Source organism: Peromyscus leucopus, chromosome 23, assembly GCF_004664715.2.
Source record: "Peromyscus leucopus breed LL Stock chromosome 23, UCI_PerLeu_2.1, whole genome shotgun sequence".
Classification (NCBI taxonomy): Eukaryota; Metazoa; Chordata; class Mammalia; order Rodentia; family Cricetidae; genus Peromyscus; species Peromyscus leucopus.
Window position 1 is genome coordinate 16773360 of NC_051082.1, and position 69651 is coordinate 16843010.

At 53.8% G+C, this 69651-nt stretch overlaps 2 protein-coding genes across 2 annotated transcripts in view; both read left to right on the top strand.

The window, feature by feature from the left end:
- The first annotated feature begins 1757 nt into the window (after positions 1–1757).
- On the top strand, positions 1758–43625 carry Aacs (acetoacetyl-CoA synthetase). The gene is made up of 18 exons (XM_028894306.2): positions 1758–2034; positions 7579–7682; positions 9058–9178; positions 13269–13382; positions 17365–17462; positions 26274–26388; positions 26468–26549; positions 29916–30063; positions 32069–32149; positions 33282–33406; positions 34223–34287; positions 34408–34530; positions 38377–38490; positions 38880–39005; positions 39740–39809; positions 39993–40051; positions 40711–40913; positions 42428–43625. Exons 1-18 carry the CDS (start codon positions 1902–1904, stop codon positions 42563–42565), a joined length of 2019 nt encoding a protein of 672 aa, XP_028750139.1. The 5' UTR covers positions 1758–1901; the 3' UTR covers positions 42566–43625.
- A 16931-nt stretch (positions 43626–60556) lies between these two features.
- The window catches only part of LOC114710196 (transmembrane protein 132B-like), a 188567-nt gene continuing 179472 nt past the window's right edge, over positions 60557–69651 (top strand). The window contains exon 1 of the mRNA XM_037198261.1: positions 60557–60631. The gene's annotated coding sequence lies outside the window, so the exon portion shown is untranslated. The remainder of the gene's footprint in view (positions 60632–69651) is intronic.

The window sequence follows — 69651 nt, forward strand, 5'->3', positions numbered from 1 at the left end:
CGGCGGTGGTGGCGGCGCACGCCTTTAATTCCAGCACTCAGGAGGCAGAGGCTGGTGGATCTCTGGGAGTTTGAGTCCAGCCTGGACTCCTGCAGACCAGGAGTTCCAGGACAGGTTCCAAAAGCTACACAGAGACCTTGTCTCGAAAAACCAAAAACCCAAATCAAAACAAACCAAAACAAAAAACAAAGTGAGCGGCTGGGGAGACGGCTCAGTGGGTAAAAGCCTGGCTGCTCTTCCAGAGGACCGGGGTTTGATTCCCAAGACCCTCATGGTGGCTCACAGCCAACTATAACTCCAATCTCAGGAAATCTGGCCTCCATGGGCACCAGGCACGCACAGGGTACACAGACATATATGCAGGCAAAGCACCCACACACATCAACAAACAAACACCCCTCCCCACAAACAAGGTGGGAGCCAGGCATAGTGGCACACATTTTAATCTCAGCACTTGGGAGGCAGAGGCATGCAGATCTCTGTGAGTTCAAGATCAGCCTGGTCTACAGAGGCCCTGTCTAAAAACAAAACAAAACAAAACAAAACAAAAACCAAAATGAGTGCCAACAGAGGAATGAAACTCATGGTCTCACACACACACACACACACACACACACACACACACACACACACACATTGTTTTCAGGTACTTTAGGTACCTGATAGGTAGCAAAACACACAACAGACTGGTAAGACTATTAGCATCCAGAAAGTTCCCACCACAGCAGGAATCCTCCAAGCACACCTTACCTCTGCTGGAAACTTCTGATGGCCTCATCCCACCCAGAGTCAAAGTCAACACCTCTGGTGCTCCCCGGGACCAACTTCATGCCCTTGTCTTCTACCCCAGGGCTATGGTACCAAAGACCCGGGCCTTTTTAGAACGTTGTCTGTGCACAGTGTTTCTGCCTGGGGGCCTGGACACCGGCTGTTCCCTCTGCTTGCAAACCTCTGTAAGGTTTCCCAAAGCTCCCTCCTCTCACTTTCAAGCCACTGGGAGAAGTCACACTGAGCCGCATAGCTAGCCCTCTTTTTTTTTTTTTTTTTTCTTTTTGTTTGGAGACAGGGCTTTATTTAAGGTTGCCCAGGCTGGTCTTGAACTCACTCAGTAGCAAGGATGACCTTGAAACCCAGACCCTCCTGCCTCTTCCTTCCAAGTGCTGGGATTACAGGGTCTTGCTTTGGGGTCCAGGCTGAAGTGAAACTTACCGTCATTCTCCTGCCTCAGTCTCCAGAGTGCTGGGTTTCAGGCTTGCCCCAGTATATGGCCTGTATTTACCGCTTTTATTTTCGGTCCTGAGGATGCACCTGGGGTCTCACTTACTCAATATCTTTTGTTACACTAATATACCCCACACATCCATTACAACATCCCTGTGGGTGCGTGCACACGACACGCGCCTTTTAGAGAGGTCTTCTCTCCCCCGCAGGCATCTGCCTGCATGCGTTTCCTGCTTGAGACGCCTCCGCAGCTAAGTGACTGCAGAAGGAGCAACTTAATCATGAATAAATGAATGAATGACTGAATGAATGAACGAACGACCGAACGCAAGGAGGGCAGCACCCAGCAGGTGGTTCTGCAACAGGTGAGGGCGTAGACCATGCTCACCGCGCCTGCGCAGGAGAGCACTCTTTTTGGCAGCGAGCGCTCCATGTGCAGGCGCGGCGGAGGGTTACAGCGAAGGGCGTGGTTTCAAGAGGCGTGGTTTTTTAATGGAGGCGTGGCGAAGCCTGCGCGGGGGCGTGGCCAGGCCGGGTTCTCCGGCAGGCCCGCGCCGGCGCTGGCTCAGTCTCGCGCTGTCGTTCGTCCACGTTGTGCCGAGCCGCTCGGCGCCTTGCGCTCTGCCGCCGGCCTCGGGAGTCCCAGCCCGGCAAGATCCCGGCCACGCAACTCCGCAACCATGTCCAAGCTGGCGCAGCTCGGGCGCGAGGAGATTATGGAGTGCCAGGTGATGTGGGAGCCTGACAGTAAGAAGGACACGCAGATGGACCGCTTCCGGGCGGCCGTGGGTGCCGCCTGCGGCCTGGCGCTGGGTGAGTGTGGGGCACGCGGCTAGTACACCCCCGTCCCGGGCCTTCCCGGAAGCGGTTCCCTCCAGAGAGGCCCGCTCTAGGAATTTCCAGCCTTAGCAGTTGGGATAAGCCTCGGATGGATGGATGGATGGATGGCCAGTGTCCCTGTCTTGGGCTTGGAGAAGCCCCCTGGCTTGGGGATAACCCCTCTAGGGGGATTCCTCTTTGGTCCCTTGATGAATGCCCAGTGTCCTTGTCCTGGAGTTGGAGGAGCCCCCCCATTGTCTTGGGGTCCCCCTCTAGGGAGGTCCTTCCCTGTTGCCATGGGCCTCTGGTGGTTGGATGGTCCTGGGGTTAGGAGAGCCCCCTGGCTCATGGTCCTCCTCTAGGAGGTGCTGATCTTTTGATGGTGTATCCTTCACTGTTTTGGGGAGCGTCACCTCATACAGAGGCCTCCCTCCTGGCGTCAGCACCTCCCTGCAGGTGAGGCTCGCCCTCTGGCAGTGGCAAACCCCGCTCTGGTTCCTCCGATCTTTTGCTAGGTTTGCCTGTTTGGGAAGTGGCTCCTGGGGTCCTGGACTTCCAGCCCGTGGGGGCTTCCTTCTGGTCTGATGTGCAGTTCTTTTTGAGTTCGTGGGATTCATGTGACAGGATCCCTCCATCGGCCTTTGCTAGGGACCACCTTGAAATCTCAGGTCCCTAAAAAGGTCGGAGTTCGTTTCTTCTCCCCCCTCCTTAAAGGTTATGGTAGAGTCTTTTCTTATGTTTAAACTCTCCCAGCCCCAGAGAGAGACCCTCCTTCCAGCCACCACCCTGCTCTGTCTAGTTGTGGGTGGGGCAGAGGCCAGTCTCTTGGGTGAGGCTCTTTCCATATTCCCTTCCCAGGGATCCATAGGGCTTGGCTAGTTCTGCCGCCTGCTTTCTCCAGGTGTCTGCAGAGAGTTTCCAGCTCAAGGTGGCTTTCTTCTTTATTTTTATCTTTTTTACCCCCCCCTGCCCTCCCCAACCATAGGGACCCCCTTGTTTCTATTGGTGTCAACGTCTGTCTTGTTCCTAGGATCTGTCTCGGGGTGCCTTCATGAATCCTTCCCACCCCCTCGGCTTTCCTGCTTCCTTCTGCATGGTTCACCCTGCTTGCTGGCTGGGGTCGTCTTGAAGTGCAGGGTCTTTTGTTGTTGCTGGGTTCGCAGGCCCTCTAGTCCCTTGTGGATCGGTGGCATTGCAGACTGGCGCTGGAGAGCCTGGAGATGGAAGTGGGGCCTCCACAGGGTCTCTTTCCTTCACTAATGCGGCTCCGCCCCTTCCCTCTGACCTGGAGACAGGTGTCGTCTGCCTGGTCACCTGCAGGGCTTGCAAGCTGTGCGTGTGATCAGTGTGGGTGTTGGATTGGAGAAGCACCTTAACCCAAGATCCGTGTCAGGATTGCATCCGTTTCCTGCCCTCCATTCCGAGCCTGGGTTTCATCTGCCAACTCTGCCAGCGCTGCTGAGGAAGTACTGGTGTGGTGCTCTGTATGGGTCTGACACTTCGGAACATCACTCCACTGAGGGCAGCCCTTTGAAGTGGGCCAAAACCTTTCTCCCCTAGCCAGAGAGCAGGAGGGAGCTGTAACCTGACACCCTGCAGGGACCTGGCTGCACCACTTCAGAGCTGTGTGACCAGGAACCAGCCATCCAGTTGCCCTAGGCCGCGGTTTCCTCATCTATAAAAGGAGCGTAGCCAGAGGACCAGTGTACCCTGGTGGAGAGATGGCAGCCCGTCCTGAGCGTGGACCACTGTGCACTGTCCCCTGCCTGGAGCTTTGCTGAGGGACCCCTTAGTGTTAATGTCTTCTCTCCTTCAAGTCTCAGGTGGCTGGGTGGGTCCAGGGTTGATCTTTAGAAGCTCTGTTGACTGTCTTGTGTTTAAAAGTTGGGGGGCTGACCAGCCAGGGTGGCTCACACTCAGGTGCGTAGGCAGGAGGATTGCTATGAGTTCAAGGAGCGCCTGGACTACAGAGTGAGAGACCCTGTTTCTGAAACTGTTAGGACGAAATAAAGCTGAGGGGCTGGATATGGAAACCTAGAGCCTTCGGTCTGTCCGTCTGTGCGGTGTCGTCGTCCCAGCGGGGGGGGGGGCCGCACCCCCCAACAGCTAGGGGAGGGGTGTGTGGCCCAGCTCCTCCCTTTACCCTTTCTCCTTCTTCCCTTTCACCTGCCTGGCCCCGACGTTTGGGGATCCTTCAGGTCTAACTCAAATGCTGTCTTCTGAACGTCGTGGCCTTTCTCCATGCGCTTTTTCATATTGTTTTGCTCCTGCCTTGCTGCTTCGTGTATGGTGAGCATTCTTGTGTAGAGCCAGAGCTCCCTAGCGCTCTCTCTCTCTCTCTCTCTCTCTCTTTTCTTTTGAGACAGGGTCTCACTGTGTAATCCTGTTAGCTTCGAACTCTATATAGATCAGGCTGGCCTGAAGCTCGCAGAGATCCACTTGCCTCTGCCTCTCAAGCGCTGGGATTAAAAGCAGGCGTGCCCCAGTACATTTGACTGACTTTGAACTCACGATCCTCCTGCCTCTACCGCTTGAGTCTTGAGAGTACAGCCACGCACCATCACACTCCAGGATTTCATTTAAAACTAAGATTTTTAAATGCTAGCACCTGTTTCAGAGTCTCGGGTGAGTGTTAAACACACTGAACCAAATGTGCCTGTGGTCGCCTGGGCCTCAGATTGCCCCCCCCTCCCCAGTGGGTTCCTGGCTCACCCCATGGTGTGGCTGAGGTAGGAGACAGCAGTGGAAAAGTTTCCACACAAGGTCCTCGAGGTGCCGAGTGCCCTTGTGACTACCAGTTCCTCAGGTTTGTGGTGCTGGCCACACCCCTCAATGATGCTGTTGCCGAGTGTACTTCTGTTCTCTCAAGGTCCTAGGGCTGGAACCCAGCATCTCCCACATGCTAGACAGGGTCCCCGAGTGAGCTGCACTCTAACTCTCTTATTTTTATTTTTATTGTTTTTTTTTTTTTTCTCGAGACAGGGTCTTTCTACCTAGCCCTGGCTGTCCTGGAACTCACTCTGTAGACCAGGCTGGCCTCGAACTCACGGAGATCCGTCTGCCTCTGCCTTCTGAGTGCTGGGATTAAAGACGTGCCTGGCTAGGGTCTTAAAAATTATTCAGGCTGGCTTGGAACTTGCTCTGTAGACCAGGCTTGGCTCTTTTGATCCTCCTGCCTCAGCATCCTGAGTAGCCCGAGCCACCAGGCCCAGCCTGAACCCATGTTTGTGTTTAGAGTAGACCTCTGGTGTCTAGCCGTTCTTAGCAACTTGGGGAGCATTTTTTTTTTTTTTTTTTTTTTTTTTTTTTGTGAGGACCCAGCTGACTAAGCCTGAGGGAGGGAGAGGAGCGGTGGGGCCTGTTTGGCTGGTGTTTCCCACAGCTGCCCCAGCCTGTGCTGCCCTCTGCCTGCCTGAGGTGCCCTACACTACTGCATATTAACTCTATGTATGGACTCAGTATACGCCACCGAGGTGCCACGTGAGCTCTTCATGCAAACGGAGGGGTGGCACCCATGGTGGGCGCCTTTGGGTGCCTTTACCCTGCGGGAGCTGTCCTGGGGCACTTCCTAGGTCCTTACAGTGCCCCAGGGGGAAACTGAGGCTCAGAGGAGGTCAGTAATGTCTGAGGTCACTCAGAGTGGCAGGGGTTGAATGCAGACAGTTGAATGTCGGTGTTGGTGCTCTTATGCGTCCTGTGGGTTTTCCCAACAGCCACGTCATTACCCCCGTTCATCAGACAAGAGCTCCGAGGTAGGGCAGCTCGTCCCAGGTCATTCGCTCAGAAGTGGCAGAGCGGGTGCTGATCGGAACCTGGAGCCAGAGTGAATTCTTCCACTGGTGTGGGAGAATCTGTAGCCGCTTGTCCACAGTTGGAAGTGACCCATGAGGGAAACTGTCCTCGAGAGGCAGAGTGGCCTGTCTGAGCCTGACCGGCAAAGTCACTAGGTCAACTCCGGCTTCACTGACCCTTCACAGTTTCCCGGCATGCTAGATCTACTTTGTATACATCCTGCCCGGGGCCAGGAGGAGATGAGATCTCCTTGCCGTGACCCAGGTCCCTTCTTGGAGTCTGGAGCTGCAAAGTCCCACATCTAGCTCTGCCGTGGCTTTCCCACCTGTGAGCTGGCTCTCTCTGCATCTCCAGCCACTCTGCTTCCCTTACCGCATGTGCCGCCCCTCCTCCTCCCCCTTCTTCCCCCCTCCCTGTTCTCAGCAGCTGTGAGCTCTTGTGCATTAAGCGCCTTAACCTCTGAGCTGGGGGGCAGCTGCCACACCCAGCTTTTAACTTAGCTGGGCAGGATCTGTAGAGGGGAGCTGCTTTGGATGGCTTTGGATATTTTGTAGCCCAGCAGTGCCGGCTGCATTCTCTCTCTCCGACCCCCAGATGTGTCTGCCTTGCAGAGGTTGACAGGGTCTCATAAGCGCTGAATTCACTTGCATGTGTTGATGAGTATTGTCTCAGGGAGTTTGGTTGGGTCTCTTCCAAATGCGTGTGTTACGCTTGTAACTCAGGTCCCCCTGCACCCCCCTGAGGCAGGAGTCTGAGGGAGTGAGTTCCAGGTTTCAGCAGTGCCCCACCTTTGTTGAGAGAGCATGTGGGTTCTCCTGAGCCTATGGTCTGCATGTAGGGTATCATCAGTGAAACTGGAAATTTCAGGAATGGCTAAACCAGGCTCCGTTTGTGTGGAGGTTCTCTCTAGCAGCACTCACCTCTCTCAGTGAGCCCTTTGACTCATGGGACTTTGCCTTTTTCCTACTCTGTGGTCATGAGGATCGAACCCAGGACCTTGTGAATACTAGGTGAGTCCTCTACCACTGAGCTACATCCCAAATCTTCTCTTTACTTTTTACTTTTGAGACAGGGTCTCAGTCAAGTTGCCCAGGCAGACCTTGATCTCACTCTGTAGCCCAGGTTGACCTTGAACTTATCTCCCGGGCTTAGCTTTCAGGGTAGCTGGAATTCTTGCCCCCAAGCCAGGCCCACATGTTAGTTTTGAGTGAACGTAATGTCCTGTTAAGAAAACCCGGAATGCTGGGCTGCTGTGGCGCATGCCTTTAATCTCAGCACTCGGGAAGCAAAGCCAGGCGGATCTCTGTGAGTTCAAGGCCAGCCTGGTCTACAGAGTGAGTTCCAGGACGGCTAGAGCTACTCGGAGAAATCCTGTCTTGAACAACCAGAAAAAAAAAAAATCTTTAAAAACCGAGACAAATAAATGGACGGTGACTGAGGGATGGCACCCGAGGTTGACCTGTGGCCTCCACATGTTCACACGTACACACAGACACCGAGCTGGGTGTGGTGCTGCCTTCCTATAGTCCCCAGAGGGCTGTGGCAGGTGGATCGAGAGTTTGAGGCCAGCCTGGGTCACCTTCGGGACTGGATGAAAGGTTTCATCCTGAGGTTTAGTTCTCCCAATCTTTCAGGGGCGCTGGAGTCACTGAGTCATTGGCATGTGGGGTTCTCAGGCACTGGGCTTTTTGATGAGGGGCCACCCTCTGAGGCTGGTCTGAAAAGGTGCTATTTTTTTTTTTTTAGGGAATTATGATGACTTGTACCACTGGTCTGTCCGGTCATATTCAGACTTCTGGGCTGAGTTCTGGAAGTTCAGTGGAATAGTCTACTCCCGAATGTATGACGAGGTAAGTGGGTCTGGCCACACTCTTGTCTCCTGATGTGTTGACCGGGGAATACTGAATCATGTCTGCTTTTAAAAATCTCATGTGTGGGCCAGCAACACAGCTCAGTGGGTAAAGGTGCTTGCTGCCAAGCCTGATGACCCGAGTTTGATTCCCTGGAACCCATATGGTGGAAAGAGAGAGAACTGACTCCTCCAAGTTGTCCTCAGACCTCATGTGTTCTGTGATACACACAACACCCCTTACACATGCATATGTTAAAAATGTAAGAGGTGGCACCGGGGTTCGGGGGTGTGATTGGAGAGGTGGCTCAGAGGTTAAAAGCATTTTGGCTGCTCTTCAGAGGATCTGGGTTCAATTCCCAGCATCCATACAACAGCTCACAACAGCCTGTAACAACAATTAAAGGGGACCCAATGTCCTCTTCTGGCTTCTGTGGTGCGCAGACATCCATGTAGGCAAAACACCCCTACATACTATAAAATTAAAAAAATTAAAAATAGCACACAGGAGGCTGAAACAGGATTGCAAGCTTGGAGCCAGCCTGGGCTACATAGGAAGACCCTCTCTCAAATAACCCTAAACAGCATAGCATGAGATGTAGTGTGAGTATGGCTTTGAAATGGGCAGTCTGAGGTATGAGCACATCCCCATTGTTACGGTAATCTAGATTTTGAGGAGGCCTTCCAGAGAACTTTCATCTCCTCCCGATGGTTAGTGAAATGATGCCCCGGGGAAGGAGTCTCGTATCTGAAGTGCATTTCACTGCCCATTTGTGGCAAAGCCTTCTGTAAGGCTGGTGTGTGGCGCTCAGAGAAGGAAGCCAAGGGGAAGACAGAGTCATTTTTCAGAGAATTATGGGGTGGCGCAGGGCCCCAGGCTTGACTCCTGTTTTTGGTGTGTCTGTGGGCCAGGGCTCTCTACTGATTTCCTTTTCTTCATTTTCTTTTGTGCTGGGGATGAACCTGGGACTACGTGATGCTGAGCAGGCACTCTGCTACTGAGTCACATCCCAGGTCCAGGCAGTGATGCCCCTTCCTTTTTTTTTTTTTGAGACAAGGTTTCTCTGTGTAGCCCTGGCCGCCTAGAACTTTCTCTGTAGACCAGGCTGGCCTCAAACTGCTAATCCCCTTGCCTCCACCCCCTGAGTGCTGGGATCACAGGCCTGAGCTCCCCACTTCCGGTCTGGGCATTTCCTTTATTTCCTCTTCAGCAACTGTCGTAAATAGGTGTTCAGTAAACTCTGTTGTAAGGATTTCCGGGGCTGGCTGCCCTGGGTGCAGGGCTGTGCTGTCTCCACAGGTCAGGGTTGGTGTATGGGTGATGTCATAAGGCTCTGGGCTGAGCCCCTGGCTCCCTTCTGATTGTCCCTCTGCAGGTCGTGGACACATCCAAAGGAATTGCAGATGTCCCCGAGTGGTTCAGGGGCAGCCGCCTCAACTATGCCGAGAACCTCCTACGGCACAAGGAGAATGACAAAGTCGCCCTTTACGTGGCCAGTGAGTCCCTTGGGTGACCTGGGTGGTGGTGGATGTGTGTGGCCCCGTGGGCGTGGAGGGGCGGCAGGGCGGGTTCCGGCTGGGTATTGCAATGCCCTCCTAGTGTAACAGACACCTCTGCAGGGAGATGGAGGGGGCTGGTCAGAGGTGGAGTCAACCGTCGCTTGTTTCTCGTTTTGTGTGTGTGTGTGTGTGTGTGTGTGTGTGTGTGTGTGTGTGTTGCATACTTTTGTGTGCACCTTCAGGAGTATGCAGGTGCACCTGTATGCATATTGTGTGTGCAGTGCATGTGTGTGTGTGTGTGTGTGTGTGTGTGTGTGTGTTTTGGGTGACTGCTCGCTTCCCTTTGAGTAATCACACACTCTCCTTTTCAGTCAGGCTGCTTGGTCACTGTAGGGAGCGGGCCTTAGTGGAATGGGTGGAGCTTCCTGGAGCCATTAGCTTTCTGTTCACTGGCGTTTGTCTTTCTGGACAGCGCCAATATCTACTACCAGTGAGAGCCCTTAGGGCACGTCAGGGCTCGGCTCTAATCCTTCTGAAAAAGACCCAGTGTTCTGTGCTCTTGACTGTCACGTGCCTACTGTCTGTCCCGCTCTGCCTGCTCAGTTTCCTGGTCTCTCTAGTTTCGAGGATAGGGGGAGGTGGGAGTGGGGCGGTGTCTGATCACTGGGCTTTGTGTAGGACTAAGTGAGCTTGAGTGAGGTTTTTTTTTTGTTGTTGTTGTTGTTGCTGTTTTGTTTTTCAAGACAGGGTTTCTCTGTGTAAGAGCCCTAGCTGTCCTGGATCTCGCTCTGTAGCCCACCCAGGCTGGCCTCGAACTCACAGAGATCCGCCTGCCTCTGCCTCCCGAGCACTGGGATTAGAGGCGTCCCTCCCAGGCCAGGCTGGCATTAGCTTTTTAAGGTCTGTCTTGTTGCAACACATCAGTGTTTCCTGAACACCTAGAAGGCCCCACCGCCTGGATGTCTATACGGCTGTGTGGGCATCAGCGGCTTGGGAAGGCCGCTCTGCTCCAGGGCCAGGTTCCTGGTTCGACACCACCTTACCGTCCTCTCCGGACCGTGTAAACACATGTGCTGTACTCGGTACTCGGATGCTTGCTTCATGAGCACTGGGTTTCTCCACTGCAAAATGGGAACGGACTTCAAGTCTCAAACCTGAAATCCAAATCTTAACAGATCTTAAGCCCTAAACCACAAAACTGGCGTACCTGACGGTTAGGGGAAACTGAACGGCTTCTCGGGGCTTGTGGTGCGGGCGTCCCGGTGGGTACTGAACCAAGGGTGATGCCCCATCCCTGTGCCCCTGTGCCCTCCCTCACGGAATACAGATCAGCTGGGCTAATCTATCTATCTCACTATCTATCTATCTCACTATCTCTCTCATCTCTCTCACTCTCCTCTGTCCCTTCCTTCGAAGGTGGAGCTTTGCTGAGGTGGGCTTTCCTTCCTCATGGTGTCAGAGTGGCAGGTGCCCCTGAGCCAGGGCTCTCTGTCAGCCTTCAAACCGGTGCTGAGAAGTAAATTCAGGATCTGACTGAGCTTGCCCTCTTCTCTGGCCTGGAGTTGGCCTTCCCAGGGCTGGCCTGTGAGCAGCATGGGGACTTGAAGATCCTAACGCATGTGTCCTCCTCCCTCCCTCCTCCCTCCCTCCCTCCCTCCTCCCTCCCTTCCATGTTCCCCTCCCCCTGGTGTCACTGGCTGCGCCCTGCTCACCAGGCATCACTGGGACACTCAGGCTTCCTTCTCTGAAGTCGCTGGCACTTTAGCCCTCGTGCCCCAGTGAGCACCGGGAGCCCCTCAGCCCCTCAGCCCCTCAGCCCCTCAGCCCCTCAGCCCAGCCGTCTGCACAGAGCATACTATCTCTGAGTATTGTCACTGGGGATAAAAATGGCCGGCATTGCAGACACCGCCCCCACCAGGACACCAGTTTGGTGCCTCAGGGTGAAGAAGCCCGCTCACTTGTAGAAAGTTGCTTCGGAATTCCAACCACAGAGCTCCCTGCCTCAAAGATGATGGTCGCGGGGCTAGCGTCTTCCCAAGGCCATTGCTTGTCCTTCAAGGAGGACCCCAGTTCCTCCACGGTGCAGTCCAGTGGCTGGGCAGGTGACAGATCACCTGACAGCCCATCTCAGACAGGTTTGCCCCTCAGGCCTTGTGGCTTTGGCTGGCTGGTCAGCCACTGCTGGTCAGGAGGCTGTGAGAGCCTCTCCAAGGTTGGCAGGAGTCCTCACAGCAGGGGGCTGGCTCCCCACAGTGGGCCCCTGGGGAGATGCTAGATCTTGTTTTTGTGCTGGGATAGGCATGTGTTTTCCTTCTGACTCAATTTTACTTCTACTTAGAGCAGCGGTTCTCATCCCTGGGGGTTGGGGGGGGGCGGGAGTCAAATGATCCTTTCACCGGGGTCACATATCAGATATTGACATTACGATTCATAAGAGTAGCAAAACTACAGTTATGAAGTAGCAATGAAATAACTTTATTTATTTTTTGGCTTTTCGAGACAGGGTTTCTCTGTGTAGCTTTGGGCCTTTCCTGGAACTTACTCTGTAGTCCAGGCTGGCCTCGAACTCACAGAGATCCGCCTGGCTCTGCCTCCCGAGTGCTGGGATTAAAGGCGAAATAACTTTATGGTTGGGGGTCACCACAACATGAGGAGCTGTATTAAAGGGTCACAGCGTTAGGAAGGTTGAGAACCACTGACTTAGAGACAGTGTCATCCGCTAAGTGGTCCTGGTTGACCTGGAGCCTGGGTTTGAGGTCCTGGCCCGGCTGCTGCAGTGTCTTTTATGACCAAGGCTCAGCGGTCACTCGTGGGTCCCACAGTGACCCACTGGTCACTTGGGCCGGGCCTGTGGAGCTGAGAGGGGCTGGGTGAGCCACCCGCTCCTCTGCCCTTTTTAGCTTCTCTCCTTTCCTTGATCCTCTTCCTCCTCTCTCCTTCCTGCCTTCTTTTCTTTTCTTTTTGTGATGCCGGGAATCAAACCCAGGACGGAACGGCTATTTCTCCTTAGTTTTTCTTTCAAGTGTTTTCCCGGATGTCCTTGCATTTTTCAAATATTAGTATTGTGTTGTTTTCCTCTGCAGAACAGCTTGTGTTGTTTACACTGGGGGTGCATTGAATTTGTAAATTAGAACCCACATCCTTACATGTTGAGTTACCCTAGCCAAGCAAAAAAATCATCTTCCAGCAGAAGTCAGCATGGATGTTTTGACATAATTTCTTTGGTGAAGAACCAAAAAAAAAAAGAAAAGAAAAGAAACTGGTAATCCCAAAGATGGGAGGAGAAAGGTCACCCACCCAAATCATCAGGCCAAATTAATTAAAGCAAGCTTTTTTATTCATGTACTTGGGCTGCCTTCTGCTAAGGCTGGGTTCAAGATGTCAGCAATGGATGTGAGGAAGACCAAGTCTTTATAGCTCAGGGGTCGGGGGTTTCCAAATGATTGATTTGGCCTGCAAAATGGGCGGGGTTCTAGGGCAGATCAGAAGCATAACAAGTTAGTCCCACCTTCTGAAACAAAGACACGAGGTGGTGTTAACAAGGTAGTCATAATAACAGGTAGTCATAACAACGCTTTGCCATGGTTGAACAGGCAGTACAGAACCATTTGTAGTTAAGCTTAAAGGTGGGGCATAGCCCAATCCTTTCATTGCTCAGACTGTCCAGATGGATAGCAGATCGGTAATGCCTGGGGGCAGAGGGGCAGAGGTGACCGTGAGGGATGTGTGATCACAGGATGGCTCTGTGGTGCTGGCCATTCCGTGAAGTGTCACAGGTGACGGCTGTGCACATGCTGTCTCCGTATTGGTTTCCCTGCCGGTCTCCATATCATACTCTCATTCTGTATATTGTAGAGACTGTGGGGTCCTCACCTTCTGCCAGTCTGGTTATTTTCATCAGCTTCTCCTCTTGGGGATCCCACCTTGTGGTCGGAGCCTGGCTTGCACCGGACTTGGCTTGCGTGTGGAGCGGCGCCACCCTGGGCCCGGTTCTGCATTTTCCCAGTCCAGGTCCTCTGCTCCTGTCCCGCTGACTTAGGTCCCTTCCCGCGTGGCCTGTGGTTGAGTGGTCCTGTTCTCTTCTCAGGGGAAGGCAGAGAGGAGATTGTGAAGGTGACCTTCGAAGAGCTGCGGCAGCAAGTGGCTCTGTTTGCAGCCGCCATGAGGAAGATGGGCGTGAAGAAAGGGGACCGTGTGGTCGGTAAGGGGCATCCTCTTTTCTCCTACTTCCCCCTCTTTCCTTCCCCTTCCTCCCCCCTTCCCTCCCTCCTTCCCTCCTTTTCTTCCTTCCTTTGGTAAACACCTTTTGGTGCTGTGGTGGTTCGATCCCTAGTACCCAAACTCAAGCCAAACCATCAACAGAATGGCCCAGAGGGTGGAGAGACTTGAAACCAATTTAGCCGTGTGTCGAACCAGGTGTAGAATCCACCCCTGTGTGACTCCAGCTGTATACACGGGTCAGAGTTGACCGAGAGTGAATTGCAGAATGTGGCCTGGGTGTCGTGGTGCACCCATCATTCCAGAATTTGGGAGGCTGAGGCAGGAGGATTGCACGTTCCAGACCAGCTCAGGTTACATGGGGAGATCATGTCTCAAAACAAAGCCCGTAAGACCATAAAACAAGACAAAGAAAGATCAAGCAAGAATCCCCTATCCTACTGTTCTGTGAGGACCAGGAATCCCCTTCATTGTGTTTCCAGAGCAGAAAGGGGCAAGGATGTCCAGGTGTGGTCTGTGCAGCTGTAGGAGTTAGCGCTGCCGTGGGGCGCTGTGGAGGAGGAAAGGGAGCCAGCCGGGCAGCAGACAGCCTGTGCAAAGGCCCTGTGGCTGCTGAGAGCAAGCAAGGGGTCTGTAGGAAGTGGGGTGCTGTGACAGATGCCCAGCACTTACCTGTCATGACTTTTCCACCTCTGCCCTCTCCCACCCCGAGTTGCTGACAACCTCATTCCTTCTCGTTTCCTCTCCTCCCCACTTTCGACCACAAGGCAGGAAAAAGATGTGCAGGACCCTAACGCAGTAGGAGCGGGCCGAGGGAGTCCCTGGCCTGGGGCCCAGGAGCTTGTTGGGGACTGTCGTTCAGGAGGCACACTGGCGTCTGCAGGCCTCCAGGCCTGCAAGTCCCTCCTGAGCCTTCCCTGCATCCCATCAGGTGGCATCACCCTTTCCGCTAAGAGCAGCTCAGCCCCTTTTCCAGTTCTCCTTCCATCCTGATTTCCCAGCAGCAGGAAGGCCGGTGGGGAGCTGTCCTTCACCCAACAACCTCAGTTCGTTAATTTCAGGAAGGGTGTGCCCGGGGAGAGCCTCTCCTCCAGGGCAGCTCGGGGCTCAGTCCCTAATCCACGGTTGGACAAGGCCACGGGCCAGGGCGATGGTCTGAGTGGTTACGTGCCGATTTTGGCAGGGTCCGCCTCTCCTGAGGGGACTGGCCGACAGCAGATGCCAGCTTGTGTTTGCAGAGGGCGGGTCCCCTGCTCCTCCTACGCAGCCACAGCGTAGGGACCAGATCCAGTGCTGGCCCCCCGGAGCCCTGCAGCTCCTTCTTAGACAGAGGGCAGGGCGTGGAGTGATCACAGCCTGTGCTGGTTGGCAGGAAAGCCGGTTGGCCGGCTCACCCCACTCTGTCACCTGTGCCCACGCACTGCTCACTAGGGGCCACCCTGGCAGCACTCTGGCAGATTCCTCACCGATCTCCAGTATCAGCTGGACTTTTCTTTGTGGGCTCCTGGCCTGTGATGTCACTTCGATGTTGTTTGTCTGCCCTGCGTTCTCCGGGGACGGGCTCTGTGTCTGTCCCTGAAGATAGGGCTGTTTCCGTTCTTGGCCCGACACATGCTCTGGAAGGCCAGGCACACAGCTGGCATCTAATAAATAGCTCTTAGGTGAATGCAAGTGCGGACCGGGCCAGCAGTCAGTCCAGGCTTTCACTTGTTTGTGTTTTGAGGCAGGCTCCTGTGATGTGGCCCAGGCTGGCCCGGAACTTTGGTCTTTGTGCATACATCCCTGCATGCAGCCAGGGCAGGCTTTGGAGCTTGAAACCTCACGTTTCTGTCTTCTTTTTGGCTCTGTTTCAGCTGTTGCTTTTTCAAGTCTAGCTAAGCAATGCTGAAACCTCTTCTCATTTTTTTTTTTGTTGTTGTTTGTTTGTTTTGGTTTTTGATTTTTGAGACAGAGTTTCTCTGTGTAGCTCTGGCTGTCCTGGAACTCGCTTTTTTGTAGACCAGGCTGGCCTCGAACTCAGAGATCTGCCTGCCTCTGCCTCCTGAGTGCTGGGATTAAAGGTGTGCACCACCACCACCTGGCTGCCTCTTCTTATTCTTGCTTTTCTTCCCACTAGTTTGTTTTGTGGAGCTGGATTCGAACTCTGAGCCAATGCTTGGCAAGGCTTCGCCACTGAGCCATGAGCCAGCCCATATTTGCATTTTTTTCAAATCCATCTGCAGCAGGTGTTTCTGAGAGAAGGCAACACCGTGCCAGGAGTGCCTGGGGGACATTTGAGAGCCATCCTGGGCCTTTGCTCTCCCCCGGGAGACTGGCTCAAGCAGCCGGGGCTCTTCAGGCGGGCTGACTCTTGGCCTGCCCTTCTGTGGCTGTCAGTCAGCTTCCCCCTGCCCTGACCATAGTTCACGGGAAGAGTGATTTAAATACCAAATGATATTTGATATCAAATATCAGGAGCCCGCAGAGCTGAGGAGGTGCGTTAGACTGTTCACAGCTCTTTTCTTTTGCTTGCGGTGTGGCCCCCAAGGTAGGCCTGATGGCTTAGGAAGAGGGCAGGCTGCTTGTCATGTGAACAGGGAGTTGGCCTGGATTGTGCACTCCCCTGGGCAGCGAGTCCAGCCTCCCTTGGGTAACAACAATGACGAGGCGAGGCGTTTCGGTTCTGCTTACACCAGGCACCAGGGGACTCGTGGGGTTGAGGGGACGATGCTTGAGCCCTGCCCTCCGAGTGCCTATGGACTAGCAGGGAACACATGAACTTCAAAAGGCAGAGTGCAAACTGGTGTGTCTCTCTGGAGAAGGTCGGGCCCCAGGTGGGTGCCTGGCCACGGCCCTTGTCCCAAGGCCAGTGTTGAAGTCCTTTCTCCCAGAATGCCGGCACTGTCTGTTTAGTTGATGGTGATTCCTCCACCTGAAGATGGTCTCTGCCTCCCTGGATGATGCCAACCTCCCTGGTGATGGGGCCTCCCTTGGGGGGTTATACATGACTCTCCCTGTGCCTGTCCTCACCTGTCCTCTCTATCCCACCCACCCATCTGCCAGACAGCACATTTCTTAGAGTATGCGGAGCATGCTGAAAGCATTTGGCAAAGCCAAGATGGAGACGGAGGAGGTTCTTGCCCTCACCTGAGACTGCATATTAAATAGGTGGTCCACACATGGTCAGGCTGGTACAGTTCTAGCTAGGGGAAGTACCATTGTGGGGTTCTTCCCCTCCCACCCCCCAACCCCCGAGATAGTAGTTTTGGTGGCTGTCCTGGATCCTGCTCTGTAGACCAGGCTGGCCTCGAACTCACAGAGATCCGCCTGCCTCTGCCTCCCGAGTGCTGGGATTAGAGGTGTGCGCCACCACCGTTGCGTTTCTTAAGTGTCCAGCTTCAGGAAGGCCCCCCTGAAGAAGGGCCAAGTGATGTGGGAGCGGAAGGACAGACGTGCACTGAGTGTGGAAGGCTGGTGCGTGTGTAGGTGTGCTCAAGTACAGCAGCTTGTGCAAAGGCCCCGGGGAGGGAGAATCTTAGGACACCCGAAGGACGGCATGAAGTGAGCAGAGTGAGGGAGAAGAGCCCAGAAGGGCAGAGTTGCTTGCGGAGGCCACAGGGGTCCTGTAGTGCTGTTCGCTCTGCTGTAGGGCCCGAAGGAGGCGGTGCTTCCTGCCATTGTACTTGACCTCTTAAAACGAAAGGGAGCGGGAAGAGAGATGGCTTTGTGGTTAAGGGCAATGACTGGCGTTCCAACGGCAAGGAGCACCGCCTCCTTCGGGCCCTATAGTCCAAGGTCATGGGCAGAGCAATACTGCTACAGGGCCCCTCCGGTTCAGGTGTGGAGAACGGGCCAGAGAGGCATGGTGAGTGGACTCGCTGGTATTTCTGCTTCTCAGATACTTCCGGCCTCTCAGGGAAACTTCTGGAAGACTCTTGCTTTGACCCCCCTCAACCCAAGGCGAATTTCTCCCCTCCCTCCCACAGGTTACCTACCCAACAGTGCGCATGCCGTGGAGGCCATGCTGGCCGCGGCCAGTATTGGAGCCATCTGGAGTTCCACCTCGCCGGACTTCGGTGTGAATGTGAGTTGGGGTCCTGTTGGAGGGTACCACTGGTGGCCTGGGACTCCCCACCCCCTTGGAGCTTGCGGCTGTCTGAGCGGAGCTCTGAGTGTCTCCCTGGGCTGCCGTGAGGGGGAGGGGGAAGGCTGCGGAGTCTGATCTTGGTGCTGGGGATTGGATGATTGAGTGTGCACAGCCTCACAAACACCCAGCATGAACAGGGATCTGGTTTTGACTCATTTAATTTTTTCTTTCTCTTTTTTTAAAAACAAAGTCATACTCTGTAGTTCAGACTGCCCTTGAACTTGGGGCAATCCTCCTGCCTTAGCCTTTTAAGTTCTAGGATTACAGGCATAAGCCACCTCACCTGACTTGGGCGTTGGTTTTAAGTTTACAAGCAGACTGGATCTTGTTTCCTGCCTGCCGATTCTGAGGTTTCCTGAATGCTGTCTGTACTGACTTTTAGGGGTTTCTTTTTTCTTTTTTTTTCCCGAGACAGGGTTTCTCTGTGTAGTTTTGGTGCCTGTCCTGGATCTCGCTCTGTAGCCCAGGCTGGCCTCAAATTCCTCTCAGAGATTCACCAGGCTCTGTCTCCCGGGTGCTGGGATTAAAGGTGTTCGCCACCACCTCCGGCTTCAAGGGGTTTCTAAGGGACCATGATGCTGAGGGGTGTGTCCAGAGTAGCTCAGGCTGCTGAAGTGTGCTGTAGCAACTGAGGAAAGCCTGCTTTGGTCATGATCATAGGGTCAGTAGGGCCCTGAACTCGTGGACTCACAAGTGCCCCAGGAGGAGGTGCATGTGGTGTCCATGCCACCAGCTCTCCTGATGCCAGCTGCTGGAGGACACGTGATATCCAAGCCACCAGCTCTGGTGCCAGCTGCTTCTGACCCAGACCGGGTCAGTTGGTGTGGCCAGCAGCTGGGTGCTGGACTGGTAGAGCATGAGCTGAGTTTGGGGTGTGCTCCGTGTCTTATTCTCCAGGGGTGAACGTGTAAACTCATGTCTGCTTTAAGGCATGTTCTCTTGGCAAAGGCTTTTGAGGAATCATTCCATCTTCTCATGGAGGAAGAGTGCAGATTTCTCAGGGCCCCTCACTTTGGTCCGTGGCCCCGTGGGCTGAAGTGATGCCCATGGGTCTTTTCCCACTTCCTGTGCCCTTTCCCATGTATAACCAACCCCAGGACTGTCTAGGATCAGCAAGGATTGGCCCAGATTGGAACTCCACAGGTGGCTACCAGCTCCAGGGTCTGCTGTGGGGTTGTATGAGCTAGTTGGGGCCCGGGACCATGGCGTCCTCATGGGAGGTTGTAACAAGGTGGCCCTGGGTGCTGTTCTGCTTAGGTCCCTCAGGAGGTGGCCAAGAGCAAGGAGGCAGAAAGGGCATTGGCTACGAGGCTGCCACCTGAGGTCTAGACCCTGGGATGCAGACCCCCAGTGCACTTGTGGGCACTGAGAGCACACAGGAGGCCTGTGTGACTGGGGCCCTCTTAACTGTGGGGTCGGTAAGTATTGGTTCTTGCTCACTAGGAGGGAGAGGGTACTTGGTCAACAGAACTGGGGTCACCTGTGTGGGCCTGAGGCAGAGCTCCAGAATTGGCCTTCTGATGGTGATGGTGGTGGTGATGCTCCCTTTAGTGGACTGGACTGCCCTCTTCTGGGCAGATGATACCATCAGAGGCCTGTGACTCCAAAGGACTGGTTTCAGTGAGTGGCATCCCTGGCTCATTGTCTTGCAGTATGGGGTCACAGCAGGAGGCTGCTGGCTGGTGTGTAATGCTTGTTTGCGTCGTGGACACTAGGGGGCAGCAGGGCTCCACCACCATCTCCATCCTTTCCGCTATGCTGTGTTAAGCCGCCCAGCTTCAGACTCTAGGAGAGTCACCCTTCTCCGTTCCTCTCCCGGGCCTTACACAGGAAGCCAGCTAGAGCTGCCTGCCTGGGGACATGGCGGCTATGGCCTGGGACAGATAAATGGCATCTCCATGGAAGGCTTCAGGGGCAACCCCGTGCCTGCTGGCCCCTGTGTCCCCTGGAGGCCCGCTGTGTGCTCATCTCCACACCTGTTCCCTGTGAACTGTGGCCTGGGACAGCTCCAGAGTCCTTGAAGCCGTAGCTTAGACTGTGCCTACCCGACGCGGACCACCCTTGTTCAGGGTGGAAACCAGCCGGGAGGGGTTTCTGGAGTGGGGAGCAGGTCCCCTTCTCACATGCACCGTGGAACCCCACTTCGGCTTGTCTTAGTCTCCTCACCACTGCTGCTCGGCCGTGCTCTGTGTGGCACACACGTGTGGGCTTGTGGGCCATTGCCCCACGGGAGGTGACCCACCCCGGGTCGTCCTTTGCCAGCCACTTTGGGTTTTTCTGTTTTCCTCTGAACTGGTGGTGATTTTAGAGACATCAGGGAGGCCACCCTCTAAGAGCCACCGTGCTTAGGGCTCAGCTCGCAGCCTGTTAACCCCAATCTCACTGTACACTTCAGCTGCTTGAGTGTTTTGTGTGTAAATAGGACAGCCACTGTCCTCACTCTGGGTGGCCATCTGTGTGACTCACCGTGGGCCCCTGGTTTCAACACCTCATTGGTTGCTAAGCACTGGCTCAGATCAGACCCACGATGGCGGGGGATATTCATTGTTGCACAAGGCAGTTCATACAGCTCTGGGGACCTCAACAGGCCGACTGCTCCTTCACATGCTCTGAGCTCTCTCCCTCACCTGCCCGGCCAGGGGAGCTTCAGCTGTGATCTGCAGACTCAGCTTGGAAATGCCTGTCGTCTTTGCTGAGGACTATCCCCGCGACTGGGGGTGTCTCTGCGATGTCTGAGCCTTAGGCCTCTGACTGCTGGGTCTTCCTTATGGCCAGCTATGAATGGAAGTGGTCCTCTGAGGTGAAGGCCCTGCTCCCTGCTAACACCCTCCCGGGCTAGCTCCTTCCCAACCTCTCTGGCCTTGGGCTTTCTTGGGGACTTGCCCTTCCTTCAGTCTGAACGCCGTCCCGGGCCCCCGCCTGGCTGTGGGGTTCCCTTCTAGGTGCTGGTGTGATCTGCCCAGGGGCCTCAGCACCCACTTCCGTCCCGCCATCTAGTCTGTGTGTTTCTTTTTTTTTTTTTTTTTTTTTTTTGGTTTTTTCGAGACAGGGTTTCCCTGTGTAACTTTGCGCCTTTCCTGGGACTCACTTGGTAGCCCAGGCTGGCCTCGAACTCACAAAGATCCACCTGGCTCTGCCTCCCGAGTGCTGGGATTAAAGGCGTGCGCCACCACGCCCGGCCTGTGTGTTTCTTCTTCTACAGAGCAGCCTGTCGGCTGGGAGCCCTGGTACCTGGGGGTCAGGCTGCAGCCCCAGCCATGCGGGCCCCAGCCATGCGGGCCCCAGACGCGCGGGCCCCTGGCTTCTTGGCATGCGTTGCTCGATCGAAGTTCTTAACCTGGTCCTTCTTCTCTGTAAGGTTCCCCAGTCCTGGTGCCACGAGTCAAAGGCAGGCACGACTTTGACAAAGTTAGAACATGCCTGCAGGTCGAGGGCGTTCAAACCCCGTTAGGTTTTTTTTACTGACAGCTGTTTTCTCTCACCACCCAACCAAGGCCTCTCCGCCCGTGTTCACGTCTCCGGCAGAGTTCATGTGCTTGTGTGGTTGAACACTTCCTGTAGCAAAGACCAGGCCCCCCCCCCCCCCCCCCCCCCCGTCAGTGCTGCAGGTGTTCAGGAGTCCTGGGGTGTTGGGGCACCCTTTGTGTGTGGGGTGAGTGAGGCTGGAGGGAGACAGGTGCAGGGTGCCCACCACTCAGAAGCCAGTGTCTGGGAGAAGAGTCAGGTTTATTCAGAGATGGAGGCTGGAGAGGGCTGTCCTCCCCGGCGCCCTGCCCCGGGAGAGCCTTGGGTGCGAAGGGGATTGTCACAGGGTGCAGGGAGAGCGGAGCAGGAAGGCTGGGTCTTGGTCACCCCAGGGGGGGCCTCTCTTCCCCTCTACTCTGACCAGAGCACCGCATTGGGGTTCAGTGAACTTCCAGGGCTGACAGCCCCTCCCGGAGACCTCACTTCTGAAGGTGAGCCTCACACCACTGCACACTCGTGGTCACTGGTGGGCAGGAGCTGACGGCCCCTCCGTCAGAGACGCTCTGAGGTGATAGCCACGCTTCGGACGTGGCCAGCTGCACTGTAAGGGGCTCTGTGTGAGTGACTTCCAGGGGAATGACTTCCTTCTCAATCAGATTTGGCAAGAATTTTATTTTATTGGGGAGAAAAGAGGTTTTTACTATTTTTGTCATATAGTACTTTCATAAAAGTTAACAATTTTTTGTATTATGCTATTCCACTAGTATAATTCTTTCCTTTTAATTTCATTTATTCATTTATTTTTGGTTTTTCAAGACAGGGTTTCTCTGTATAGCTTTGGAGCCTGTTCTGGGACTTGCTCTGTAGACCAGGCTGGCCTTGAACTCACAGAGATCCGCCTGGCTCTGCCTCCTGCGTGCTGGGATCAAAGGCGTGCGCCACCACCGCCCAGCTTCCTTTTAATTTTAAATTTCATTTTATTTTATTTTTTTCCTCTGAGACAGAGTTTCTGTGTGTAACAGCCCTGGCTGTCATGGAACTCACTTTGTAAACCAGGCTGCAGATCCATCTGCCTCTGTCTCCTGCGTGCTGAGATCAAAGGCGTGCGCCATTTTTTAAAAATAATCATGTGTGTGTATGTTGTGTCTGTGGGAATGCATGACACAAAACGCATGCAGAGGTCAGAGGTCAACTTTGTGGAGTCAGCTTTTACTTGGGTTCCAGGATTGAACTCCAGCTGTCAGGCTAGGACCGCCGGCACCTTCACCCTCTGGCTCGCTCAGCATCCAGTTTGTCTTTGAGACAGGGTCTTACTGTGAGCACAGCCTGAGTTTGAACTCATGAACTCATGATCCTCCGTCTCAGCATGAGCAGCGGTGCCCCGCACCTTTCTTCTTTGAGCATTATGAACTCACTTAGAAGTGGAACTGGAAGCAATGATACCAGCAGTTATTTCCCCATGGCTTTCTGCATTTGTCCCTGTTTTGGGAGAGCAGGGTGCCCAGCACCCGGGAGGTGGAGTGAACCCGCTGTGCGCTGCCCTCTCCACCAGTGTGGCGTTGGGAAAATGACAGCGTTGAAGTGAACTCAGATGTTAGGGTGCATCAGAACTCCAGGTGGGCTGCCAGGGACAGATTGCCAGGCTGCGGGGATGCTGCTGTAGCCGGAGGGGGGGGGCCCACCTTGAGCTGTCGCCCGCCTTTTAGATTCCTGCTGAGTCAGCACCTTTCCCCTGCTGAGAGTCACCCCGGGAGCTCTGGAAACATGGAGTGCTCGAGCAGCTAATTAGTCACACTTCGGGCCCTAATTAGCCTAATGGTCCCTCTGCAGGTGGCTGGGCCTACAGCCAGGTGGGGACTCTTGTCTGTGATGCGTGGTGTCACCGTAGATATCCTCTGAGCAGCTGCTGGTGGAGGCACAGGGGGCAGAGGGGTGGAGCCTCCCTGGGTTAAGACGCCTTCCCCTGCCTCACTGGCCTTGCTAGCAGGGATGATGGCCTCCTGGCCGTCCTGGATGGGGTAGGGGTTGACGAAGTTCACTTCCATGTTTTGATCTGTACCCGTTGGAGTCATACAGCAAAGGGGTCCCATGGCCGAGCCTGTCTACATTCATTTGTATGGGAGGTAGGAAAGGGCTACCCTTGGTTGGCTGTGGATTCCCGGTGTGCGGTACACAGTTCTCTGGGTAAGCCCGCCACTCCAGCCAGGGCCTCCTTCCTGAGCAGTGCACATGCGTATAGGAGAATGCGAACACTTGGAGGAGGATGTCAGTTCCTCTTACATCCGGGTTTCACAGAACCTTGTACCCTTCTGGAAGGCAGACGACATACAATATGTTTCTGGAGGGGCTGTGGTGAGAGGCAGTCTGTGCAGTGGGGACCTTTGTTGGGGCAGTCGTAACAGTCCTTTTCTGTTTTATGTCATGCTTCCAAGTCTTTAGGCCTTTTGAATGGCGAGTGTAGCTAGAGTTTTCCTGCCTTGCCCACAGTTAGGACAAATCTCTGTCACCCGCCAGTCCCACAGCTGCTCAGACCCAACCAAGTAAACACAGAGACTTATATTGCTTTCAAACTGTATGGCCGTGGCAGGCTTCCCGCTAACTGTTCTTTTATCTTAAATTAACCATTTCCATAAATCTATTCCTTGCCACGTGGCTGGTGGCCTACCAGCGACTTCACATGCTGCTGGTCATGGCGGCGGCTGCAGTGTCTCTGGTCATGGCGGCGGCTGCAGCCAGCCCTTCTGCCTTTCTGTCCTTTTATTTCTCCTCTCTGTTAGTCCCGCCTATCCTTCCTGCCTAGCCACAGCCAATCAGGTTTTATTTATTGATCAATCAGAACAACTTGACATACAGACCATCCCCCAGCACAGCCAAGTGCAGACCATCTCAGACACCTGCACTCAGGCCCATGGTCCTAATCATCCTCTATGCGGACCTGCTGGGTAACGCCACAAAGAACCCAAGAAGGGCTCCCACAGGACTTACAGAACATCCCACAGCACTTCCCCTTTTCTTTTTTTAAAAAGGAAGGTTTTAACTTTTATACATCTCCAAAGCCAGCTTGGTATATTTGGGAATTTGGGCGTAGCTTCTCTTACTACTTCCTGCTGGAGGGGGGCACTGTATCTTATGGGGACATTTTAAGATCATGGAGTAGTCCGTGAGGCTGTATCGTCTGAGCCAGTTGCCTTGAAACGATTCTAGATGTTGGATCATCTGGGCCATGGTGTCATCGGAGACCTTTCAGGTGGTCTTGGCTGGTCAAACCTGATGTATCTTAATCTGGAACAAATCCACAGCCTCTGGCTTTCTGTGGAAACAAAAGCAGAATCTCCTTTCCAAAGCAACACATCCTTTTTTTTTTTTTTTTTTTTTTTTTTTTTTTTTTTTTTTTTTTTTTGGTTTTTCGAGACAGGGTTTCTCTGTGTAGCTTTGCGCCTTTTCCTGGAACTCACTTGGTAGCCCAGGCTGGCCTCGAACTCACAGAGATCCACCTGCCTCTGCCTCCCGAGTGCTGGGATTAAAGGCGTGCGCCACCACCGCCCGGCCTTTTCTTTTTTTCTTTCTTTTTTTTTTTTTTTTGGTCCAAAGCAACACATCCTTAGACATAAATTTCAAAATTGAAATACCTTCAAAATATACACATTGATTTAACTGAGCAGTCTCTACAATCACATGTCTTTCTGCAGTTAAAAATCCCAAAGACAACACAATCCAGACTCTCTGTGTGATATCCATCTTGACATGGCCTATTTTTTTTATTACTTTTACTTTCTCTTTAAAGACTTTATTTTTTCAAACTTTCTATTTCTTTATATAACTGTCTATGTTCCTTTTCCTCTCTCTTCCAAGCCTATGTACATTTTTACACACATTATAAACTGTTTCATCTGAATCAGTCTTATTGCAAACTTATTGCTTTAAACTGTAGCCTTCTAAGCATGAAACAGCTCTGTGGCTGCTGGCTCCGCCCCCTTCAGCTTCCCAACATGGCGGTGGTCCGTTTACTACCAGCTCTGGGAGCCATCGTGGGTCTGTGCTTTTATCCCAGCACCGTGTAGCCCAGAAACCCTTTTTGCCTTGTACTAGCAAAGGCCAAATCCACCATGCAACTTAATGTGCCATTTGCAGAGGCCTCATTCCCGCCATACTGCAGGTCAAGCACACATGCCAGGAACCCGCCAGTAACTCAAACCGGCGGCTGCCGCTCATTTGAGAGAGAGAATTAGGAACTGTGGGGCGTTTACCGACGTCACCGTTCCTGGAGAACTTACCGACGTCACCGCTCCGTGTGTTGAGTTCTGAATCCTCTTTACCACCACACGAGGATTCTTCTCAGATCACACTTTATTGGAGCGCCTCTTGGTTAAGGGACTTTGTCTTTAGTATTTATTTATTTATTTTTTTCCATAACACCGGCCTTTATCCCTGTTCATTTGTCCTTTTTCTTTAGTCTCTCTCTCTTTTTTTTTCTTCCCTTTTTTTCTTCGAGCCCCATGTTGGGCGCCATTTTTCTGCCTTGCCCACAGTTAGGACAAATCTCTGTCACCCGCCAGTCCCACAGCCGCTCAGACCCAACCAAGTAAACACAGAGACTTATATTGCTTTCAAACTGTATGGCCGTGGCAGGCTTCCCGCTAACTGTTCTTTTATCTTAAATTAACCATTTCCTTTTATCTTAAATTAACCATTTCCTTTTATCTTAAATTAACCATTTCCATAAATCTATTCCTTGCCACGTGGCTGGTGGCCTACCAGCGACTTCACATGCTGCTGGTCATGGCAGCGGCTGCAGTGTCTCTCCTCATGGCGGCGGCTGCAGTGTCTCTGGTCATGGCGGCGGCTGCAGCCAGCCCTTCTGCCTTTCTGTCCTTTTATTTCTCCTCTCTGTTAGTCCCGCCTATCCTTCCTGCCTAGCCACAGCCGATCAGGTTTTATTTATTGATCAATCAGAACAACTTGACATACAGACCATCCCCCAGCACAGCCAAGTGCAGACCATCTCAGACACCTGCACTCAGGCCCATGGTCCTAATCATCCTCTATGCGGACCTGCTGGGTAACGCCACAAAGAACCCAAGAAGGGCTCCCACAGGACACACAGAACATCCCACAGCAGGCGAGGCCTTCCTAGATGTGGCCATTGCTTCCTAGATGTGGCTGGAGTTTGCGTGGGCTGCCAGCCTGTGTTGGCGGCAGGTGCTGAGGACAGTGGCATTACTCGGCATTGACATTTTCTCCCCTGCATGTATAGTTTCCGATGATCCATCCTCTCGTTTGCAGGGTGTCCTGGACCGGTTTTCTCAAATTCAGCCCAAACTCATCTTCTCAGTGGAGGCTGTGATCTACAACGGCAAGGAGCACAGCCACCTGGAGAAGCTGCAGCGAGTTGTGAAAGGTACGCGGTCGGTCGGGGTCCTGTCCTGGGCGCGTGCGCAGACACCAGCCGGGCCTGACCTTGTCCATCCCTCCTCCAGGACTGCCTGACCTGCAGAGAGTGGTGCTGGTCCCCTATGTCCTCCCAAGGGAGAAGATAGACATTTCCAAGATCCCCAACAGGTGAGGAGGAGCCACCGCTGTCCAGATGCGGTCCCATCTATCTGAGGTGGGGAAGCCGTTAGCTGAAACCCTTTCTCCCTGCGGTATGGAGCGTGGGAGGCCCCCAGGATGAGTCTCTCCAGACCCATCAGCTTCGTTCCTGGCTTGCTGTGGCCCGGGAGGGCACCAGGCCTGCCTTCCTGGCTTGGGTAGAGCAGGCTGGTGTTAGGTAACTTGTGTGCACAGGCACGCTCACACCTGTCACCCAGGTGGCACACTCGGGTTCGTGCTTAACACGTGGATGCTGTGTAGAGGGACATGTGTACACATAGTGTATGCAGCTAACCTGAATCCATGGGTTCTTCATCTGTGGATGTGGCCATCCACAGATGGTAAACCTTTGGGAAACACCTGCATCTGCACTGAGCATGTGCAGATCTCAATAGGGCCACCGTTTACATAGCATTCCTATGGTGTGTCCTCTAGAGGTGACTGAAGGCTGGGAGCATGTCCTTTTGCTCTGTCCCCGTTTGCGTATGGGCCAAGGACCTGCAGATTTTAGTTCTTATGGGGTTCTTGAACCTGTGCCTCCCAGAATGCTGGGAAACGATGCTATTTGTTCCTGACTGCTGCTGACCCTTCCTTTGCTTTTCTGGCATTGGTAGATTGTCTATTTTTGTTGTGGACCCTTTGATCTTCTGGGGACAGTGGAAGGGATCTGGTTACCTTTGCTGGGATCTTTCCCTCAGCCTTAGCTCCTGCTACTGGCAGATTCTCCCCCACCCCCCCCAGGCTACAATCCGAGGCTGTGAGGAGGGGCTGTGGGGACATGGCAGCCCTCCCCAACCCCTACCCCTGTGCCCTCTCTGAGGAGAGGACTAAGGCAGGCGGTGAGTGACATCGGACTCCCTGATTTTTGCAGGGTGCTGTCTGGGGCCCTGAAGGATGTGAAGCCTGTGTCCTGCCCTCCACAGGTGCAGTCAGAGGATGAGACACACCCGTGGGTGGGGAAATGCTCACTGCCAGGCCCACAGGACAGAGCATATCCATCCATCAGGAGGGAACAGTACTCAGGAGCTGCGGGCTGCCTGACTGCTTCTCTGAGATCGGAGGTGGCTGCCTCTGTTAGAAATAAGTCAGGGTGCAAAGAAACCGCTGCCTGACGTGTCCAGAGGTGTGCTCTGATAACTCAGGTGGTGACCGTCCTTTCCTCGTTGGCTGGGCTCTGACCTCACGGTCTCATTGGATTTGCTAGTCTGGAAAGAAGGGGTGCACAGGAAATGAGAGAGGAAGGAGAAGAAGGTCACTGCTCCCGGAGGAAAGGGTCACTGCCCCTTGTCATTGGATTCCCGGAATGCAAATTCCTGGGTAAACAGAGGTTTCAGTGGGTGGGTAGGTGGGTGGGTGGGTGGGGATTCAAATATTTGCACGAAAAATCTTAAAGGTAGGGGAGATATGAAAATTTGAATTCTTTGTACTAAACACACATTTTATAGTATTTGATAGAAAAGATTCATGTTTGAGATTTCTTGCACTCCTGACTGGCCTTAAGGTCTGTCCTTCATAGGGCCCTTGCTACCTGGGAAGAATGCTGAGGGCCAAGTGCATTTTGGCAAGACCTGGCCGTCTCCCGCTCAGGTTCTAGTCCCAGCTGGGTGGCCCCATGACAGTAATTCACGTCTCTGTGCTCTTACCATCCTTTAAATGCCGATGGTACATCCCTCTGATGGTACATCCCTCCAGTGGTACATCCTTTTGATGGTACATCCATCTGATGGTACATCCCTCCGATGGTACATCCCTCTGATGGTACATCCTTTTGATTGTACATCCCTCTGATGGTACATCCCTCCGGTGGTACATCCCTCTGTGAATTAAATGGGTCAGTGCAGGGATGAGTGCATAGTTAGCCATGGGTAACAGTGTGTCCCCGTAAGGCCCAGCAGGTTCTGTCCCTTGAAGCTACCCACGACCACAGCTGTGTGTGAGTCCATTGTGAGCCCGCCCAGGTATTTGCTCCTCTGGACCCAGGCAGGTGCTGACCTGGTAACTGACAGCCAGATGGAGGAGATGTGGTCTCATGCATGTAACCTTAGATTTAGCCCTGGTGTGTCTGACGGGGGCCATGATGCCGAGGTGAGGAAGAAAGCCAAGGGTTATCGCTATTGATCAGTAACTGATATAAAGCGAGGTGGTCAGGAGAGCCACATTCACCGGTTAGCTTGGCTCTAACACAGCGGTCCCCTCATCAAACCTCAGGCACCAGGCGCCGCCATTGTTTTCTTAAGATTGCTGGCTGTCACAGATAAACCTGAGCAGTGAACTGCTGGTCCAGAGAGCTCGGGGCAGAGCCTCCCCTGGTCTTTTCATTTTTAGGAGAGAAACCAAAGCAACGGTTATTTACTGTGACTTACGGAGCCTTTGAAGGAAAGGGTTTTTCTCTGTGGGAAGTGTCCATTAGACGGCACTTCACAGAACAGGGCTTCAGAGGAGGTGTATGTGGGGGTGCGGCTGTCAGGAGCATTTTGGATGTCTTTTTTAAAAGCTCTTCCCTGGCCCTGGTCTCTGAGGCATGCCTTTTCATGCCAGGTGGGGCGGGTTTCAGTGTCTTTAGCCTCAGCAAATTGCTGAGTTTAATGACATCCCACCTCCTTGCTTGGAAGAGAGAGTTTGATTTGTCAGAAAACGGAGACCTGCTGTTCCCGTTTTGTTCTGTGGTTCTGGGCCGCCCACATCGGGTGGCTTCTGGTGGCTGTGGGCTGAGGCAGGGCAGAACTTAGTTAACCGCTTGGGTTGGTTGTGTTTATTCTGCATCAGATATTTACACACGGCTGCTGGAGGCCCCAGGATGTAATAAATGAGGGTGATACGTATTTGCTTGTGGTGGCTTTGGGCCAGCTGGTCTACATTCCTGATGCTGCCCTTCTGCCCCTGCCCCAGGGTGGGGGAGATTGGGGGGGGGTGAAGTGTGAATAGGAAGTGGACTGGGCTGCACTGGTCCTGGGGTGTATGGATAGCTCGCTGTGAGCTAGCCTTTCCAGAGGTGTAGAGGGGATTGTCTGGGTGGGCAGTGGGGTGGGGGCTGTGTGTGGGGGCTGTGTCTCTACAGAGCCAGTCCTCAATGCAAGAAACTCCAGCGCCTAATCTTCATGTCCAGTGACTTCTCCTTTAGCATCTTCAGTTTGGGAGACTGACTCCTCCCTTCCTCAGGCAGAGGGCTTCCATACCCAATCAGCATCCCTGGATACTGGGCAAGCCAGTGCTCCAGGCTTTTAGGGTAGATGAGGAGGGATCTTGGGCCATATCTAGCAGAATGTGGCTGAATTAGCAGGCCTATTCTGGCGTTCTGGAATGTTCACTGTTGGTTTCTCATGCTCCTGCCGACAGCATGTTCCTGGATGACTTCCTGGCAAGCGGGACAGGCGCGCAGGCGCCGCAGCTGGAGTTCGAACAGCTGCCCTTCAGCCATCCCCTCTTCATCATGTTCTCCTCGGGCACGACAGGAGCACCCAAGTGCATGGTGCACTCTGCTGGGGTAGGTGTCCTTTCCTAGGCTGGTCTAGCAGTCGTCAGACCACTCCCTCCTGCAGAGTCCCCAGGGAGCTGCTTTCCTCTGAGTGGGATGCTTCCGGGAGACCCGGAACTGGCCCAGGGCAGTGGAGCGCTACATTCATGGCTGTGATAGGCTGCAGGTGGTGTAGAGCGCGCTGGAGCCTGGGCAGGAGGCCTTGAAAATAGGTGAACACAGACTGAGGGAGAGGAGAGTGTTGCCCTGGTGTGAGGGGTCAGAGGTCATCACTGGCTTGTTGCTTGGGTTCCTACGTCCGTGGGAATGTCTTAGAAAGCAGCGTCTCATTCCTTTAGCGTATTCGGGGCCAGGGCTGTGGCTCAGTGGCACGTGTGCACCCTGGGTTCCACCTCCAGCACTGCAAGAAAAACACCCAGGGAACCATGCATCTGTGTCACACCCCGGCCCCCAGGAAGGCAGTCAGCACGGGTGTTTAACAATCAAAGGATACGTGTAGGTGTGGACTTGGAGGAGAAAAGAAAGGCTCTGTTTTGAGCTCAGAACCTGAGGGTGACAGGCAGGTACATGGTGGTGGAATCCCTGGGAAGACTCATTCTTGGTGCAGATCCATTATGATTGGACGGAGAACCTCTGGGAGGTGGTTTCTACTGAACAGTATTTGTTTTGTTCTTTTTCTTTTTCTTTTTTTCTTTCTCCTCCTCCTCCTCCTCCTTCTCCTCCTCCTTCTTGTTGTTGTTTTGGTTTTTCTAGAAAGGTTTTGGTGTAGCCCTGGCTGTCCTTGAACTCGCTCTGTAGACCAGGCTAGCCTTAAACTCAGAGATCTGCCTGCATCTGCCTCCCTGGTGCTGGGATTAGAGGTGTGTAACACTGGCCTGTTTCTTACTTGTCTGTGGCTGTGATAAAATACACCAAGGAAGAGCAAGCAAGAGGAGAAAAGGGCTTACCCTGGCTCACAGGTCCCGTCAGGATGTGGAAGGCGTGGCAACAGGAACACGAGGGCACTTGGTAGTCGGGAAGTAGAGAACAGGAAGTGGGACCAGAATGAAAAATATGCTTCCTTCTGCAAGTCTCCTGAAGGTTCCATAACCTGCCAAACAGCGCCACCTGCTGGTCACCAAGTGTTTGCGTCTGTGTGCCTGTGGGGGCATTTCTCCACCTGCAGCAGCTTTGTTTGGAGGTCCTCCTTTGATTTGACCTCTCTTAAGTGTGTGTGATGTGAGTCTGGTGTGTGACATGGGGGGTCTTGGGCCAGCCCCGTGACTCTTCCATAGCCTGTGAGCCTCCCTGCAAGCCTGGCGCTCACACCTGTGGACCAGGCCCAGGCAGTGAGCTGATCATTCCAGGGGCATCAAAGGGTGGCATCCCCAGTCTATCCTCGGGATCTCCTAGGGGACCCAGTACAGAGACAGGAAGACCAAGGTCAAGGGTGAAGTGATGGCCAGTGGGCACTCACAGTGCTAGCTGGACTCAGCTCTGAGAAGGATGCTCCCCTCGCCCCAGCCAGTGCTGCTGGGGATGCACATGTGCCGGGTAGGGGTATGCTGAACTGTTGTGGGGAGCAGGAAGAACCAGGTGTGGGCCGTGGGAGGGTGTTTCCTAGGCTGTGCATTGTGGATTTGGAGCCTGGAACTGTGTTACCAAAGTGGAGGCTGGGTGGGAGGTGTCCCGTGTGGGCCCCTCTGCCATGGTGTCTCTGAGCTCTGTGTCTAGATATCTTCTCCCAGGAGAGCCCAAGGGCAGGGACACATCTGCTATTGTCCCTTGAGCTGTCTGTCCCATCGCGGTGAAGGTCGCCTCGCTTCTCCGTGAAGTTAGTATGTCTCTGGGATGGGCACTGAGAGCTCATAGGTGGACAGGTTGTCCTGGGACTTCCTGATTGATGCTTGGGTATCAGGTGGCAGAGTGGCACCAAAGCTGGCCCTTCGAGTCAGAGAGCTCCAGTTGGCTTTCTCAGGGAAGGGGAGAGGGACGGAGTGTCTCACCCATGCCTTACTCTCCCTCCCTCCCACAGGGCACCCTCATCCAGCACCTGAAGGAGCACGTGCTTCACGGCAACATGACGAGCAGCGACATTCTGCTCTACTATACCACGGTGCGTCCTGTGGACCTCTGCTGCCCCTCCTGGGGCTGGGGGGCGGGTACAAGGGATGGCAGGTGGATGCCACATGGCCTAGAGCAGCATGGGATGCTGGCACTAACCCAGAGCTTGAGTTGGGAGTTGGGGTGTTCCTGTTCCGTCTGGAGAGGTTCCGGAGGGTCTAGCAGTGTTTCTTGGGTAGTATGTCTGTAGCTGGAGTTTTCTCCAGTCCCGCCTGGGCGCGTAGCCACTCAGACCCAAATAAACACACAGGGCCTTATATTAGTTAAAACTGTATGGCCTAATGGTCCAGGCTTCTTGCTAGCTAATCTTACCTCTTAAATTAACCTATAATTCTTATTTATGCTTAGCCACGTGGCTTGGTACCTTTTCCCAGTTCTGCCTTGACATCTTGCTTCCCTGTGTCTGGCTGGCGACTCCTGACTCAGCCTTCCTGTTCCCAGCATTCTCCTCTCGGCTTATCCTGCCTATACTATACTTCCTGCTTGGCTACTGGCCAATCTGCATTTTATTTATCAACTAAATCAGAGCAACATACATTCACAGCATACAGAAAGACATCCCCAGCATACATCTGTACTGGCTCATGTTTCTTTTTTTCAGTCCCTGGGATTGAACCCAGGTCCTCAAGCATGCTAGGCAAGTACTCTACCACCAAACCACATCCCTAGTCCTTTATTTTTCTCATTTTGAGATAGTATCTAGCTGGTTGTCCAGGCTAGATGGAGCTTAGCTCTGTAGACCAGGCTGGCCTTGAACCCCTGACCTCCTGCTGCAGCCTCCCAAATCCTGGGATTACAGGCATGCACCATCACTCCCCGCTTTCTGGGAACTTCCTCACCAGCTGTATGTCCCCAGCTCCCAATACTGACCCTAGAATGCTGGGTAACACTCAGATACCCAGCAAGTCTGCCCAGGCTTCCCTCTGGTCCATGTAGGGGAGCTGGGGTGCCCCCTTTCCCCTCCAGGTTGGAGATTCCTGCTGGAATTCCTCCCCGTTCGTTTCACAATGTAGTTAAGGCTGGCCCCAAACTTGCAATCCTCCAGGCTCTCCCCACTGTCCTCGGGGCCAGGGTTCCAGGCCCGCCCCTCTGCCTGGCTTACCTGGTCTCCCTGTTTGCGGCAGGTCGGCTGGATGATGTGGAACTGGATGGTGTCAGCCCTGGCCACTGGAGCATCCTTGGTCCTGTATGATGGCTCCCCGCTGGTCCCGACACCCAACGTGTTGTGGGACCTTGTGGACAGGATAGGGTAGGTACCCTGGGTCCTGCTCGTTGACCCAAGCTGTTGGGATTGTTGACTTGCTGGGGGAAGCTCAGTCTCAGACAGAGCTAACATCCCCATTTCTGTCCCAGAGTTCTCTGTCTTTCTGCTTGGGAGGGTGTGGAGGGTGCTGGAAGCAGAGGGGACGAAAGACAAGACAGATCCCACCCTTGGCCTGTTGCTTGCAGGGTGAGGACGGGTCCTCAGGCTGGGAGGGAACTTTGAGAGGCCAAAGGAGTGGGGTTAGCGCTTGTTTTTTTGCTGGCGGCATCCTTAGGACCTCGGAGCTTTTAACTCATGTCCATAAACTAGGAGCGAGTCCTTAGGTTGTGGTTCCAGCTTCTGATCAACAGCAGAGGGCGCCACCAGCTTTAACTCCCCAGGGTCATTCACTCCCAGACTCAGACCAAACCCTCTAGGGCTGGTTTTTCTCATTGAGCCCAGCGAGAGAGAATCTTGGCTAAAGATGGGGCCAGATATCTGCACTCTCTGTCTTGGGACACAGGGCGGTCAGTCACCCGTCTGCAGGGGCCATCTGGCAGTAAGTTAGCCCTGCATGGGAGTCCTCACTGTGAGTGGCTTTTCGTCCCCTGGAGGGAGTTGCTCACTTCTCCTTGTCATCAGCCTCTGCTTGTGCCTGGGGTCAGTTCCCCGCTGGACCAGGCTGGTGTTGGGACAGAGCAGGCCTGGAGCCGCAGCAGGAGGGAGGAGGTGGGAGGCTGTGGCCGACATCTGTTAGGATGTTTGGAAGCTCTGGGGGATCTGAGGAGGCCTGAAGTGCTCTGTCTCCCTCCTGTATTGTAGGATCACCATCCTGGGCACGGGAGCCAAGTGGCTGTCGGTGTTGGAGGAGAAGGACATGAAGCCAGGTGAGCTGGCCCCTCAGTCCGTGTTCCCAGGAACTGACAGCCATTCTGGCTGTGTCCTGCATGTGAGCGTGGCTGAGGGCAGCGGGCTCGCCTTAATCTCTGGTCATTCTTAATCCCCAGTGGAAACTCACAACCTGCACACACTCCACACGATCCTGTCCACCGGTTCACCACTGAAAGCCCAGAGCTACGAGTACGTGTACAGATGCGTCAAGAGCAGCGTGCTCCTCGGCTCCATCTCAGGTAGGGCCAGAAACAGTGGCTGCAGGAGGAACGGGGAAGGGGGCGTGTGGGGTGGCCCTGGGAAGCCATGGATGGGTGCCGAAGTTAGGAGCATCCCAACAGCGGTGTGTCGAGCGACAGCAGGTGGTGGCATTAAAGAGAACTTGCTGTTCTTTTTTTTTTTTTTTTTTTTTTTTTGTTTTTCGAGACAGGGTTTCTCTGTGTAGTTTTGCGCCTCTCCTGGAACTCACTTGGTAGCCCAGGCTGGCCTCGAACTCACAGAGAGCCACCTGCCTCTGCCTCCCGAGTGCTGGGATTAAAGGCATGCGCCACCACCGCTTTTTGAACTCAGAACCTCTGGAAGAGCAATCAGTGCTCTTAACCTCTGAGCCATCTCTCCAGCTCCTGAACTTGCTGTTCTTAAAGAGGACCAGAGTTCGGTTCCTAACACCCATGTTGGGTGGTTTTTACCACCTGTAACTCAAGTTCCAGATCCTTCTTCTGGCATCCTTGGGCTGTCTATCTTAGTTAGAGTTTCTATTGAGTTACTGTGAAGAGACATCATGACCACGTCAACTCTTATAAAAGAAAACACTTAATTGGGGTGGCTTTCATTTTCAGAGGTTCAGTACGTTATCATCATGGTGGGGAGCATGGTGGCGTGCGGGCAGACATGGCGCTGGAGAAGGAGCTGCTGCATGTTGATATGCAGGCAACAGGAAGTAGACGGACTCACTGGGCGTGGCTTGAGCATATGAGACTTCAGAGCCTGTCTCCACAGTGACGCACTTCCTCCAACAAGACCACACCTCCTAGTAGTGCCACTCTGTTTGGGGGCCATTTTCTTTCAAACTACCACATTCCACTCCCTGGCCCCCAAAGCCTTGTAGCCATATCATAGTGCAAAAATGCACTCAGTCCAACTTCAAAAGTCCCCATAGTCTATCACAGTCTCCAACTTATTTAAAAGTCTACAGTTCAGTATCTCTTCTGAGAGTCATGCAGTCTCTTAACTGTAATCCCCTGTAAAATCAAAATCATAAAGCAGATCTCATACTTCTAACATATAATGGCACAGGATAAACATTACCATTCCCAAACTCTGTATCTCTGTGTCTGATGTAAAGCACTCTTCAGATCTCCAATTCCTTTCAGCTTTGTTGACTGCAGCAGACTTTTCTCTCTTGGGCTGATTCCACTCCCTGTTATCAGCTCTCCTCGGCAGGTATCCCATGGCTCTGGCATCTCCAACATCTTGGGGTCTCCAAGACAATCCAGGCTTCACCTTCACAGCTTCATGAAATGACCTTTTCTAGGCCTCCATTCAGAGACACACGTGACACATGCCTGGTCTTAGTGGCTTTACTTAGGTGTGGAGGCAAATTCCACAGCCCCTTTCTTCTGTCCTTAACTCTAAAGCCAGAACCGTGTGGCCAAAGCGGCCAAGTTCTGCTGCTTGCTGGGGCCGGAATATGGCCCCTCATTCCGTTACATCTTCACCAGCTTTCTGTCCTTCACTGCCTAAGTGTGCCTGCCCTGAAAGTCGCTCTGTAGACCAGGCTGGCCTCAAACTCAGAGATCCACAAGCCCTCTGCCTTCCAAGGGCTGGGATTAGAGGCGTGCGCCACCACACCCGCTCTTAGCTTTGCTTTACCTCCTTTTCACAGGTTGGAAACTTAGCTGGATGGGATCTTGCCCTGAGGTCACCACTCCCTTATTCCATTTCCTAGTCTGTTGTTTCCTTGAACACAATAGGAATAGCTCTGTTCCACTGCCTGCTGCCCCTTTTCTCAATCTGTACATGTTGTATTTTTTTTTTTTTTTTGCTCAGCTTGCTCCTTTTCATTACAAATCTTTATAAGCATGACCACTAGTAACCATATGACAGAGTCTGTACTGGGATGTTTTGAGATTTCCTCTGCCAATGGAATTAATCTAAAACACTTTAGCCTCAGGCAGACTCTTGGGACAAGGGCTAATGGCAGTTACATTCTTCACCAAAATATCATAAAAATGATCGCTAGGCCACACATTAATATTCTTTTCTTCTGAAACCTCTTGAGCCGGGCACCCACAGTTCATCAGATCAAATTCAGCACCACTATCTTCCAGGCTCCTCCTAGTATGGCCCATCACAGCGTTCAACTGCTTTTCTAATCCACAGCCCCAAGGTCCATATTCCTCCAAACAAAACATGGCCAGTCCTATTACAGCAGTACCTGAGTCCCTGGTACCGACCTATCTTAGTTAGGGTTTCTGTGGCTGTGAAGAGACACCATGACCACGGCAACTCTTACAGTAAAAGCATTTAATTGAGGCGGCTCGCTTACAGTTTCAGAGGTTCAGTCCATTCTCATCATGGCGATGTGCATGCAGATGTGGTGCTGGCTCCATCTTGGTATGCAGGGAACAGGAAGTGGACCGCAACACTGGGAGTAACTTGAGCATGTATGAGACCTCAAAGCCCTCCCCGCAGTGACGCACTTCCTCCAATAAGGCCATACCTAATAGTGCCATTCACTTTGGGGGCCATTTTCTTTCAAACCACCATTTTCTCTCTCTCTCTCTCTCTCTCTCTCTCTCTCTCTGTCTGTCTCTGTCTCTGTCTCTCTCTGTCTCTCTCACACACACTCACACTCACACACACACATACAGAGTTCAGTGTTCTCTGTGTGGGCTAGTGTTTGGTGCATGAGTGTGAGAGAGCATGTGTGTAAGGGTATGAACATGTGTTTGCATGTGGGCATGTGTGTATGTGTGAGGGCTCCCCGGGACATGATTTCAGGTGCATCACACTTCCCTTCAGCAGTGTCTCTGACAGGTCATGCCATCTCAGTGCATAGGAATCTGCGGATCATGTCCGTCTCTTTTCTCTATCAATTTGCCCCTTGTAGGAGAGCATCATGGTCCCGTCCCCTCTGCCCCCGCTGCTGCCCTGTACCTTTTGGTTCTGCCTGAAGGCCTGAGCACCTTCAGAGCCAGCTAGGTTTGTCTCCGACTTTCTTTCAATGCACCTGTGATTGTGGATGGCCCTCCTGGCCTCCTCCTCAGCCCCATTATCATCCAGCCTCTTTCGCACCACAGTCCGTTTCTTCCCGAGACCGCCGTGCGTCCTGCTCACCTTGGCTCGGTCTCTGGGATGTCCTGGGTGCTGCCTGGGTGTCTCTTAGCCAGCTTGGCCTGTGTCAGGACCTGGCCCGTCTTCTTGGTGAGGCCCCTGCCCCATTCCTTTGGTGAGCCTGAAGCGAACCTTGGTGGCAGCGGCGGCGGCAGTGAACATGGGACCCGAGGGTGGACATAAAGGAGACATAGATGCAGAGGTGTCTGCTGGGGAGAAGCAGCTGCACAGAGCTCCAGGCCGAGCCTTCCCTTCTGCCGTCACAGAAGGGACACTCACGTGACTCAGCCCTTCCCACACCTGCCTGTACCTGCAGGAGGAGGTGCTCATCCTTACAGCGTGGTGTGGGGCATCTAGATGTCTAGTGTGAGGACCAGGGGTCTATGTGGACTCTGTGCACCTCCTCTGGACTCGGGCTGGGACCCGCAATCCCACGATGCTCCCGCTGACTTTGCTGTGTGTGTCTAGGTGCGGTGTGGTAAATGTGTCTGTGTGAGGTGTGTGTGTGTGTGTGTGTGTGTGTGTGTGTGTGTGTGTGTGTGCATGTGGGGAGGTGTGTGGTGTGTGTGTCGTCAGGTGAGGCTCACATTCCTCCATCTTAAGTCTGGGGCTGCCATGTGAGAGCATTTGCTCTGAGTCCTTGGGTCAGGAGGCTCAGTCAGAGAGGACGTCCCCAGACGCCGAGGGCAGATCCAGAGCGGGGTCCAGTCTCTCCCTGCAGGTCACCTGTCCTCTGCTGTCGCTTACAGGTGGCACTGACATCATCTCCTGTTTCATGGGTCAGAACTCGTCTATCCCTGTGTACAAGGGTGAGATTCAAGCCCGGAACCTTGGCATGGCTGTGGAAGCCTGGGACGAGGAAGGTGAATGTCTCCCTGGCGCTTCTGGGATGTGAGGAGGGAGAGACGTGTACACAGATGTGTCCCTTGCATGTGATGGTCCTTCATCTCCCTAAGAGGGGCGTGGCCGCTCTCCATGGGGAACACCGTCCTTTCCTGTGGGTGGCGTTTTGCACTCATAGACTTCCTGACCCCAGCTTCAGAGAAGTAGGAGTTGAGATGGAGTGCCGTGAGAGCAGTGGGTATCAGGCTGTGTGTGGATTTTGTTGGGGAGGCCATGGTGCACATGGCAGGGTCGGTGGCTTTTGCCTGCACACAGCCAAGTTGTGTCTCAAGCAGGATCGTAAGGAAGGGAGTGTATGCCAGGGTGTGGTCATGAGTTTTCCAGGATCCGTCTTCTCCCCGCATGCCAGGGAAGGCCGTCTGGGGGGAGAGTGGCGAGCTGGTGTGCACCAAGCCCATCCCCTGCCAGCCCACGCACTTCTGGAACGACGAGAACGGCAGCAAGTACAGGAAGGCGTACTTCTCCAAATTCCCGGGTAGGCGGAGCGGGCCGGCGCCAGGCCCTGCCTGGCTGGGGTGGGCCTCGACAGCTCCCGGTGGGGCTCAGTATCTCATCAGGGTCTGCTTGAAAACACCCCAAGGTCTGTCACTGGGTTCACTTGACCCTCCCCCACCTCTGCCTCGAACGCCTCCAGCCACCAGCACTGAGAGCCACATGAGTCACTGGGCGGCGGGCGGAGGGCTGCGGGCTGCGGGCTGCCCGGCCTCTGGTCAGGGCTTGTCTGCTGGTTCCAATGGAGGTGGCAGTCGAGGGAGGTCTGGAGACAGTGGAGGGTGATGCTACGCAGCAGGTTGACTTATGCCAGACGCGCCACCCACGCCGCACCCTTATACACTGATGCCCTCAGTTTACCTTGTCAGGCTCCCCTGTAGAGGACTCATGGCCCTGCCTTGCTCAGAACAAGTAGCCTTGAGGTCTTGGTGGAGGGACGCTGCTAACACCCTCATTATCACTGGGGTTGTTGGTCTTGTGTAAACTACATGTGTGCAATCACATGTGCTGAGATTATAGGCGTGTGCCGCCATATCTGATGCATGCAGTTCAATGTCTCACCCTCCCTGGCCTCTGTGCTCAGCTACACACTCCATGTTCCTGGACTTAGGAACCCAGTGGCCAGCATCCCTTCCTGTCTGTCCCCGCCCCTGGTGTCTGTCTGGGCGTATCCCAGTCCACCCCTTTAGTGACCAATCTGTTGCACCTTTCTTGCAGGTGTCTGGGCACATGGTGACTACTGCAGGATCAACCCGAAGACAGGAGGCATCGTCATGCTGGGTCGGAGGTGAGGTGTCCCTCCCTGCCGTTCCCTCTGAGGTGTGGGGGACACGTCCTGTGAAGTGAGAGGAGACAGAGCAGCAGATGGCAGCTGAGAGCTAGGGGAGGAGCCGTACCGATGGGCGTGGTGCTTGCCAGGAAGGGTGGGGCGTGGCCACATGCCCTAACCATGTGCCTCTTGCCTCTGCAGTGATGGCACCCTCAACCCCAACGGAGTACGCTTTGGCAGCTCGGAGATCTACAACATTGGTTCGTGTTTGCTATTCTCACTCGGGTCCAGGGTGGTCCCACAGGCCCCCAGGACCCTGATTCCCAAAGAGCTGGTGAGGGTGGACATCCATGTAGTGGGGTGAGGGCGGGTCTCCATGCATGCATCTTCTCTAATGTCCACACTGTGGTACCTCCTAAAACCTCAGAAAGGGTTAAGGCCACTTGGCCTTCCTTCAGGTTTACATCTTCAGAGCAAGCGCAGAGCATTGGTTCATCTTATCTCTGCTTTCTGGGCAAGGAAACAGGCACAGAGAGGGTGTGTGAATGCTGGAGGTCACACAGCACGGTGTAGGACACCGGATACATCAAAGCTTCTGGTCTAGGCATTTGGTCCTAGCGCAGGCCCCAAGGCCACCCTTCTGGAGGAGGTGGCCTCCTTTGTCTTGCTGTTGAGATCTGAGCCCCAGAGAGTGGCAGGTCAGTGAGTGACCTGAACTCACTTCCTCCCATGCCTGGCCCCTTCCCTGTCAGTGGCATCTTAGTACGTATGACATATGCCCTCACGTGGGCATCCCTCAGTTCAGGTCAGCTGTAGTATCGCCCAGGTGGCCCCCTGCCCTCCCCTCCTGACAGGCGACAAGGATGTGGTGGCCCTGTCGAGAGCTTCCTGTGAGGCTGTTTCCTTTCTGCTTCCACAGTGGAAGCCTTTGACGAGGTGGAGGACAGCCTGTGTGTCCCCCAGTACAACAGGGATGGCGAGGAGCGGGTGGTCCTGTTTCTGAAGATGGCATCCGGGCACACCTTCCAGCCTGACCTCGTGAAGCGCATCCGTGATGCCATCCGCCTTGGCCTGTCTGCTCGCCATGTGCCCAGCCTCATCCTGGAGACTCGAGGCATTCCAGTACGTTGTCTTTGACCTGGGCCTATGAGAGCTGGGGTGACTGCAGCTTGCTCTTACTTCTATATGGGTACCATGTTGCCTAGCAACCATCTTCTCCCTCATGACAGCATTTTCAGCAGCTTCTGTGGGATGCCATATTGGGGGTGATGGCCTGAGTATGCCCTGCAGACAGCTGTAGGAATGTGAACTCGGAAGGGAGCAGCTGCAGGTGTGTGTGTTGAGGGTTTTGTGGAGCCTGGGGAAGGGGCCTCTGAAGGCTTGCTATTCTGACTCAGTCACATTGGATTGGGGAATAGGGATATGCATGTGCAAATATGTGTACATGTGTGCGGAGTGTGTGTGAGCTGCAGTTACCCATACTTCCTGTGAGACTGCCATTCCACACCTGTAGGCTGCTGCTCATTTGATGATGGGGGACACTGGGCTTCTGACCTGGGGGCTCCCTGTGTAGATGGAGCATTGTGCAGAGCTAGAGATGAACCTTGGCTGGGCTGAGCTGGGCGGGACTTCCTGGAGCATGCTGGGAGTACTCAAGCCACTGACTTGACCAAGGGCAGCCTGGGTGGTCTGCGCTCTGCCTGGGGAAGTTTTGACCGCGTCTTCATAGCCACCTAGGGGTGGGGAGGAAGAGCCTGAGGTGTATACTGTGAGAATGGGTGCGTGTGAGTGAGTGAGTGAGTGTGTGAGTCTGTGAGTTTCCAAGTGTGTGACACATGTGTGAGTGAATCTGTGTAAGCAAGTGTGAGTCAGTGTATATGTGTCAGTGAATTAGTGTGTGAATAAGCAAGTGTGTGAGTCTGTGTGTGTGTGAGGGAATCAGTGTGAGTAAGGGAGTGTGTGAGAGTATGTGAGTGTGTGAGTGTGTGAGTGAATGCGTGAGTGAATCTGTGAATAAGCAAGTGTGTGAGTATGAATGTGAATGTGTCAGTGAGTCAGTGTGTGAGTGTGAGTGAGTCTATGTGAGTGAGTAAATCAGTGTGTGAATGTGAGTCAGTGTGTGATGTGAGGGAGTGTGTATGTGAGTGTGAGTGAGTGTGTGAGTGAGCGAGTGAGCAGCCTGGCCCCTTCTGGGCAGAGACAGGTCTGTCTTTACAACTGTTTAACATCTGAAGAACGCACAGGGACAGGAGAGATCTGTCAGAGGAGGTGACACCTGAGACAGGTGTGGTGTCACTCTGGACAAGGGCCATGTGGCACCTGGCGTGCCCACCCAGAGCTCCTGGGTGTGGGTCTGGTGCAGTGCCCAGCATTGGAGACACCCACATGCTCCTGTAATCTTGACACAGGTGTGGGATCACGTGGCAGGTTCCATCCACAGATGGTGGCAGCGCTGCCTCTGATGTCCTTCCCAGCAGGTCCCCTCAGGTGTCTGCAGATGCTGTGGCGTGTGTTCGAAGCCGCTGTGTCTTACGGGTCTTTTGGGAAGCAGATGCGGGTAGAAACCCGAGGCGAGGCTGCCCCATGTCACCTCTGGTTTAAACACTGCTCTGTTTGTCCCCTGCCTCTTCCCACAGTACACACTCAATGGCAAGAAAGTGGAGGTGGCTGTGAAGCAGGTGATGGCCGGGAGGGCCGTGGAGCACCGGGGGGCCTTCTCCAACCCTGAGACCCTGGACTTGTACCGGAACATCCCTGAGCTGCAGGACTTCTGAGCCAGCGGCTTGCACGCTCTCCAGCTGTGCATGTGATGGAACTTAGGGACACTTTAGAGACAGCAGCTGCTCCAGATGGCCCTGGGCACTGCACGTTCCGCGGGCTCGGAAATAGCATTCCTGTTTCGGAGTCACTGGTGGGGACCAGCTCTGCCAGGCTCCAGGGTGGGCCTGGCCTTCAGAGACCAGAAGGGCCCATTGAGGCTTGTCTCGGCCCTGCTGCTATAGGTCGGCACCCAGCCTTGCAGGTGTGGAGCTGGTGGCGTTTGGTGACGGCATACCGGAGGAGCGATGTGGCCTTCGTCCTCTTGAGCCCACTGTCCCATCTCGCTCTGTGAAGGTGAAGTCATTCCTACATTCCCTGTCCTGAACGGTCTGGCTTCCTCGGCTGTACTGACCTCCCGAGAGCTGGCTGAAGCCAGGGCTCCTGACCCAACGTGCCTGTCACCGCGCAGCTGGCTGTCGGGACCCCTGGGCTGACGGCTCACGTACTGTCTGCCATGGCCAGAACACCACCGTTCTAGGGAATTGTGAGGGACCCTCCAGCCAGCCAAGCTGTGCTGTGGCGAGTCCCCTCTGCAGGTATCCTTGCCCGTCTCTGGGTCTTAACAGCGCAGTGTTTGAACGGGTCAAATGTTTTAATGTCAGTTGAGGATCTGGTGTCTGGGGCACTTGAATCCCGGGGTGTCTACCCCGTGACACCTCTCAGGTGCGTGCTAGGATCCCGGAGTCCTTCGGGGATGGAGATGCCTGGCCTCAAAGGGAAATGGCCTCATGCTCCCTCTGAATAGTTCCTGGGCTCTTTCTCTTGTGAATGTCCTCTGCACTTGTAAATGGAGTCTCGGGCTTTGGTTGTCAGGACTCGACGGTGCTTCTCATCTAGCGTGTGGAGTATGTCACAAATCCTGGTGATCGTTTTTTTTTGTATTTTTTTTTTTTTTTTAAACTGAGCACAATGTAAAGCCTTTTGAAAATATTCTGGATTTTAAGTCTATAAGGGAAAAGTGCTATGAAGAATTTTATGAAATAAATTGTGCCCATGCACACCTGTACACGCGCAGTATACTTGTGTTTCTCTGAGGTGGTTGGACATCCTTGTGTGGCTGGCTGTACCAGCGTCGGCTCACTGCTGGGCCCTGGAGTCCTGTGGCCCAGCCCAGGTGTTTAATGGTGTTTAGCATGGTCCTAGTGTGTGTTAGGTCCATGTCTAGGCCTCCTCACACCCTGGGCCTCCCTGCCACCCATGGCTGGCTGGGTGTCTGGATCACAGACCAGTTTATCACTCGAGTTTACCTGTATTGTACCAGCAGCTAGCCACAGACCCCAGCTCAGCCCTGCGTAGCCTTTTCCCACCACGGAGAGTGGTGGCAGTACTGGTCTCCAGGATGCAGGAGAACCCAGCCCCTCTGTGGACTGGGCCCTGTCGTTCCTGGTGTGGCTGTCTGTCTTACCTGCTGCCTGCTGGGATCATCTGGCTTGTTCCCACCAAGCCTTCCCTCCATGTCCTTGCGGAAAGAGGTAAGTGATGGAGGCCTGGCCTCGCGAGCCTCTGTCTGCAGAAGGATGGCTTTTCCGGAAGGTCAGGCTGCCTGAGCCCTACTGACTGTGCTGCAGGGGAGCTTGGGGACCTGAGCACTGAGAGGACCTTTTGCAGTTTCCCATGGGTCATTGCAACAGGGGCTCGAAGCCACCAGTGGCTCCAGTTGAGAGGTCAGAGCCCGAGGTGGCCCCATCCATGTGCACAGGGCTGGCTGCTTGGAGGTTCCGGAAGAGCCCCCCCTCCCGACCTGGTACTGTTATTAGGGGTATCTCCTTTCTTGGCCAGCGCCTCTCTGCCATCTCTAAAGCCTTGATGGGCCTGAGCCTCCATTTATTGCAGCCCCGTGGCCCTGGCCATCCCTGTGGCCACTGGTTCTCTCCCCTTTACCATCTGCTAGTGAGCATCTGATCCCCCAGCCCCACATGTCACATATGCCCCCTCAGGTTCCCAGAGGAGGATGGGCCACGGTGGAGGTGGGGACTCTGAGGCAGTCTTCCTGGGTGATTTCTGGGGACCTACACAGTTTCATGTTTCTACCACAGATGTGTCTACGGGCCTTTTCTTTTTGTTCCCCTCTTTATCAGTTTTATTTCTTTATTTTGATGGTATAGGGATGGAACTTGGGCATCGTGTGCTAAGCCAGTGCTATACCACTGAGTTATACGCAAGCCCGTTTTAAAAAGAGACTTATTTTTATTATGTGTAGGAATGCTTTGCCTGCATTATGTCTGTGCACCACGTGCATGCAGTACCCGTGGAGGCCAGAAGAGGGCATCAAATCCTTTGGTACTGGCATTCAGGATGGTTGTGAGCCGCCATGTGGGTGCTGGGAACTGAACTTGGGGTCTTCTGCAGGAGCAGGCGATGCCCTTAACCACTGAGCCAAATTACCCAGCTGTGCCTCGCTCACCTCTGTGGGAGTCCGGGTTCTTGCAAAGTCTGTACGCCATAATTCATTGTTTTCTTATTCTGACTCAGCAGGCGCTCGGGGTGTGACAATTCTATTAGGCCCGCTCTCCTGCGCGGTTGATCTTGCAAATTGAATTTGGGGGTCAGCACCTCTGCTTGACTTTGATCTCATGACAGCAATCTGGAGACTGACAGGGTGCCCCGTGGTGTACCATTGAGCCTGGGAGTTCTGGCTAGGCCGCCAGTCCCCTCTTTTCCTACCCGCCTGCCCTCTTCCAGCCTGGTGTCTCAGCTCCCCACATGGAAGGCAGAGGTCTTGTGATGGATGGCTACTGTTCACGGTGGCTCTGTCAGCCACTCTGTCAAAGTCACAGTAAATGTTCTGTCTTCAGATCCCGGGTTTATTTTTAGCCAGCCTTCTCGGAGGTGGAGCCACACAAGAGTTCTGGGCTTGACTCTTATCTTACAGGCTGGGGTGGGACCCAGTAAGTCAGCAATCTCAAGACCTTGCAAAATGATGTCCTGTTAGATCCCAGGCACATTGGTTGTCCGGACAGAAAAGCGTTGAAGGAGTCAGCCATGGCCAGCTGTGTGTGTTTGACACGGGTCCCATGTAGCTCAGGCTGGCTTCTATGTAGCTGAGGGCGATCGTGGATTCCTGATCCTTCTGCCTCTACGCTTAGTTTTATGCGGCACTGGGGACAGAATTCAGGGCCTGTGCACACTAGGCAGGTACTCCACCAACTGAGGACCGGGCAGATATCTCTCTCAGTCTCTTGGCTTTTCCAGGATTGTAAGGCGACCGCTGTGGTTGTAGTCATGGAAGCTTTGTTTAAAGCAAGAAGAAGAGGTGAGACATGGCCAGACATCGGCACTCTTGGGGGTCCCCAGATGTTATCTGGTCCAGAAATAGATCTGCAGGGGAGTCTGGAGAAAGCAGCAATTTGGCTTTCCTACCCTGGATGGATGAGGAGGAGGAGGGAGCTGGAAAGGTGTCCAAGGTTGGACTTAGCTGTGCATAAATGACGTGGCAAGCACCAAGCCTGCTCTGGGATGGCTGGGGATGCCTTGGGAGGGGTCTGACACCCCTGTGACGTGCACAGGGCTGGCTGAGCCGCTTCCGGCCCTGCCTGGGCGGCTGCCACCTTCACTGTGGAGGTGGGCGACATTAAAAAAAATCGGAAGCTAGTCTTCATGCAAATGCACGCCCCACTTAGTCTTCAGATTTTAATTTTTCTATGAATTATTCTGTTTTCCTCCCCCCTCCTCTTCCCTGTGGAAGAAATCAAATAACCCAGCAGCTTATCAGAGGAATTTTCCAATCTTTCTGTTTTGTTGAGTATCATTCCAGGCCAGGACCCCCCGCCCCTAGGACCGGGAAATAGCCAGATGCATAGTTCCTGTGATGCGTCGCTTACACATCCAGCTTACCGGCCATTTTATGTATATGTGAGTCTGACCACATCCCAGAGAATGCAGGAGGAGCATGAAACCCTTGTGGTAGAGAAACAGCTGGGTGGTCAGCCAGGGAAACCTGAAGGCTGGGAAGGTGCCAGCCATGTGTGACCCGAAGGAAGGGTGCTGTAGGCAGAGGGGACAGTTGATGGAAAAAGTGTGGGGGCTCTTCTGGGACAAAGATTGGGGTGTAGGTGCCATTTCCCACTGACCATCCACTGGGTTGCATCTTGACCTGGAGGGCTCCTTGGTCCCACTGTCCCCTCTCTCCTCTAAGCCGTTAGCAGCTGCTGGCCGTTTCCCAGAGTCCTTCCCACTTGCGGGCTCCTGGAAGTATACGGAGTTGTTCTCTTTGCTTTGATTTTGGAGCTAGGGTCACAGTGTCTCCACCCCACAGCTTTCCCCAGGCCTCAGCCTCCCAAGGAGGCTGGGATTCCAGATGTGAGCTGGGGCACCCAATGACACAGCCCAGGGTCTTCTGAGGGGGTCACTGGAGCCGCTTTCCTGGTTTTCACCAGGGTCACATGTGGCCGCATTGCATCCTGTCCCAGCCTTGAGGGTGAGGGGGCAGGAGTCTGCCGGGTCCAGTAATTCTCCCCAGGCATCTGTCTCTCTCTTCCCCTCCAGCCTCATTAGTTAGGGTGGCTCTCTGACTCGGGGGGCAATTCTTCCTGCCCAGAGTCTGCAGAGCCTCTTCCTGGCTGTGCATCTCCCATGGGCCTCTTTGGTGCTGGCACGGTCCTACCCCAGGGTCTTTGCACATTCTGCCTCTGCCCCTGGCAGGGCTGCCCCCAGCCTGTGAGGTGAGGCTCCTTCCCTTGCTCTCTGTTAAGACTCACTCTGGCCGCGGCAGCGGCTGCGCACGCCTTTAATCCCAGCACTTGGAGGCAGAGGCAGGTGGATCTTTGTGAGTTCGAGGCCAGCCTGGGCTACAGAGTGAGTTCCAGGAAAGCCTCCAAAGCTACACAGAGAAACCCTGTCTCAAAAAAACCAACCAAACAAACAAACAAAAAGACTCACTCTGATGTCCCCTCTTCAGTCCCCCTCACCCTGTTTAAGCCACACCTCCACTCTAAAAATGCTCCTCTCCTCATTTACTCTTGACTTCTCTAACCTATTTTTCTTACAGGTTCTTTATCTATGTGTCTGCCTGTCTCCTGCCCAGGGTGCCAGCCTCGCATGCCTAAGGACTTCACTGTGATGCCGGGCGGGTCCCTGGGGCAGAACAAGTGTGTCACCAAGGAGTGAATGGAGACTGAATGAGTGTTTAGGGAAGACCCCCTCGAATTGAGCCTCATGACTTCTCCGAAACCTCGGAAGCTGTTATATAACTGGCTGTCTGCAGAGCTGTCTGCGCCGGCTCCTCAAGTGGTTATATTTGGTGTTTACAGCCTCCTTTTCCCTCCTGTGAGTTCTGTTGAGAGCTCGGCAGGGAGATGAGTCTCCTGCTGTGGTCCAGGAGGCCCCGTGGACCTGGAGACACTCCTCGCCTTGGCTGCATCCCAGCAGCCCTGGCTCAGGAGCAGCCCACATGCCGATGTGGGAGGTGAGGCTTGTCCTGCCTATCACAAGAGCGGGAGAAAGCAAGGGTCAGCGTGGAAGAGAGCCAAGGACACTGTGTGTCTAGCTGTGTGTTCTCAGTCCACGTGCTTGACATCTCTGAGCCTCGTCATCCTTGTCTGTAGAGCTGGGGTGAATCAAACACCCCTCTGAGGACGTCACTCAGGGGAGTCACTCCCGGCACAAGGCTGGAACTTTTGAGGTTGCAGGGAAAGCAGGAAGGGAGAGCCACCCTGTTACCTTGCAAGGTTCAAGTCCTGGCTTCTGCTGGGTGTACTGTGCACTCACAGAACAACAAACCCTCCTTGTGCCCAGCCCACCTCAGTGGGTCTCTTTTATATGTGTTCACAGAAACAAGAGAGGGATGTGGTGGGGGCAGCCCATGCCCCCTTGGTAACAAAAGTGGGTCTTTTCTTCAAACATCTCATATCCTTTGTTCTATACTAAATGAGATTTTATTCCAATTGGCCATTCAGAATAATAGATTCATTCAGATCCATAGAGTCCGGTAAGATGGCCCAGCAGGTAAAGGAGCTTGCTGACAAGGCTGATGACCTGGGTTCGATCCCAGGACCTACGTGTAGAAAGAGGAAGCTGACTTTAACAAGTCGTCCTCTGACCTCTGTTCTTGTGCAATGGTAAGCATGCACACTCACACAGACACACACAGTCAGTATAGGGCAAGTGTGCACACTCACTTAGACACACAGTCAATGGAGGGCAAGTGTGCACACACACACAGACACACACAGTCAATGGAGGGCAAGTGTGCACACTCACAAGACACAATCATGTAGGGCAAGTGTGCACACTCACACAGATACACACAGTCAATGGAGGGCAAGTGTGCACACTCACCTAGACACACAGTCAATGTAGGGCAAGTGTGCATACTCACACAGACACACAGTCAATGCAGGGCAAGTGTGCACACTCACACATACATACACAATCAATGGAGGACAAATATGTACACTCGCCTTGACACAATGGAGGGCAAGTGTGCACACTCACAAGACACAATCAATGTAGGGCAAGTGTGCACACTCGCCTAGACACACAAAATCAGTGTAGTTTAAAAACTGAAAAAGAATAAAAGCCCTCCTGGCTGAAAACAGCTGTCGTGGAGGCTTGTGAGAGGTGCTGTCTGTGGCCAACGTTGCAGCTCCTCTCCCTCAGGGGAACTGTCCTTCCCACTCTGTTTTCACGGTGCTTGGCTACTTGACACACTGGCCGATGAGACAGTAGTGGACAGGATGCAGGTAATGTGGGAAAGGCTGCTGTACCCGGACCTGCCCCCCTGTGCTATGTTGGACGGTGGGAGATGCTGGGATCCTGGAGTCCTCACAGCGGCCAGGAATGTCTGGCGGACACCAGCCCAGGGCAGCCGACCATTTACCAGATGGCAGGTGTGTTGTATGATATCTTGTTTGTGTTCTGACAAATAAAGTTTGCCTGGAGATCAGAGGGCCAGAGCTAGCCACTAGTTAACCATAGAGGCCAGGCAGTGGTGGCGCACACCGTTAATCCCAGCGCTTGGGAGGAGGAAGCCGGAAGCTCAGGAGTTCAAGGCCACCCTGGGCTACACGAGATCGAACCAGTCTAAAAGAGAAACAGAGCTCACACCTTTGATGCCAGCACTTGGGATCTCATGCCTTTGATCCCAGCACACGGGGGCGGGGGCGGGGGGGGCACACCTTTAATCCAAGTACTAGGGAGGTGTAGACAAGAATGTAAGGCGTTGGAGACAGGATCTCGGCCCCACTCAGTCTGAGGATTCCTAGAGACAAGATCGTGCCCATTCGGTGTGAGATTTCGTCGAGGTAAGAAGTCTCTAGTGGCTGCCGCTCTGCTTCTCTGATCTCTAAGCCTTCTTCACTCTCGATGGCTGACTCTGAGTTTTTATTGTTAAGACTAATTAGGATTGCACGCGCGCGCGCGCATCACAGGGGTAAGAACACAAACAAGGCGTTCTTGAAGCCGCTGAGCCGGGATGTTTGTTAGGCAGCTTTGCTGGCTGTCGCTGACACGATCAGACACCATCACAGCGCCACACAGAGATCTTGCTCCATGACGAGGCCCCCTTGTCCCGCTTTGCCCCTAACTCTGTAAGTTCAAGGCCATGCCCAGTGGGAATGACCTTGCTTTGTGTGGGCGGACACAGAGGCAGGCCTAGACAGGGAAGCGGCCATGTGCCACAAAGCTCCATTCTTCTCTCTGAGGGAAGTGCCACCCCGTGGCCAGGCATCAAAACAGTGGACCTGCAGAGGCCTGAGGTGGAGGGGCAGGTGGCTATGATGAGAACTTACCTTGTGGGTGAATCAGGCGTCACTGTGTCCTGGATGTCCCAGCATGTCTTAGGGAGCTGGGCAACACTGTACTGACTCACAGATGTCATCCGGTCCCTCAAACACGCCACGGGAGCTCACAAGGGACTCTCCCCAACGGTGGCCACCGTCAAGTGGGTCTGTCATTGCCTTGGCTGAGTGACCTCCCCGCTGATAAGGGGACCCTGGCTTTCCTGAGAGCTTTCACAGTCATTGTCTGTCCTCAGAACCCGTGGGGCTCCATGGGCAAAGCTCTTTTCAGAGGGGCACGGAGAACAGTGGGGACACACGTGGAGTTGGAGAGGAGAGAGAGTGGTGTAGAAATAATGTACATAGAGCACTCACGTATGAAATTATGTTTGTGTGTGTGTGTGTGTGTCCAAGTTGGGCATGGGAGTCAGACCTCTCACCCCAGTACATGGGAGGATGAAGCAGGGGGATGAGGAGTTCCAGCTTGCCTTAGAAAACTCCACCCAAAGAAACCAAACCAAAGTTTTCTTGAGATGGAGGAAGACCACTGAACTATAAGAGAGATCCTGGAGGTGGTCGGGGCTGAGAGAGGCCCTGGGGTGGTCAGGGGTTAACAGAGGGCCTAGTGTGGTCATGCCTTGAGGGAGAGCCTGAGGTTTTTCAGGTCTCTGTTCAAACTCCACCTGTACCATTTGGTTGCTGTGGGGCAAATCAAGCTTCAGTTTCCTCCTTTGCTAAATGAGGTAAAACACTCCCATCTAACGGGGTACGTGGCTGGTCTCACCGGAACATACTATAAACAGCAAGACAGAGTCAGCAGTTTTAGCTCATCGGATATTTGGTGACCCTCGGCAAATCATGAGATGTGAGCTCCCATGCTCATGGTTCCCCCTGAAGCTCATGATGGGGACAGGCAATGCTGGAAGAATGTACTAGAAAATTCCAGAATGACACTCTTGAGTGCTGGACACACCCTGGGCTGTGATTGCGCTCAAAGTGTTACCCGAGTTCCTGCCTCTCTCAGAGTGTTCCCCATGATAACGTGGGGGCAGTTGGAGGTCTAGGGTGAAGGCGATGGACTTGGGTGCAGTCTGGACAGAGTCGGATCCTCCCAGGTCCAGAGCCGGCCAATTAGTAGTCCATCCCTGGGCAGAGTGGCCATCCAAGGGTAGGCATGCTGGTGGGCCCCTTTGCTCTAATTGTGGATAGGCGAGAAGACATTCTTCCAGTGCCCTAGAGTGTCCAAGACCCAGGGGCTGGAGACCCAGAGACTTACAGCTCAATGAGAGATCGGGGACTCACTTTTCTAGGGTTAAGCCAGAGACTCACACCTCCCAGTGCTCATGTTGGAGGCTCATTGCTCAGTGCTCTAACCACCAGTGGTCCTGGTACTTGGCCATTGCTGTAATTCCCAGTTTCCCTCATCATCATCATCATCATCATCATCATCGGAATCGGCAGTGGCAGCGGCAGCATCAGCAGCATCAGCAGCAGCAGAATCAGCAGCAGCAGCAGCAGCAGCAGCAGCAGCAGCATCAGCAGTAGCAGCAGCAGCAGCAGCAGCAGCAGCAGCAGCAGCAGCAGGCAGTGTGCCTACTTATGTCACAGCGCCTGGATGGTTCTCAGGTGCTGGGACCCGTGACAGTGTCACAGCTCTCCTACCCTAGCATGTTGAGATCCTTGGCCCTTAAGTCTTGGCAGCAATCTGGATCTAATCTGTCCCCTCATGTCATCTTTCTTCAGCCTGTACTCCACCCTTACGTGCTCTCTCTTCTTCTGGCCCTCTGTTTCTGGGGTCACCTCTGTCTCTCCTTGCATCTGCCCCAGATACCGCCTGGAACTCTTCGGCTCCCCTCCTGCCACTGCTGCTGGTGTGGTGGTGTGGTGGCCACCCCCTCTGCCACTGTGGTCACTACATAGACAAACGCCCACTCTCCCTTTGCATGGCTAGCTTGAAAAATTCTGATGGTAAATCCTGAGAGTGGGCGCGGAGGGGCTGGAGAGACGGCTCAGTAGTTGAGTTCTTTCTCTTAGGACCAGAGTTTGGTTCCCAGCACCCATGTCAGACGGATCACCACTGCTTGTAACTCCAGCTCCTGGGGGATCGGGCACCCCCTTCTGGCCTCTGTGGCTACTGCACTCATGTACACACACACACACACACACACACACACACACACACACACACACACAAATCTTTAAAACCCTGAGCACCAGGGAAGGTCTAACAGCTGTAGAGGAGGGAGTATAATCACCCAGATCCCCACATCTTCGCCTGTTTTAAGGAAAACATTAAAGGGGGCATTTGCAATAAAGGTTCATGATCAACATCAAGAGTGATTTATTTGTGTTCAGTAGGCTCTGCTCTTGGCCAGACGCCTTCAAGGAGACTTTGGGGCCACTTTATCATCACTGTGACCTTACTTCTTGCCAATAGTTCCTACTCCTCTACTGCTAAGAACCTTCGTGTGAACCCTAAAGATCTGGAGTCATGGCACTAGCTGGACCTGAGACCACAGACCCTGCAAGCCCTGAGTTCTTACTCAGGGGTTGGTTGGTCATTATGAATATGGCATTGCTGAGCCCCATGGTTCAGGGGGAAACTCACAGCTTCCTGTTGGCTAAATGTAGTGATAAGATGAGCCATTTGCTGACAGCCGGGTTCTCTCCGAAGATCACGTGGGACCACAGATGTCCAGCACTTTTCTTCCTTCCACAGACAATCCCAAGGTCTCCCTACCCTGCTCTGGACTAAAGACTGCTTCCTGAATCACCCAGGGCTGTGGGCTCCTCACACCCTAGAAACTAACCAGCACGAATCGTGGTGTGACACTAAATACCCTCTCATTTCTCCACAGGAAGTGCTCCTGAACAAAGAAGAAGAGAGAATAAATAGAATTTATGAGGGATAAAAATTATTTAAAATGCATATAGGCAGATGTGGTCAAGAGAAAGGGCATGCAGATGAGAGAAGTCCATGGTATCCTGAGGGGCCAGTCCCCATGTGCAGACAGAAGGATGCTGGATTTCTCCAAAGGGTCTGGATTCCAACACTGTGAGAGGGGCTGGCAAGGTACTCAGAGCACGTTCTTAGTGTATTGTGGGTTGTGGGTAGACCTCCAGCACCAAGACAGCAGCAGCAGCAGCAGCAGCAGCAGCAGCAGCAGCAGCAGCAGCAGCAGCAGAGGTTAAGAGCCCTATAACAGTCTGTAACCTCAGCTCCAAGGGATTTGATGCCCCTTCTGGCCTTTGTGGGTACTGCATCCATGTAGTGCACATACAGACATAGTCATACACATAAAATAAATCATTATAAAAAAATGAAAAATACTAGATGATGACATCACAGGTGTTAATAATGTGCAAATTTCATTGTAAACATCTTGATTACTTACCGATTTGGAGTGGGTAATGAGTTAATACCCATTGTGGGAATCTTTAGTGATGGAGCTGGGGATGCACTCCACCATTAAAGGCTGACGCTACAACCAGAACTTCAAGGAAGCAGAGAAGCCACGTCCGGAGCTGTGAAGTGGTGAAGAGGCTGTTGGCCATCACCACGAGTGGGTGGGAATTTGAACGTGCACTTTATGTGTCTTTATGGGCTTGTGTTGGGCAGCCTCTGAGTTGTTTTGATGCTTTGTCCCACAGTGTGGGTTTGAAGCTGCTACCCTGAAGCCTGGCCACCTACAGATACACCCTGAGGACTGACCATGCATAACTGCACCCTGAGGGTTGACCACGCATAAGTAAAACAGCTTAGACGAGACTTTCCTTTTCTCCATTTTCCTTCCTCCTTTCGTGAGTGCTTGTGTGTGTGTGTGTGTGTGTGTGTGTGTGTGTGTGTGTGTGTGTCCCTGCATTTACACACATAGAGGCTGAAGCAGGACATCAAGTGTCTGCCATCACTTTCCCAACTGCCTTAAGGTGGGTCTTCGTGAATGAGAAGCCCCCTGTTTTGGGCTAGGCTAGCTAGCTGTCTCTGCCCCACCATGCGAAGGTTACAGGCATCTGTAGCCACATCTGGCTTTTCACAGGGGGTGCCGGAGATTCAGACTCAATGCTTCATGGCTGCACGGCAATGCTCTCACCCGCTGAGCCGTCTCTGCCACCCTCTCCCCTTTCTCCTTTCCCTTCCCCCTCTCCCTCTGCAATGCTGAGGATGGAACACACCCATCCTGAGCCACACTTCAGCCCCAAGCCATGGCCTTTCCCCAGTGAAATGCTGCAGGTGGTCCCTCCTTTTGCCTCAGGGAAACTGATGAAACTGAACAAGGACTACCCCAAGGGTAGGGCTATGGGCATCTTTCAAATCGTCACATAGAAGGACATCCTTCCATGGCATGGGAGAGTGTAGATGTAACCAGCCGTCTTATTAAATAAGAAATACAGAACCAATGTAAAAGAGAAAGCTGAGAGGTCAGAGCTCAGAGCTAAAACCTTACCCTTCCTCCTGCGGTGCTCCTAGCTCTCCGAAAGAGAGCTACTTCCTGTGTGTATGTCTTTACATAGTCTTTCTGTTCTGCCTTCTCATTGGTTGTAAACCCAAACACATGACTGTCTCGTCACTGCCTGTAAGTACAGCCCTCTAGGTCTTCTATGGTTGGTATTGAGATTAAAGGTGTGTGTCTCCAATGCTGGCTGTATCCCTGAACACACAGAGATCTACCTAGCTCTGCCTACCAAGCGCTGGGATTAAAGGCGTGCACCACCGCCACGCTCTTGCTATTGCTCTAATAGCTCTGACCCCCGGGCAACTTTATTTATTAACATACAATTAAAATCACATTTCAGTACAAATAAAATACCACCACAGGAGAGACTCTGAACAGGACAGACAACTCTGCAAGGAGCAAGGAGGGGAAGCAATGCTTGTAGGATAGACTTTTCTGCTCCACCAGCCGCTCCCCAAATAACCACACAGAGACGTAATATTATAAATGCTCAGCCAATCGCTTAGGCTTGCTTCTAGCTAGCTCTCATAAATTAACCCATTTCTAGTAACTATGTGCTGTTCCGAGGTTTGTTTACCTCATCTGTGTACTTCCCATCCTGCTTGCTCTGCATCTCATGGCGTCTCCCCTCGACTCCGCCTTTCTCCCTCCCATCATTCTTTCTGCCCCCAAAAATCCCACCTAGCCGTCAGCCAATCAGCTTTTTTTTTTGTTTTTCGAACAGTTCTCTGTGTAGCTTGCCTTTCCTGGACTCACTGTAGCCCAGCTGCCTTACTCACAGAGATCCGCCTGGCTCTGCCTCCCGAGTGCTGGGAATAAAGGCGTGCGCCACCACCACCCGGCGCCAATCAGCTTTTTATGAACAGTGACAGCAACGCATCTTCACAGTGTACAGAAGGATGGTTCCACAGCAAATGTTATCACATGATGCCCTCACTGGGGGTTTTGGGGGATGGATACGGAGTGCAGCGAGAAGGGTATGAGTACACACCAAGACACTCCAACTTGGGCCCAAGGTTTTGCTTTCTCAGTTATCCGTGTCTTGAGTCTCTGTTGGGAACGTGTGATTTGGAAAAAACTACTTCATCCTCAAAAAGTCAGCATAACAGAAGAAGCAATTTGTGTTTTGTTTCTCTTCTCCCTTTTGATGTACGTTCTGAGTTGTTGGGCTGGGTGTTAAGTACTCCTGACTGACTGTCCATTCAGGGTTCTTGAACCTGCCTCTATCGTCCAGGCTGCTTTTAGCTGCAAGTCATGGACGCCTGCGTTTTCTCAGAGGACGTCTGTGTGGGATCAGCTCTGCTGCAGACGACACAGTGACTAAAGAGGTCAGAATCTGTCTTTTTTTTTTTTTCTTTTTCTGCCACCTGGAGCTGGTGGTGGTGTGTACATGCTCTGGCCTTGCCCATGACTATCAGCCTTGTTCTCTTTCTAGTACATCTTAAAAATTGTTTCCAAGTCCCAACCATGGGGTGCCTCCACTGCTGGCTCTTTTAAATTATTATTTGAAAGTCAGTGGTTTATGTATATAAGTGTGTTGTCTGCAATGTATGTCTGCGCATCATGTGTGTAGTACCCACAGAGACCAGTAGAGGGCATTGGATCCCTTAGAACTGGAGTTACAGATAGTTGTGAATGGGAATCTAACCTGAGTTCTTGGGGAGGACAGCACTGTTCTCAACTTCTGAACCATCTCTCCAGGACCCTGACCGACTCTTTCTTATACACCTTCTGCCCTGCTGCTGAGCAGTGGAAGGGCTACAAGGCATTTCCTTTTTTCTTCTTTTTTTTTTTTTTTCAGAGCTCAGGACTGAACCCAGGGTGTTGCGCTTGCTAGGCAAGCGCTCTACCACTGAGCTAAATCTCCAACCCCTAGCATTTCCTTCTTAAGCACCTCATCCCCTCTAGCCAGGTCTTTGTGTGTGTGTGTGTGTGTGTGTGTGTGTGTGTGTGTGTGTGTGTGTGTGACATTACTCTCTTACGTGGCCTTTACACGGACTCCAATCCCTTCTGAATGTATGTGGTGGCTCACACCTTTAACTCCAGCACTGGGGAGGCAGAGGCAAGTGGATCTCTATGAGATTGAGGTTAGCCTGGTCTACATAGTGTGCTCCAGGTGAGGTAGGACTATGCAGTGAGACACTGTCTCAAATTTTTTAAAAAAGCTATTATTGTTTTGACTATGAATTGGGGTGGGAGTGGTTGATATGTAACACTGCACGTTTACAGCTGTCAGTTCTCTCCTTCCAGTGTGGATCCCAGGCATGGAAGTCAGGCATATGGGGCCAGCCCCTTTTCCTGCTGAACTACCTTGCCTTCCCTTCTTCAGGGCTCAGTTCACAGGCTTATGGGGGTTTCCGCCGCCTCGTTAACCTGATGTCCAATCCCAAGTTTCCCTCCTTTCTATTTTCCTTCTTTCCTCCCTTGGATAGTTGCTAGGGTTCCCTGTGCCAAGCCTGGTACCTAGGTCTAGCCAGCCCCCCAGCTGTTGGGGATGGACAGAGGGTGGTATTCCCATAGGGAGAGCCAGAGTGATAACAGTGCTCTGTAGAATAAAACCCAGGAAGGAGGCTGGGGATGTGGCTCAGTGGCCTAACATGCACAAAGCCCTGGGTTCGATCCAGAGCACCACATACAACTAACTGTAGGTGCAAGGCTGGAGGCGGAGAAGGCAGGAGGGTCAGGAGTCTGCGGCTTTGAACACCTCAGAAAAAAGAAAAGAGGGCCCCTTATCTCCATCTTGTATCGGACGTCTTGAAATACCCGACTCTCAGCGCTTTCCTGATTCCTGTTATTTAAGTTAGATGGTCTTCTATTTCGGGAGCCCCTCCGCCCCCAGCATTCTCGGTTCCCGGGGCGAGAGCCTGCGCCGCCTGGAGCGGCAGTGCCAGCTTTGACCACAAGATGGCAATGTTGCTCTTTGACCGCAGCCCAGCGGCGCCTGGGCGGCGGCGCTTGAGAGGCGAGGCCTGGGAGGATCGGGAGAGGACAGCCACCTGCTAGGTAGGGGTGGCCTGAGCTCTATACCTCAGGACTAGGCTAGCTCTCCCTCCCCACACCACAGAGCCAAGGGGGAGGGTCATTTCTGGCCTCAGCTTCTCCAGGTGTGCACAGAACCTTGGGGGGCCTGCCTGGTTCCCGGACCATCAGGCTGGAGGCGAGACTCGGTGGGGGAGCAGGTTTGAGGTTGGGTAGGGGTGAGAAAATGAATTTGCTGAGGGAGAGATGGGGCCTCCTGGTCAGCTCCTCAGCCTTTCTGGGCCCTTTAGGCGCCCCCTCCCCCCAGCTTAGCATTTCCATAAATACCATCTGAAACCCAGGCTTGGCGAAATGCAGAAATCCTTACCCAGTGAAGGCACAGGCCAAAGCAGGGCTCCTACCGCTCAAAGGAGCTCAGAAAAGGTTAGGAGTTTATACAAAGTCACACAGCAGTCCGCTCTCTCTGCCATGCCACAAGACAGAGCCCCCCCTTTCCTCTTCGTGGAATTAACTCATCACCTGTGAGGGTCAGTCGGGGGAGAGCACTCCAGTCTAGCTCTACCCTAGATGACACAGAGCAGCTCTCTGGGGGTGTGATGGGGTGCCTCAGAGCGTAAGTGTGTGTGTGTGTGTGTGTGTGTGTGTGTGGTGGGTAAGGTCACTGACGCCTTCCATCACACCTGGGACTTTATGGGTCTTAGCTTGTGGCCTTGCTGGGTGGATTCATGCCCGCCTATCCTTCCACCAATGAAGCCACACAGAATGGCCCCTGGTCCATTTTATAACATGGTTTCTCATTGGTCTCAGATCCTAGCTCTCGGTGATCTTGGTCAAGTCCACCCTGGCCTCCCTCTGGCTATGGCTGCAGCCTGGGGTACCTACCTCGTGGGGCTGCTGTTTACCCGCCACTCCTCAGGGGTGGCAGGCCCACTGTGTTTCCTTTCCGTGTGCCCAGGCCTTGCACACAGTAGGTGCTGCGGTATTGAGTAATCACCACACAAATCTGATCCAACAGCACATTAGAGACACCCCCCCCCCCCCCCGACCCCCCCCCCCCCCAGCTCCTTGGCCAGGCCAGGAGCTCCCGTGGAAGGCTGGCTGTAGGCAGAGCAGAATCCCTTCCTGGTAGCTAACCTGGCCTAAGACCAGGCACCTGCTTCTTGCTCTTTCTTCTCTTATTGTGGGAGAGCCTGGAGCTGCCTGGGCTAATGAGCCCCTACTAATGAAGCAGGTCTGCCAGCCCCCTCACCAGCTGGGAAGGCTGGAGTGCTCCGATGCCTGCCTGCCTGCCTGCCCTTGGAGGGAAATCAGACCGTCCAGGGATAATGGCTGCAGTGAGCATGGGAGTGCTGCCCTTGGTGATCAGGTCAGGGGCTTTCTGGGCATTACTGGGGACACCAGCGAGAGGCTGCCCGGACTTCATGTTTCAGGTTGGGAAACAGGCTTAGGAGTTCTGTCTGCCCTAGGTTGCCCAGGCTGAGCTGGGTTCTCAGCTAAAGACGTTGGATTGAAGTCTGCGTCGCCCCAGCTGACCGATTTGAAGTTTGACCCATTTTTCCACGCAAAGCCAGGACACCAGAAACTGGTGGCCGGTGTGACCGGGTTGGGCAGGGCAAGACCCGGGTAGGCGGATTCCACAGCCACTGGCCTTGTAGCCTGGTGGAGGGAACTTCATCATGGCCTCTCAGGGCGACTAGAGAAGCCCCTTAGGTTCCCCTGTTTCAAACCTGTGGCCTGGACTAGGCTAGCGGTTCTGCTTCCAGAGGGACAGTAGTTTCTATTCCCCTGTTACCTGCGACTGCATTCCCACGCTGGCTGAAGCCTGGCCCACCTCGTGGATGAATCTGATGACTGCCCTGATGTGGCCCAGGCTTAGCACACTGCAGACACCCCAGAACCCCAGGAGCACCCTGATCTGCCCGGGGTTCGCAGACAGTCTTGAGGGCCCTCTCAGGCCACACCTCATCCATCCATCACGTGCCCTGTCTGCGCTCAGCCTCGCAATCTGTCCCTCGCAGACACCTCCTCTGCGAGGGGACGCCCATCGTTGCGCCCCCAAACACACCCTGGGAACCCGGTCCGCACTCGCCATGCTCTCTCTGCCCCCAGGCGACTACCTGCTCGGGTCTCCACAGGCCTCCGCAGCCCTGCGCCCTCCCCTGGGAGAGAGTGGCACGTCCTGCCGCTTAACCGCTGGGTGGCCGCTTGGTGTCTTGGCCCCGGGGGAGGGCACCTCCCCGCCTCCCCTTTTGCTATCCTTTTCCACCTCCGGGCGCTTGTTCCTCCTCCCTCCTTCTTCTATACCCCGTTCCTCTTCTTCCTCCCTTCTCTTCCCCTCCTCCTTCCCCCTCCTCCCCTCTCAACTCCATCCTCCTCCCTCTTCTTCTAGCCCCGTTCCTCCTTCTCCCTTTCCCTCCTCCTCCCTCCTCCCTTCCCCTTCTCCCTCCTCCTCCTTTCCTGTCCTCCTCCCTCCTCCTCCCTCCTGGCTGCTCCCCTCCTCCTCCTCCTCCTCCCTCCTCCCTCCCCTCCTCCCTGCTCGGCTCGCTCACTCTCGCGCTGGCTAGAGGGGCGGCCGGCAGCTGGCGCTGGCCGAGGCGGCGGCGGGATGGGACGCGCGCTGGGGCGCAGGAGCCGCGGCGCCGGCGGGGGCCGCGCAACTCGGGCCAAGTGCAGGGCGGGCGCGCGCTGAGCCCGGGCGCCGCCGTCTGCAGCCGGGCGGCCGAGCGCGGAGCCGAGAGGTGCGGGAGGCGGCGGCGGCGGCGGCGGCGGCGCAGGAGCGAGCGGAGCCCGGCGCCGGCTCCCGGGAGGACCATGCGGGCCCCGGCCGCGTCGCTCGGGCTGCTGCTGGCGCTGAGCGCGCTCCGCTGCGCAGGTAACGCGGCCGCGTCCCCTCCCCGACCCCGCGCGCAAAGTTGTTGCCTGGGTCCCAAGTCCCGGGCGGCCGCCGCCTCCTGCTCTTGGCGGGGCTGGGAAGCCTCGGGCGGCCCAAGCCCCGTGCGCGTTCCCTTTGCCTCTCCTCTCCAGTCTCAGCTGCCCTTCGCATCCTTTTGGGGCTCCGGGAGCCACAGGCAGGGCTCCCCGGATTCCTCTCCTCACTCGGCTGGGCACCCGGGTCCGGGGGTCGGCGGGGGATGTCGTGGCCCTGCATCTGTGGACCGTTGTCCTGTTGCCTGGACACCTGCGGGGCCTGGAGGTCGTCTCGGCCGGCGATGTCTGGCTTGGCCGTAGTCCCTCCCGCGCCCGGTTGCCCTCCAGTCTCCAGCTTCCCAAAGCCACCCACTCCCCCCCCAAGTGGCTCCCGAAGGCAACCAGGTGACCCCGCTGCTCGCCCCCTGGAAGCGCAGGTCGCCCCAGCACCCTGACCGGGGCTGTCAGGGCCCCGGAGCGTGGTCCAGCAGCCCCGGGTCGTGCAGGCATCTGGTGATGTCTAAGGTGTCAGTGTTCAAAGCCCTTGCCCCGGGATCGGGGAGCCCGGCTCCAAGCCGGGACCCGCGCAGATGTCGCCTAAAGCCCGCGAATGGGGAAGTCAGAATAGCCAGGTATTTTTGCTGTTTGCAGCCTGGGCTGGAGTTGGCTCAACTCGGCCACCTCGATGTTGCTACGTGTTGGTTGTAGAGGAAGCTTATCCTAAAATGACAGGACCTCCCCCTCCCCCACCCCAGGCAAGGGGAGACAATCCCAAAGGCTGGGAAGAAGCGACAGTCACGAGCCATGTTCATGTGCGTGCGAGGGCTGTGTTCTCCAGACCTTTAAAACACACGTTTTGGGAGCAGGTAGCTTGAGACTGAGAGCATCCCTTCCCGTTCCTTAAACCAACAACCGTACGGATACCCAGAATGCAGAAGGAAAAGAACGCAACCTCAACTTTGCGGCTCTGACAGCCTGGGTGAGGTCGCACTTAGGAGCAAGCCTGGATGCCGACTTGTTTATAAGGATGACTGTGCATGGGGGGAAAAAGTAAATATTGCCTTCCTCCCCGATGCCCTCAAGTGACCCCAAATATTTACTAAGACTTTCCGCTTGGAGAGATAGTGGTCAGCCCGGAGCTTTGGTTGGGCCCCCGGAGGACGTTGCACTTGGTCTTAAAAGTGGAGGGCTCTTCTTTGGCGTGGTTAATGAGCAGCCGAGGGCTGTTTGGCTCTTGGCACTGATCTGCGGCCTGGAGTGGGGCACTGACGGGGTCCAGGCCGCTTCCTCAGAGCGGAAGCCCTGAGACGCGGTTGCCAAAGTGCCCAGTCCCTCGGACTTGAAAATTGCAGTGTAGTGGCTATTTTCTCTCTCCATGGGGGTCAGCGTTCGCCTGGCTGTGTTCAAGAGCGGTTGGAGGAGGACGCTGCCCGCTTCTTGTCTTGTGCCAGAATGAGACCCCTCTCCCTGTCCAGCCCCACCCCACCACGGAAAAGCCTGTGCATGGCTCTGGGCGGCTTGTGGTAGGAGGGGGAGGAAGAATGTGCCACCCCTGGGAACCTATTCCTGGCCCTCCGAGGATGCTGTCAGCACAGCCTCCAAAGCAGAGTTTTCCATGTTTGGGGTCCTTGGTCGCCCGTGCCTTCCACCGGTTCCCACCAGGGACATAAAGAGAACACAGTTTGCTAAGTCTATATTTAGCTCCCAAAGCAAGGGTGATGTTCCTGAAAGAGCTGCCTACTCTTGGTTGATTGGGAGTTAACCAGCGTCGTCGAGAACTGGCTGCGTTTTCTAGATCATTTCTGGACCAGCCTTGGACTGGCTGAGGTCCTGGGAGAGGGGCTTGGGAGAGAGAGAGAGAGAGTTCAGCTGTGAGGAGGCGCTCATTGCACACACGCTGTTGCCTGTGCCCCCTTCCTGCGTGGGCAGCTACCCCGGGAAGGAGTGGTGGGCGGACTTCTTGGAGCCTCGTGAGGGCTGAAGCATACGGAATTGTACTTGGTTGGAGTCAGCACAAATCTTCCGGCTTTAGCGACCAGGGGGCCCCATCATTTAAACCATGTTTGTGCATGCTGTGGCTTTGGAAGTTAGGGATGCAGTTACAGACCACGTCCCCTGGGGGAAATTGACAAGTCTTGCTTTGTTGACCTCTGATGCTTTTATTTTGGGGGAGGGGTGTCTGTGGAATGGGGTGGGTGGGGTGCACCCCCCCACACACACAGAGCCTTGCTGGCGATAAGTTTGCAATTGTAGGGACGGCGCTGTTGGCTTGCAAGTCACAGGGCTTACTTAGCCCTGCCTGCCTGGTCCCCCCCGTGCAGTGGCGAGTGGTCTATTTGTTTCTCATTTACACCGGGTCTTGAGAAGGGGTGGCCCTGTGGTGTGGGGGAAGTGGAGGGGGTGTGTGGGGAAATGCTAATTCTGTCGCAGCCTCCGGTGATTTAATGGCATTGGGGACCTTCCCAGAGTAAATCATCTGGCGCCCCTCCTCCCGCCAGTGGCAGGAACCGGGAGGCGTGGGGCTTCCTCAGGAGCTCCGCTTGGGTGACAAAGAGCGCGGCGGTTGCCATGATCCGAAGGACAAAAAAGAAGCCCCTCGTTTGCTGGCTCGGAGGCTGGGAGGGTGGTCTCGGCCAGTAAAGCCCTTTAAGGGTTTCCTTCTCAGAGAGCCCCGGGTAGAGTTCCGGGTAGCCCTTTCTCTCTTGGGTCTCAGTTTGAGAGGGATGGGAGAGTCCTTTTTCCTGAAGGCTGTGGCTCTCGGCCCCCCGGGGCCTGTGAGGAGGAGGAGGGGCTTAGGTACCTCCCTCAGCTCTTGGGAGGAAGTAGTCCAGAGTAGGAAGGGGCCTCTGAGCACAGCTCTGCGGCAGGTAGGGGTCTGCGGCCAGGCCAGAGAATGTCTTCCCAATTCATGGCCCTGGACTTTCTAACCTTACACCTAGCGCTTGGCTGGCTAAGGCGTTTTCCACCTAAGGAGTCCCCGGCTATGACAGCGACCGCTTTTTTGACAACCTGAAAGATAGGGACAGGAGTCAGAAGGGTGTAGGTGCTGATGGGTGTGGGGCTCTGGGGCTGCGCGTCTGTGCGGCTGGCAGGTTCTATGAGTCTTTTCTGCTAGGAGCCCCAGAGAGCACGCTCCTCTGCAGGTGGGCCAGCGAGCAGGGCTGTTTACGTTTATGGGTGAAGATGTTTACAGGGGAGGCTAAGCCATCTAACTTCCATCTGTATGCCCTGGCATGTGCACACTCCCAAATAATACTTTAAAAAAAATAAATAAAGGGTAGATATTGGCCGGCCCATGCATGCACACCTTCCTCCTGGTCCTTTGAGGTTTCTTGTTCTATGCTCTCACGCCTTTGTGTGCATGGAGGTCAGAGGTCAACATCAGGTGATGTCCTCCATCACACTCTACCTTGCTTTTGGAGACAGTCTCTCACTGAATCTGGGGCTCACCAATTAGTCTAGGCTGTCTGGCCAGTGAGCCGAAGGGATTCTCTTGTCTCTGGGGTGCCAGGGTTGCTGAGTGCATTCCCTCCTGTACCTGGCTTTTTAGATGGGCGCTGCAGGATCGAACTCAGGTCCTCACGCTTGCCTGGAGACACTTTCCTGATAGCCACCTCCACAGCCTTTAGTTCTTCCTCTGGAAGGTGTCCTAGCCTCAGCAGTGACCTAGGCTGGCTCTGCCCTTTCTAGATGTGGCTTCCCTGACCTGCAACAATCCTCTCAGGGTAGGCACTTCCACGTTTTGCAGATGAGGAAACTGAGGCTGGAGAGGTGCCGGGTGGGGTGACCGCTCCAGATGTGCACAGCAGCATTCATTTGCATCTCAGGGTTTTCTCTTAGCTACTGTGCTCTCTATGTGAACATTCATTCCAGGATACTTTACTTAATTTTAATGGATGATGATGATGATGGTGATGTGTGTGTAGGGGCGTCAGCCACCCTGGTGCCTATGTGAAGGTCATAACCTGCAAGAGTTGCCTCTCTTCTTCCACCTTCAAGTTGGTTCTGGGGCTTGAACTCGGGTCACCAAGCTTTGCAGCAAGTGCCCTTTACCCAATGAGCCATCTTGCTGGTCCTGGGTTTTTGGGCTTTGGTGTTGGTTTGGACCCAGGAACATGGGGTTGTGTCTCTTTCCCGAGGGGAAAGCTGTGTCTCTGTTTGGGAAAGGTGTGGCTTTTCTCAAGTCGGCTCAGGGTAGAGGGCTGGGGGGGGGGGGGGGCCACGGGGGGGTTGGGCATCTGAGCGTCTATTCTCAGGAAAAAAAAAAAAAAAAGAAAAAAAAATCAGAGATCAGTAGGAATTGGTCCATCACAGGTTGGCAGAGAGGTGCCTGGTATTGGGGAAGACAGAAGCAGAACACAGAACTCACTGTGTAGACCAGGCTGGCCTTGAACTCACAGAGATCCATGTGACTCTGCCTCCCGAGTGCTGGGATTAAAGGTGTGCACCACCACCACCACCACCACCACCACCACCACCACCAGCCACCGCCACCCTGGTCCGCCATTACTATTTTCTTTTTCTGTTTTTTTTTTTTTTTTTTTTTTTTTTTTTTTTTTTTTTTTTTTTCTTGAGACAGGGTTTCTCTGTGTAGCTTTGCGCCTTTCCTGGAACTCACTTGGTAGCCCAGGCTGGCCTCGAACTCACAGAGATCCGCCTGCCTCTGCCTCCCGAGTGCTGGGATTAAAGGCGTGCGCCACCACCGCCCGGCTGCCATTACTATTTTCAATGAACATATGTCACTTAAAAATTTTTTTTAAAACACAAAATTGATGATGGGCATGGCAGTGCATACCTTTAAAGACAGCACTCAGGAGGCAGAGACAGGTGGATCTCCATGAGTTCAAGGTCAGTGTGGTCTATATAGTGAGTTCCAGGTCAGGGCTATACTGTGAGACCCTGAATAAAGAATAAATCCATTGAGGGGCTGGGTAGAAAGCGATATTGGTTAAGTTCTTGGCTTTTAAGCATGAGATCTGAGTGAGTTCCCTAGGACCCACATCAAAAGGCCAGGTGTGGTGGTGCATGCTTGTAACCCCAGCCCCGGGGATGTGGAAACAGGAGGAGGATCCATGGGGCACAATGCACAGCCTACCGGTGCATTCCAGACCAGTAAGAGGCCTCTCAAAAACAAAAACAAAAACAAGCCAAAAACCCAAGGTGTATAGCACTTGAGAAATGACATCCCCAAGTCATCCTCTGGTTACCATTTGCACATGCAAGCACGTGTAAACACCCCCCCCCACACACACACATACATGTATCAACAACAACCCCTCCCTTTCAGCTGGAGCCATCAGTGTCTCCGTTCAGGTTTGAGATATTGGCAGTATTGGCTTAGTCCCTTGGCCTCTCCAAAACTCCATTTCCTCGTTTGGAAGATTGGCCCTGAACTACTTCTTTAAAGATCTCATGATGGGACTGGGGGACCCTAGCAAGCACAAGGCTTGTGATAAGTTTCCAGGAGTGGGGCTCTACCCACAGGTAGAGCTACAGAGAGAAGCCACAGCATGATCCACCCACCAAGCAGCTTAAAAAAATGCTGTGTCGCCGGGCAGTGGTGGCGCACGCCTTTAATCCCAGCACTCGGGAGGCAGAGCCAGGCGGATCTCTGTGAGTTCGAGGCCAGCCTGGGCTACCAAGTGAGTCCCAGGAAAGGCACAAAGCTACACAGAGAAACCCTGTCTCGAAAAACCAAAAAAAAAAAAAAATGCTGTGTCTTCAGGCTGGAGAGACGGTTTAGCTGTTAAAAGTGAATTTCCTGTTCTTCTGGAGGACCCCATGGTTCAGTTCCCAGCATCCAGGTTGGCTGGCTCACAGCTTCCTGTAACTCCAGCTCCAGAGGAACCAATGCCTTTTTCTCACTTCCTCTGACACCTGTGGCATACGCATGTTTGGGCACACGTACATGCACACATAAATAAAAGTAAAGTATTAAAAGATAATACTGGGCATTGCTTAGAGCTGAGGCTGGCCTTGAACTTGAGGGCTGGGGTTACAGAGTTGCACCACCTTGCCCAGCTCACAAAGGGGCGGGTGTCTTGATGCAAGACTTCTTTGGGGTTCTGGAGCAGCTCTTGGGGTGAGATTGGCTATATCCTCGGTAGGGATACCGAGGCACAGAGAATCCTAGGGATGGATGGCATGGTGTGTGTGCCCAGAATGGGGTCTCTTCCTTGAAGCTCCTGACTTCTGCCCTGATAGTACCTCCTTGGTCAGGAGCCTGCTGCGTTTCCCTGACCTCAGTCTCGGGGGACTGTGAGTTTGGGGTGTACAGGACAGACTGGATGATGATGGGGAAGCCCAGGAATGCATCAACAGAAGTGTCTGATGGGGAGTGACTGGTGATGGAGCTAATGGGACTTCGTGGCAGAAGCGACACTATTTAAAGATGTTCCTGGGGCTGGAGATGTGATGCGGTAGTAAGACCATTGGCTGCTGCACTGGCTGCTCCTGCGGAGGACGGGGTTCTGTTCCCAGCACCCACATGCTCACAACCATCTGTGACTCCAGCTCCAGGGGCTCTGACACCGTGATCTTTTGACCTCCACAGGCACCGGGCACATGTGTGGTACACAGACATACACTCAGGCAAGACTCTTCTTCTATTAAAAAGTAAAATAAAGCTGGGCGGTGGTGGCGCACGCCTTTAATCCCAGCACTCGGGAGGCAGAGCCAGGCGGATCTCTGTGAGTTCGAGGCCAGCCTGGACTACCAAGTTAGTCCCAGGAAAGGCGCAAAGCTACACAGAGAAACCCTGTCTCGAAAAAAAAAAAAAAAAAAAAAAAAAAAAAAAAAAAAGTAAATTAAATTTGGAGGCTGGAGAGTTGGCTCAGTGGTTAAAGGCACTTGTTGTTGTTGCTGCAAAAAAACCCATGCTTGGTTCCCAGCACTCATGTGGAGGCTCACCACCTCCTTGGGAACCAAGCATGCATGTAGTGCACAGACACACATGCAAGCCATACACATAAAGTGATATAAAAAGTCTAATAAGTAAATAAAATTTCTTCCTTATTTTCTCATATTTTTGCCTATCATTTATCTATCTATCTATCTATCTATCTATCTATCTATCTATCTATCTATCTATCTATCTATCTTCTATCCATCCATCCATCCATCCATCCATCCATCCATCCATCCATCCATCCATCCATCTATCATCTAGCTATCATCCATCATGTGTGGTGCTACAGTGCATGTGTGGAGGTTAGAGGTCAACTTGCTGGCGTGGGTTTGGTTCTTTCCTTCTACCATGTGGGTCCCTGGGATTGAACTGGCTTTGCAGAGAGTTCTTTTAGGCATCTTACTGGCCTCTGTTTTTCTCTCTTTGAGATATGGACTTCGTTATTTATTTAAATCAAATTTGCGCTTTAACAGTTGCAGCCATATGTTTAGAGAGGCAACAGGTTTCTTTCTCTCTCTCTCTCTCTCTCTTTTTTTTTTCTTTTTCTTTTTGGCCTGAGACCTAACTTACCAAAAAGAACCGACTCCTGGAGAAGGCTCCAGGCAGAGGCATGGGGACCCAGTCGTCTCTCTGCAGAGTGCTTGGAACACAGAGGCTCCGGATACTGTGTCCATTCACTCGCCCACTCCCTCACTCAGTACTGACTCGCTTCGCTCCTCATCCAACCATCACATATTCATCATCCCTGGGCACTCGGGATGCCACAGTGGACAGAAGAGCCGCTTCAGTCTCATGGGAGGGGCTGTCAGTCTCAGAAGCAGGCAACACAGTGAGGGAGAGATACACACTTGCTCAGTGGCGCAGGGAGAGGCAAGGTTGGGGGCCAGTGGGGTTCTCCATCCAGCGGTTGATTCTGCATCGCCCGCACAAGGCTTGGTGCATGCTCCCCTGCCTGGGGAAATTAAATTATTTAATCCCAATGCCTTCTCTTTGTGCAGCCACCAGGTTCTGTCTTCAGGGTGCTTGACCCAAACTTCCCTGATGCCAGGCTCCTTGGCTGTTGTATGTCCTCCCTCTCCCCATGCTCCCCGGGGCCCCAAATAGTTACATAAGAAATCGATGGGGTCGAGTCAGGCGCACCAAGGTTTATGACTGAGGTGATTGATTGTGAGCCTCACTCTGAGCCTGGAGTCTCATAGCTGAAGTCTGAATTAACCCACTGAGAACTCACTCTGGTGGCTGGTCCAGTCCCCTGAACTGGGGAAGGGTGGCTTGTGAGCATCACTCCTCAGGGTCAGCTCTGGGATCCTGTCCTCCAGCTGGGGGGGGGGGGTCCTTGTGTGCTGTGCCATCCTCTGTGGGCGCTCCTGGGGTTGCTAAGGAGCCAGGTTGATGGGGGTGTGGGGATGTTCTTCGTTTCCCCTGGCCACCTATGGGTGGCCATCTGACCTGCAGACCTTACCTCTTAGCTGCTGCCATTTAAGAACCAGGGGCTGAGCCAGGCGGTGGTGGTACAAGCCTTTAATCCCAGCACTCGGGAGACAGAGGCAGGCGGATCTCTGTGAGTTCGAGGCCAGCCTGGCTACAGAGTGAGTTCCAGGAAAGGGCGCAAAGCTACACAGAGAAACGCTGTCTCGAACCCCCCCCCCCAAAAAAAAGAACCAAGGGTTGTCAATATCACAGGTTTGGGGGTTCCCACAAGAAATGGTAAGGTCTGAAGTCCAGCATGGTGGCTCACAGTTGTAGTCCTAGCATGCAGGGGGTGGAGGCAGGAGGATCACTGCAAGTTCAAGCCGAGCCTGGACTACATAGTTTCAGAATAGCCTGTGTTACATAGTAAGGTCATGACACACACACACACACACACACAATGATTGGGAAGTATGGGCAATGTTCATCTAACCCCTCGACTGTACTGAGACTCAGTTTCTCCATCTGTAAAGTGGGCTGCTGCCAACCTTCTTCTTTACAACCATCCTCCAATCTGCCTCACCCCTCGTGCACGTTCTTATGAATTCGGACACGTTTTTATTGCACTTTTCTGAGATTAGTGAAACCAGTGACGGTCCCTGACCTAG

Coding starts and splice junctions, on each gene's coding strand:
- Aacs (XM_028894306.2), top strand. CDS start 1,902: ATGTCCAAGCTGGCGCAGCTCGGGCGCGAGGAGATTATGGAGTGCCAG. Junction 33,407..34,222: donor GACCTTGTGGACAGGATAGG/GTAGGTACCCTG, acceptor CCTGTATTGTAG/GATCACCATCCTGGGCACGG. Junction 39,006..39,739: donor GTACTTCTCCAAATTCCCGG/GTAGGCGGAGCG, acceptor CCTTTCTTGCAG/GTGTCTGGGCACATGGTGAC.